The sequence below is a fragment of the Grammomys surdaster genome, unplaced genomic scaffold (genome assembly GCF_004785775.1).
Source record: "Grammomys surdaster isolate TR1022 unplaced genomic scaffold, NIH_TR_1.0 126612, whole genome shotgun sequence".
NCBI classification, from domain to species: domain Eukaryota; kingdom Metazoa; phylum Chordata; class Mammalia; order Rodentia; family Muridae; genus Grammomys; species Grammomys surdaster.
The window spans coordinates 1,014,424-1,085,354 of record NW_021621401.1 but is presented as its reverse complement, the minus strand read 5'-3'; the positions used below and the strand labels follow the sequence as shown (position 1 = coordinate 1,085,354).

The window sequence follows — 70,931 nt, the reverse complement described above, 5'->3', positions numbered from 1 at the left end:
ACCCCTTCTAACCCACCATCCAAAGGTAGGGGAGAACAGGTGGTAAATAGGACAACGGCATGTGGGCCTATTTAGAAGTAGTTCCTGTGGGGGCAATTCCAATCTCCATTTGTCAGGTTACCAGCAGTCCAGTTCAGTAGTGTCAGACTACCAAATATGAATCAGTAGCAGTGGTATGGTCCAGTAGAAACTGCCAGGCCTCCAATGATTCAGCAGGGGCAAACAGGACCAGCCAAGACACTAGGAGTTTTCTGCCATGAAAACTTCTCAATGAAGTGAAGATCAGCGGAAACTCGAGGCCAAGAAAGTGTTGCCCAGCTAGCCATGCAAGCACGCCATCACTGTCTGTTGAGTCCTATTTGTACTCTCTCCAAACATCACGTGTCCTCTCACAGGTCTTGCCTCAGCAAAATACCATGTGAGTATGTATCACATGGCACATTCAGAAACTTCCACTTCATACCTCTCTAGTGGGATTTGTCTGTAGTGGGATTTCGTCTGTTTTTTTTTTTTTCCCATTTGACATGGGTCTCAGGTAACCCATAATCCATCTTGGCCTCATACTGGATAAGTAACCAAGGATGATCTTGGACTTCTGATCTTTCTACCATCTTCTCCCAAGTGCTGGGGTTATAAACATGTACCACTGTATCCAGCTTTGACTCGTGTTTTTCTAATGATGAGGCCTGTTATGGGTTTGGAGAGCTTTAAGAGTCTTTGGCTGTTAAACTGGAAACTTAAGGGTTCTTTGGAAAGTTGTTTGGACGGTGTTTTGCTGGGCAAACACATGAAGGAATGTTTAGCTGAAGTGGACACAGGCAAAAGGCTAAGGCAGACTCGTGAAGGAACGTTTGGCTGAAGCAGACACAGGAAAAAGGATGTTCTGCTAAAGCTCGCACGTGAAAGGATGTGTGATATATATGTATTGTTCTGCCTTACACTGCGTAGTTGAGCTGCATTTGTCAGGACTCCATAGAGAGAAATGCACCAAAAACTTCTGATGGTGTGCTGCAGTTTCTTGCCGCTTCCTCGGCCTTGGGCTGATTGGCAGAGTGATGCCAGCTGAGACAGACAAACATGCTGAGGCAAGATCCACGGAGGACACGTGATGCTCAGAGGGCATGTGAAAAGGACTCAACAGACAGTGGGCGGAGTTAGAGAGCTAGCTCAACAGACAGTGGGCGGAGTTAGAGAGCTAGCTGTACAAGGCTTGTAGGTCTCTCCTCTTTGCTTTGATGAGAGAGGCACAGCAGAGAACTTCTGGAGTTCCTGCTGGTCCCTGCTGCTGACTTGTGCTGAGGCTGAGGCCTGGCTGTCTGTGCTAGGTAGTGCCACCGCTGCAGATTCCTGTTTGCATAAAATGTTCACTAGTGGATCGGGCTGCCACTGCTAGCCTGTGAACTGAACTTCTGATTTCCTGACAACACAGATGGGAGTTGCTCCAAAGAACCATTTCTAAACAGATCCACTTCCCTGGTATTCTTTCTTTTTCACTACCTCTAGTGGGTGATGGACTACAAGGGAGGTTAAAGCATTTAAGAACCATCATTAAAAACTGGATTTGAAAAAATTAAAGTTACACCTTGGCGAAACACTTTGAAAAAAAAAAAGATTCTGCCTGTCAGGTACCTACGTACCTATGTCATGTCGTCAGTAGAAGCAGGAAGAACCACTCTAGAGGTGGGTGGCACCCAGTTGCTTTTTTTGCCCCCCTTCTATCTTTCATGCTGGCAAGTTCATCTACTCTGTTGTTGCAGCAATCCATCTGTAGACTGAAGACCAGCAGATCTCCAGGAGTCTTCTAGGCCTCAGGACCAGACTGGGACGGTGCACACAACTTCATGACAGAGCAACTACTGGAGTCTTGGCTTCTCCATTGTGAGACAGATGTTGTTGGACTACCTGGACTGCATCCTGTGAACCAATTTAATAATTCCTCCTTTAATAATGCACCTATTCAATCAGTTCCGATCTTCTAAAGAACCCTGGCCAATGGCACCACCAATAAACATTTTCTGCTTTTTTTTTTTTTTTGAGACAGGGTTTCTCTGTACAGCCCTGGCTGTCCCAGAACTCACTCTGTAGACCAGGCTGGTCTCAAACTCAGAAATCCGCCTGTCTCTGCCTCCCAAGTGCTGGGATTACATTTTCTGCTTTTTTGTTTGTTTTGTTTTATTTTCTTTTTGAGACCGGGGTCTTACTCTGTACTCCCTGGCTGTCCTAGAACTTGCTTTATAAATAAGGTTGGCCTCAAGCTCCCAGAGATGCTCTATGACTGTCTCCCAAGTGCTGGGATTAGTGGTGTGTTCCACCACACTCTGCCCACTGTTTTGGATTTTTAAATTGTTAATTTATTTTAGCTAAAGTCTTGGTGCCTCAGGATAGTCTTGGATAACCTTGAATTTCTAATCTGGCTTCTAGCTTTTACCTTCTCAGTGCTGAGATTACAGTTATGTGCCAATATGCCCAGTTTTATGTAGTGCTAGGAACTGAATTCGGGGTTTTAGGTATGCTAAGCAAGTACTCTAACAACTGAGCTACACTCCCAGTCCAACTAACTTTCTTTCTTTCTTTCTTTCTTTCTTTCTTTCTTTCTTTCTTTCTTTCTTTCTTTCTTTTTTGAGACAGGGTTTCAGGGTTTCTCTGTGTAGCCCTGGTTGTCCTGGAACTTAGTTTATAGACCAGGCTGGCCTTGAACTCAGGGATTCACCTACCTCTGCCTCCTGAATGCTGGAATTAAAGGCATGTGCCACCGCTGCTGCAGCTGCAGCTGCCACCACTACTACCACCACCTCCTCCACCACCACTTCCACTACCCAGCAACTTTCTTGGGTTTTTTTTTGTTGTTGTTGTTCATTTTTTTCGAGACAGGGTTTCTCTGTGTAGTCCTGGCTGTCCTGGAACTCATTCTGTAGACCAGGCTGGCCTCGAACTCAGAAATCTGCCTGCCTCTGCGTCCCAAGTGCTGGGATTAAAGGCGTGCGCCACCACCGCCCGGCAACTTTCTTGTTTTTAATAGTCACCTGAGGACAAAATGAAGGGAACAAGTAAAGAGAAAAATCTGGCATTTAAGGTGTCAGAAAAAGGCTGGGCATGGTGAAATCTCAGCTCTCAGAAGACTGGGGAAGGGTCATGAAGTCAAGGCCAGCTTGGGTTGCATAGCAAGATTCCTTTCCTCCCTCCCCCCCCAAAATAGGGTCAGGAAATCAATCCAAAAACCAGAAAATTTGCTCTTGTCTCCTGAGTGGAAGTTAGGGACACTCACAGAACGTCACTCAGGCTGTGTGTGGGGCTTTGCATCTCTCCACAGGAAGATGACAACCTCTTCCCAGGGGAGACTCGACCGTCCTCAGTCACACTTCTCTGCCTCTTTTTGTGTAATGGAATCTCTACTTAATTTAGGGGAAATGCTCTCTGAAAGTCGAGACTGCTGAAGCTAAGTCAATAGGTGTGGTGTCATGTGACATTTCAGCGACTCTAGCCGTAGCCTTTCCTATTTTCCCACCCATCACCTCTCAGAATCCCAATGACTCTGTTTATCTACATTTTACAGGCCATGATAAGGCTCAGGAAAAGTTAAAAGGATCTGCTAAGATCATATAACAAATTAAAGGCGAGAAAGCCAAGCTGTAGAACGCATTCTAGCCCAGCTCCCAGTATCCCATTCACAGTAAATACCCTTCCCCTCTGCACAGCTTGGTCTTGTGCTACATGGCCCAAAATTATTTCCAATTTGTTGTGTTAATGTTGCCTGGAAAGACTCAAGCAAGTGTTCACTCAAGATAGGGCAGCAACAACAGACTACTTAACGATTCCATCTAATTCCATCGTTGTGACCTGGTGTTCGCTGGACTGCTTACAGGAGCGTGGGTGAGCGGTCACTTATAGGAGTGTAGGTGACCTCAGAATGGCTCTGTCATGGAAAAGTCCCACGCCAGCATGGGTACTAACCTCCTGAAAGCTTTATAGAGTCTTTGCTTCTTTTAACTTCCGTCTGGTATACACTCCCCATTCTCAAGATTATGTGTACTGGGGCTATCTTCAGAACTGTAGTCTAATGGTTTTTAGCAAGGAGGAGAAAGGTAAAAGGCGAAATCTGTCAGTGCCATGTTTGTCATGCTCAGGTCTACTAGAGCCCTTCAGGGACTTCAGCCAGAAGTCTACAGAACTACAGCCGGCTGGGAGCAGGTACAGGGATGGAGTGAGGCTCTGATGGCCCTCCTCCACTCCTACCAGGGGCTCAAAAGTTCCGCAGTCGTGGCTGTTCTGGGTCAGATGCCCAGAGGACAATATCCCATGATGCAATTGTTAGCTGGTTTGCCCAGCAGACTCCAGCGAGGCTCAAGGTGCCACATTAACAACGGGAGTGTGTTGTTCTGAGGTGAACATGATTTCAAAAGCTCCAGTCTAGGAAGAGGGATGTTGAAGAGAGAAGCAAGCGTACATACCGTAATTCGCACAGGAGGTGCACTTTTGGACTGATGTTCATCCCACTGAGTTTGCCCAAACCTTTCATTTGACAGGTGAGGAGGATGAAGTTCAGAGTCCTGAGTGGACACCGCTGATTAGTGGCCAAACTGAGCTTTTGAAAAGACACAACCTGACTTTCACTTTCCACCATATTCGATAGCGATAGCTCCCAAGAAACCACATTTATTCTCGAATCTCAGAAACTGTCCTCTAGAGCAGTTAAGACGTGGGAGTCCTGATTAATACACACCGGATTAAGCATATTGAGAAATAATCTGTTGTCTTTTTCACAGCAATAACTTAAAGATCGAATGAGTCTTTTGTGTTTGACAGCTTCCCTCACTTCCGTCACCTTTTGCCAAGAATAAGAGGTATACAGATGGTTTCTCAGGACCCCAGGAAGTCCTGAGCATGACAAACATGGCACTGACAGATTTTGCCTTTTACCTTTCTCTTCCTTGCTAAAAACCATTAGACTACAGTTCTGAAGATAACCCGAAGGTACATTCCCTTATTTGGCCACTGACTCGTTCTTGAGACAAAACACCAAGGTCCAACAATCAGAATTAATTATTTGGCTAACATGTCCAATCAGAGTTTACCAATATACCGTAGCACAGACTCCCAGCTTTTCCTTAAAATCCCACTCCTGCAAAACAACAACAACAACAAAAACAAAATAGCAACAGCCCCTCAAGCCCAACCAAACAACAAACAAACAAACAAACAAATCTGCTTGCTAGCTAGTGCTGCTTGCTGTCTGCCTGTTGGGGTAATAAATCTCCTCATGCTGAGGATTTGGTGTCTTGTGTGTTCTGCACTGACCCAAGGGGCCATCCTTTCTTGCAGTTTGCTAGCATTAGGGTTTTTTTTTTTTTTTTATGGTCCTAGGGATGGAGCCCTGGGTTTTGTGCCTGGCACATAGTAGCTACGCCACTGGGCTATATCACCAGACCACAAATATGCATTTTTTTTTTTTTTTTTTGCCTGAAGTCACTTTGGCCTTCCAGATCAAACTGAGTGGTAGCTGTCACTTATCATGATACAGTGACTTCACTCAAGATAGCACTTATAAACGCTTCCTAGAAGTGAGAGCTAAGTCATGAGTACCCTGTACTATAAATCACAGCGGTACATTTCTGCATGCTGCTTATGCTTCTTGGAAGTGGACTCGGTTTGAGAAGGCCCTTCCTTTCTCAAACTCAAGCAGCTTTGTTGGGTCTCCTCCAAAAATATTTGGATCTGGTAAAACAGTTTAGAGAGTAAAGGAGCTTGCTACCAAACCTCATGACCTGAGTTCTATTCCAAGGACGCCTATGGTAGAAGAAGAAAACCAACTCCTGAGAGCTGTCCCATAATGTCGCATGCATGCCATGGAGTGTGTATATACACAGATCAGACACACACACACACACACACACACACACACACACACCAGTGAGGTGTTCCATGATGTCACACACATGCCATGGAGTGTGTATATACACAGATCAGACACAGACACACACACACACACCTTTTAGAAAAATAAGGAATACGGATATTTAACTTTTTTGTTAATTTATTTTGCAACATATTGGATCAACCCAGGGCCTTATCGATGCTAGACAATCTGTCTATCACTGAGCTACATCTGTAACCTATGCCTGTGCCACCATACCTGACTTGAGGACCTTTCCTCCTGCTGTTCCCTAGCTTGATACATCCTCTCAGAAACAGAGGCATCAGGCATTTAGGGGCAAAATCAGACCACTACTATCCATGCATGGTGGTCCCAGGGCCCAGGCTATTGTTACTAAAGTATTCCAAGCCTGGTGCTTACTTGCTTTACTTTCTTTTAAAACAATTTAATTTTTAATCCTATTTCTGTGTGTATGAGTGTGAGTGTATGATACATGTGTTGGATGCCAGAAGAAAGCGGTGGTCTCCTGGAGCGGGAGTTACAGAGGATCCTGAGCCGTCTGTTGTGGATGCTGCCAATGGAACTCAGGTCCTCTCCGAGTTCAGTGACCACTGAACCACTGAGCTATCTTGTCAGTCCTCTCTTTGTCTTTCTGTAGCTTAGCATACCATTGGGGTTTTGGTTTTTTCATTTACTTTCCTGGTTTGATAAGAATTCTTCCTTAAAATCCCAAAGAAGACATTGAAGAACTGAAGTCCTTTATTATTGTTGTTGTTGTTTGAGTCTGTCTCTCTGTGTAACCCTGTCCTGGATCTCAGGCTAGCCTCAAACCTACAGACATCTGCCTGCCTCTTCGTCCTGAATACTAGGATGACAGGTATGGGCCACCATGTCTGGCTCCCTTTTAAGCAGAGATATCTGGATTTGGGAATGGAATTGAGATCCTCTTCTTCCTACACAGCCCCGGATCCTGACTTGGTGATCTGTACAACTTTTTTTCTTTCTCTTTTCTTATTTTTGAAGACAGGATTTAATGTTGCCCAGATAATGTACTGCTCAAACTAGATAAAGCACCTGTGCTTGCTAGGTTTGTTTCTGTCAGCTTGACACAAGCTACGTGTCATCTGGGAAGAGAGAACCTTCTTCAGCAGAGACCTAGTGTGGTAGAAACTCCATGGAATCTACCAGAGAAATGCCATCAGAGTGACTCATAGGCCAGGCCATGTGGCATTTTGACAGCTGATTGATGTGAAAGGGCCAACTGTTTTTCTCTCAGGGGTGTATAAGAAAGCAAACTGAGCAAGCCATGGGGAGCAGGCCATGCTCTGCTTCAGTTCCAGATTTCAGGTTCCTGTTTTGTGTTCCTGCCCTGAATTCCCTTGATGATAGAAATTCGATGTGGAAGTGTAAGCCAAAAGACCCTTTTCTCTCCAAGTTGCTTTTGGTCATGATGTTTGTCATAGCAACAGGATGATCTTGAACTCCAGTTCCTTCCACCTCTGACTCCCAATGCTGTGATTATGGAGACTTTTGGAATTTTCTAGAATGTCCCTGGGCCTTTATTCTTACGCTGCTACTTTGTTCCTCAGGAACTCCTTTCCTTCTTAAGACAGCCTTAAACCCATTGTCTGCATCCTTTTCACTCTCTCCTCGTTAGCTTTTAAATTGCCTCAATTTGCCCCTAAACTTGATCTTCATATCTGGTTCTTGCAAGCTTCCTGACAGGTTATATTGTCCCCTTTCTCAGACAAAGATTTGTAAAGCTTTTTAGAAAAACTATTTGAGCCAGGCAGTGGTGGCGCACGCCTTTAATCCCAGCACTTGGGAGGCAAAGGTAGGCGAATTTCTGAGTTCAAGGCCAGCCTGGTCTACAGAGTGAGTTCCAGGATAGCCAGGGCTACACAGAGAAACCCTGTCTCGAAAAAACCAAAACAAACAAACAAAAAAAAAAGTAATTATGTCAGCCAGTAACTGAGCTGCTAAAAATTGCAGCTCTTGTAGATAAGAGAGCAATATAAAATTTTTGTAATAAGGTTTTCTTGTAATTCATTAAATAACTGTTCACTTTTCCCTACTGATTAGTATGTGTAAATTTTATTATTAATCTGTATACACACAAGTGTATTATATTTTCCTGTCTCCATTTCGGTGACAAGCTCCTTGATGGTTTGACAGCTGTTGTGCTCTAGGGAGGTGGTCACACAGCCACCTACCATTCCATCAGCCAGACATGCAGGTTATTTCAACCCTGACCTTTGCTCACTCACCCCTGACTTCTACAGCAAGTGGCAAGCTCCAGGCTCTCCTTGTTCCTGTTTTTGCTCATGTACATCCAAAAGATATTGACAGGTCAATTCTGTTGTTAAGAACAAGCCAGTTACACAGAATTTTTTAATCAATATAGAGAACCAATTCTTTGTCCAAAAAAGATAGCCCCATTTTTATTACCAATGTAAACAATGCCAGGATTCTGAGTTTGTATTTTGAAACATCATATCTTAAGAAAAGCCCATGGTAGCCTCAGGAAACCAATTCTGCTGGCTTAACCCCATGTAGCTTTCAACAAAAGTTGATTTGCTAAAATACCACAAAATGCAAGAAAAATTTTGAAATGATATTCCTTCATGGATATTTCTGCATTTTAAAAATCTTTTTCAAAAAATTGTCTTAAAATGCCAGTTTATTCTCAGGGGAAAATGAAGATTTTATGTCTCTTTAAAGACAAAGACTTGAGCCAGGAAAATAGCTCAGTGGGGAAAGATGCTTGTTGCCAAACCTGTTGTCCTGAGTTCCAACCCAGGGACTCAAGTGGTAGAAAAGGAGGGACATGGTTCCTGCAAGCTGTCTTCTGACCTGTGACATACACACACACACACACACACACACACACACACACACACACACAAATTTAAAAGAGAAAATTAGAAAAAAAGAAAATGTTAAAAAGAAAAAAGACAGAAAGAAGCTGTCATATGCAGACCATCCCAGCACTTAGTAGGTAGAAGAAGGGTCAGAAGTTCAAGATCATTTTAGGTTACATAGTGAGTTTGAAGTCAGACCAGGCTACATGAGATCCTGTCTCAAAATCAGAACAAAACAATACATAAATAATAAAAGAGACTGAAACAAATATCGGAAGAACTTTTACATTTATTTATTTATTTATATTTATTTATTTTGTATATATGTGTGTGTACATGTTAGGTCAGCCTGGTCTACATAGTTCCAGGACGGCCAGAACTCCATAGTGAGACCATGTCTTGATGTCCCCGTCCCCAAATACTACTATCTATTTTCTATAATACTGTGGTATTTTCAAATACTATTATTTGCACCTCCTGATATATGTGGTATGTGGTACCACCAGGGAAACTCCCTTAATAATAGCATCTGGCCATTTCCTCTTCCACAACCCTATCGGTTTTTATATCCCTGTCTTCCTTCAGTTCACTTTCTCCTCTAAATTAAGAGTATGTCACTTAAGGCAATTTAGTATCTGCACGGAGACGTTTGCAATTATAAGACATTTATGACGGTTGCTCAGTGGGGACAGCCTGAGACTCAAGTCCGGATCCCTACCAGAGAACTCCTGCAAATGCCTAGCTCGCTTCCTTAGCGACTTCCCTCTTTCACTCACTCCTGTGCGTGGGCGCTGCTCCTTCCTGTCTTCGAGTGACCCCGAAATTGGCTTTTCTGGGTCAGTGCTTACGGCCGACTTACCCTCCACCTAAGTTCGAACGAAGTTCTCCAGCCCCAGGAAGGAACAGCGCTTCTTCCGAACTGTGAGTTCCTTCCTGTGTGAGGCTCGCCAGCACAGGGGCGGAGTCAGCGCGCGGCGGGGGCGGAGTTAGCGAGTGGCGGGGCGGGGTCATTAAGCGGCGGGGGCGGGGCTCGTCCTAACGGTCGCGGACTCCAGGTGGTTCGCCCACCGGGCTGTGGGAAGTAGAACAGAGCGTGGCCGGCGTCAGGTGGATAGAGCGTGGCCGGCGTCAGGTGGAACCCCGCGGATCGCCTGGCTGGCCCGGAAGTATCCGGTGAGCTGCGACTCAGGCGGCCTGCTGTGGCATCCGTCAGTCCGGCGGCGCGGGACCGCGCTCCAGTTCTGAGAGCTGGAGCCGGAGCTGAGAGGAAACCCGCGCGCGGTCGCAGGCGCTGACGTCCCGAAGGTTCACAGCGGAGCGCGCTGCCCTCGGTCTGTCAGGCCCTTTCCAGTCAGGACTCATTCATTCTAGTCAGGTTCTACCCTGCCTGTTCCCTCCTGTCAGCTCCCTCCCAGCCAGTCCATTTCCTGTCAGGTCTCTTGCTATCAGGGTTCCAGGTCACCGCGTCCCTGGAGGTCAGGTCCTTACTGTCAGGTTCCATCCAGTCAGATGTCTCACATGGAGTTGCTTTCTCTCCATGTCCTCACCCTGTCAGGTTCCCCAGGACAAGAATGACTCCCATAGCCAGGCAGTGGTGGTACACGCCTTTAATACCAGCGTATGCAAGAGGGGAGGCAGAGGCAGCCAGATCTCTGAAGCCAGAGCAACACAGAGAATCCCTGTTTCTTTTTTTTTTTTTAAATATTTATTTATTTATTTATTTATTTATTGTATTGATGAGTACACTGTAGCTGTCTTCAGACACACCAGAAGAGGGCATCCAATCTCATTACGGATGGTTGTGAGCCACCATGTGGTTGCTGGGATTTGAACTCAGGACCTCTGGAAGAGCAGTCAGTGCTCTTAACCGCTGAGCCATCTCTCCAGCCCAGAATCCCTGTTTCGAAAAACAAAAAACAAACAAAATTCCAGAGACAGACAAGACTTTTAAGTTTAGTTTAGTTTTTTTCTTGTTTGTTTTTTTTGTTTTTTTTGTTTTTTGTTGTTGTTTTTTTTGTTTTGTTTTTGTTTTGTTTTGCTTGTTTTTTGAGACAAGCTGTCTCAGGCTGGCCTTGAACTTGTGATTCTCCTGCCTATGCCTCCTGCGTTTTTGGATTACAAGCCAGCTCTACTCCAAATATCAGGAAATGGAGAAAGATGTTCTCGTTCTCTTTCTCCTTCTCTTCTTACTTACCTTTCTCTCTCTTTCATTCTCCCTTCCTCCTTCCTTTTCATCTTCCCAGAATTGTCTGACTCTTTCTTTCCTTTCAAGTCCTTCCTCCCTCCTTTCCTTCTTGAGAGAGGGTCTTAGGTAGCCTAGGATGGCTTCAAAATTCACTGTGTAGCTGAGGTTAGCCTCGAACTCTTGATTCTCCTACCTCCACTTCCCAAATGATGAGATTGCTGGTTTATGTCACCATATCTAGCTGAGAGAGAGAGGTTTTAAAGAAAAAGGTAGCTCAAGGTTCTCAAGGATAGGGACAGGAGATATCCAGAAGCTGATATGCAGTATGTATGTATATCATATAGGATCCTGGAGAAAATATATCAGGATAGAGTATTATTATGAGACATATATATATATATATATATATATATATATATATATTCCTACAAATTACTTTCCCTGACTCCATGTTCCACTCATGTTCCACTTGTTTTCCCTTACTCCTTTAACACTCCCTGGTTATCACTGTTCTTTTCATTATATCCAGGATTTTGCCTTTTCCAGATACACAGTTGGAATACTCAAAATAAATGTTAAAATACTGAGTGGGAATAGGAAGATGGCTCAAAGGATGAGTGCTTACTACAAAAGGATGCAGATGTGATGAATTTGGATCCTAGCATCCACATAAAAGTGGGGGATGGCTGTACTTCTGGGGGTTAGAGATAAGAGATCACTGGTGCTTGCTAGCCTTTAGCCTGCCTGGCTTCAGTTTCAGTGAGAGAATCTGTCTCAAGAAATAAGGCAAAGAGAAATAGAACTGGCTTCTTCCTCTGGCCTTTGTGTACATTCATGTACAAACATGTGGACATAGACTATACATAACATACACCAATAATAATAATAATAATAATAATGTAATTGGTGTGTGTGTGTGTGTACAGATATGCAGGTACCACTATGGATGTGTGGAAGTCAGAGAACAAGTTTTGGGAGCTGATTCTCTCCTTCCATCATGTGATTTCTGATGATCAGATTCAGGTTGCCAGTCTTGGTATCAAGAGCCCTTACTCACTGAGCCGTCTTATTGAACCCCCCCTACATTTTTATGTTTAATTTTTTAATGAAAAGCAGTGCTAGATACTACCATAGAAAGCTACTAACACTTTCTTCTGTCTCCACCTTGGGATTTTTTCCAGTGTGGTGGCCAGGAGCCCAGGAGTCCATTGGAAAATGGACAACTCAAGAGTGTTTGGAAAAAAGGATACTTGTTTTCTTGCACTAAGAGAAAGGAATTCTAGTCTTATAAAACATTGTTACAAAACTGTAGTTTGTGGTGAGAGGTTGCAAAGATACTCTGTATAGAAATAACATCATGGAGAAAACTTCCTTAGTATCAATCTGTAGAATAAAACAGAAACCATAGGAAAGTCATTTCCAAGTTCTCTGGAAGCTTCCTTTACCTAGAATAGCAAGCTATAAACCACACTCATTTCTATAACTTAAATGCTATAAGTGTAGTATTAGGTATCAATTAGGATTCATATGTATCAAAAAGTTAGCTGTAACAATATTATCCTCAAATTACAAACTGATTTTTGTTTAGGACTTCATTTAATTCAGTCTACAAATACTTAGTAGCAACTATGTGTGAGACTCTGAAGTACCTAGCAGTTTGTGGTTACAATAGAGGAAGAGACAAGATACAGCTCTGGTCTTATGAAGCAGCTTTATAAGGAGGAGACAGAAGCAGAGGATGAACAGCAGGAAAGGCCTCATCTTGGGACTAATGTAGAAGAGCCTGTCCTGGGCAGATTGGAAGGTGGTTGTGACTTGGGGGAAAAGGAAAGAGGGTCTTTTTGACAAACTCCACTTCTTCTCAGGTCTAGGGGAGTAAGGGGACTAGGGGGTGGTTGGAAGAGAGGTCAAGACAGCAAGGCTGTGTACACTACAGGCTATAGCAAGGAGTTTAGACTTTATTCTCAATGCTCTGGAAAGGTTTATAAAGCAAGGAAATGACATGATCTAAGTTTTAAAAGATGATTCTGTCATGTGGAGAAGAGACAGACAGATGGAGAGGATCAAGAACAGAATCTGAATATTGGGCACAATGGGCTAGAGAGATGGCTCAATGGTTAAGATCACTTGCTGCTCCTCCAGATGATCTAGGTTTGATTCTCAGAGTGGTTCACAACCATCTGTTATTCTAGTTCCAGGAGATGTGACACCTTCTTCTGGTCTCCTTTGGCACCATGCACACAGTGTTACGCAGACGTATGTGTAGCAAAACATCCATGAACATTTACAAAAAAAGTTGTGCATAGCATTACATACCTCAGGTCCAGCATTCTAGAAGCTGAAGCTGTTAGGTAGATGGGGACAGTAAGATGACCAAATGGATAAAGATGCTTGCTGTGAAGCCTGGTGACTTGAGTTCAATCCCTTGGATCCACATGGTAGATGGAGAGAATTGACTCCTACCAGTTGTCCTCTGACTTCCACATGCACGTCCAACCCCTATTAAGGAAATAAATATAAAAATTTTAAAAAATGTAAAGTCAGCCTGGGATATATGGCCAGAATTTGGTGTGTATATATTGGAGATCGAGGGTTGATATCCAAGACTGTCCTTGAACTTCTTGTTCGCTAGCTTCTACTTCCCGAATATGATATCAAAGGTGCACAACTCTGTGGTCATCAACAAAGGGAAAGACATGAGGAAGTGAAGGGGAATGGAACTCTTTGGTGGGAAAGTCTGAGGTAGCTCCAGGGCATCAGTGTAACTCCTAGCTTTCAGCCTGGAGGACATTCATGACACTTAAAAGTGCAAGCAGTCCAGAAAGGCATTAATGTACTCTTGTATGTGCATGCACACACATAAACATGTTTGGGCTCACTAACATGATAAAAGCAGCAAAGCTCTTCCTATTTCCACCTTAACACTCCACTCAGAGTTCACTCATTTAATCCAAGTGACTAAATATCTCAGAATTTGATCCAGCCTCAAAATTAGAAAATCATGAGCTCAAGAGCTGACCGACACCGGGGCAGTGGTGGCATACGCCTTTAATCCCAGCACTTGGGAGGCAGAGGCAGGCAGATTTCTGAGTTCAAGGCCAGCCTGGTCTACCGAGTGAGTTCCAGGACAGCCAAAGATATACAGAGAAACCCTGTCTCGGGGAGGGGGGGGGGGAAGAGCTGACTGATATTCTCGGATGACCTGTCAGCTCAATACCACCTCAGAACTAGAAGCTTGCACTGTTTCATTTTCATCAGGCTCAACAGAATCCTTCTTTTTTTACACCAGAGTAGAAGGACCAAGCAATTCAACATTCTCTGGAAGAAAGTAATAGGGACACAAGGGATTAGGCCAGGTCATACCATAAACAAAAGAACAGGAAGGTCCCAGAGAAACTGGGCAGGTCTAGTGTGACTCTGATCAGACTGTGGTCACCCTACTAGAGCTGGAGCTGGGCTCAGGCGCTCAAGGAGGGCAGTCTGGGAGACCTGGATGGAAGTGCTGTGAGAGCTGGTCGTAGTTTTCTGTCTCTTGTGGAGGGAGGCCTAGCCTTGTAACAGTCTCCAGTGGCATTACCCCCACTATAACCTTAAACCAGAGTTCCACCACCATAACCTCTTTCCTCCACCCTCACTAAGGACTCAACTCAGTGGTCCTGAGGCTGTGCTAGTAAGATGTTTCTTCTGGTCCTATATTTTTATTGCTCTTCTCTGAGGTGCCTGAGTGGGTTCAGGGAGTAGTTCTGGTGACTGACTGATTCTTGACCTGAATCACTTATCACACAACACACACATGAACACGGAAGAAAACAGGTTATGGTGGCGTCTTGTTTGATGGCTGTGATACTTGGCCTGGAGTCATGGCACTGGAACTGGAGAAAAGGAGGCATTATAGCCAAGGGTAGAGACACATACCTTTAATCTCAGAGGCAGGAGGATCAGGAGTTTAGGACCAAAATCATATCTAGGATTTTTAAGGACAGTGTAACTTACCTGTGTCCCTGTCTCAAGAAACCTAAAGGAGGTATAAAGCAGTAAATAGAAGCTGATGATGAATTATATAAAATTTTAACTTCAATATTTAACTCTTTAATCTGTATTAAATTTATATTTCTCAAAGCACCCAGGCAGTAAAGCAAGTGATACTTGTTTTTGGTGGACAAACATTAAGTATGTCATCAATATACCTTAGGTAATATTATGGGAACTGAAAGAGCCCAAAGTCATCAAACTCAGGAGATGCTAAGGGGGAGAACCCATTTAGCATGCATGTGAGTATTTTTACACCTAGTTCACCCACTAAATAATTTTGTCTTCTCCAACCTAAAGTGTCTGGCATTTTATGGAATCATTTTATGGAATCATTACTTTTGAGACAGGTTCTCACTATGTAGCCTTGACTGTCCTGGAGATCAATATATAGACCATGATAGCCTCAACATTATAAAGATCCACCGGTCTCTGCCTCTCAAGTGCTGGGATTGAAGGCATGTGCCTCCACAGTCAGCCTTATTTTTTGAGACAGTCTCATGTCACCCAGCCTGACCTTGCTTGAAGATGTTATGTATCAGATGGAGGGTAGTGTGCTTGAGCTCCTGATCATCCTTTAAGGGTGTCCCATCATGCCCAACTTTTATATAATTTTTTTAAGATTTATTTTTATTTTATGTGTATGGGTGTTTTGTCTACTCGTGTGTTTGTGTATCATCTGTACAGTGTCTGTAGAGGTGAGAAGAAGATATCTGATCCTCTGGAAATTAGGTTATACATGATTATTAGTGGCCATGTGGGTGCTGGAACCAAATTTGGGTCCTCTGGAAGAGCAGCAATTGCTCTTAACTTCTGACCCATCATCTTTCCAGTTCTCATGCCCAGGTTTTTGAGGTTGCTTTGTTTGTTTGTTTGTTTGTTTGTTTGTGTATCCCTGGCTGTCCTGGAACTCACTCTGTAGACCAGGCTGGCCTCGAACTCAGAAATCCACCTGCTTCTGCTTCCCAAGTGCTGGGACTAAAGGTGTGTGCCACCACTGCCCAGTGCTTTGTTTGTTTTTGAGACAGGTTCTCACTGTCTTTTACAAGCTGGCCTGCACTATGTAGCCTAGTGGATCTTGAATTCAAGTATATCTTCCTGTCCTAGGCTCCCAAGTGGTGGGGTTAAAGAAATGAGCCACCATACATGTTGAACATGTTTTCTACTGTTTTCTAAAAATTCTAAATGATTTATAGCACAGGTGTTGAAGTTAGAGGATAACCCACTATAGTGGCTTTCTCCTTCTACTATATGGGGTCCTGAGGATGAACTCAGGTTATCAGGCTGTAGAGCAAGCCCCCTCGCTCTATCTGATAAACCATTCAATGGCCCTGATGCCTGTGCTGCCGCCACCATCATCATCATCATCAACATCACCACCACCACCACCATCATCATCGTGTGTGTGTGTGTGTGTGTGTGTGTGTGTGTGTGTGAGAGAGAGAGAGAGAGAGAGAGAGAGAGAGAGACAGACAGACAGACAGACAGAGACAGAGAGAGACAGAGAGACAGACAGACAGAGAGAGAAAGAGAGACTAAGACGTCTGTATGGGAGTGGGCACATATATGAAGTTCATAGGCAATTTTTGAGAGTTCAGTTTTCTCCTTCCACCTTTTTTGAGGTAGGATTTCTCTTGTTTCTGTTTAGCTAAGTACTAAGTACTCCAGGGCAGTCTGGAACTTCTAGGTGGTTCTGTCTCAAGCTCTCACCTTGCCCAGGACTGTTGGGACTGCAGATGTGACCCACCACTCGTGACTCTTTTACATGGGTTCCAGAGATCTAACTCAGGTTGTAAGGCTTATGAGTGCTTTCTCCAATGCACTGTCTCATCAGCACCTGGACCTGTTATCTACAGGTTAAATCTGAATCAGTTATATTTCACTGGTATAACATTTGTCAGGAGATAATATTTAGTGCTTCCTCGGTTAATTTTAAGTTTTGGATTTAAAATTTTTTAACTATTTGTTTCCAATATTTAATTTATACATACAAATTATATTTTCTAAAACAGATTTAAAGCATGGCAAAGTTCTTTTCATTGAAGAATTTCACTGCACTTTCAGATCTTCACCCAAATATGGCTAATCTGGTAGGTTTTCACAACTATTTTACTATTACTTAAGTGTTTGCTCATAAGCGGCAGCATTACATAATCTCAGCATTACTGACTCACTGGGCACAGTGTGTTCTTGCTCAGGTGGAAAGGTGTCCTGGAAGTTAGGGACCAAGGAATAGCACAAAGTCATATCGCACAACACACCTCACACAAAAGATTTATTGTGAGGGGAAAACCCAGGAGGGTGGCCGCCTCTGCTCAGGAGAGAAGCAGCAGAGAACTGGGCAGGACACAGGGTTTATATAGGGTTTCTGGGGAGGGGGGCAGAGCTTTCCAGGGTGATCTGTAGAAGAGAGACTGTGACCTGGCACAATCTCAGGGATTGGTGAGATTTTTCTTTAGGGCAGTGACTGGCCACTTTCCTGCTTTGAGGGGCTGGGAACAGCCCTTACTGCCAAAGTCTAGAGATGGGGTGGGAGTTGGGGGTGCTGGGCCTGGCCATTGGAGCTCCTCAGGGATGGGTTCTGGCCCCGCACTTGCCTCAAGGGGTCATGTCTGGCCACTAGAGTGGTCCAGGGCTGGATCCTGGTAGCCAGAGGTCTCCAGGGCAGGGCATACAATAGGAGTCTCTGCCACTCAAGTTGTCTTGAATAGCCAACACACATGCTTGTATAATTGACAAGGACAGAGATATTCATTTAATTCATATAAATAAAATAAAATTAGTATAATTTAAATTCTTCTAAGCTTTGTATTTAGGTCAGCCAAATGCAAATTAAATTTTATTTTATGTATGAAATAGCAGATATAGGATTATAGCTATGACTAGGAATTGTTCAAAATGATGGCTCAGTGGGCAAATGTCCTTATGTTATTAGTTGTGTTATGTTATGAGTACTTGAGTTTGAGTTTAGGACGCACAGGTGGAAGGAGAGAAGCAGCTCCTATAGGTTGTCCTCTGACATACCCATGTTCACTGTGGCATGGGTGTGAGCATTTACCACATAGATACATACTATGCAAATAAAGTCTTTTGTATTATTTTATAATATTAAAATAACAAAATTAGTAAATGCTCAAATTTACCATTATAAGATAAAACTATTTTCATTTAACAGTAGCAATTTTCTAAGAAAAGTATAAAAATTTGTATCTCAAGTACTTGTAAACATGTGGTTTTTGATTTTTTTTTTGAGACATGATCTCACCAGGTATCCCTAGCTAGCCTTACTATGTACACCAGACTAGCCTCATACAACCTGCCTCTGCTTCCAGAGTATTGGAACTAAAAGTGTGTACCACCACACCCAGCTGACTTTTGATCTGGTATAATGGAGCAGTGATTCCTAGCTTACTAAAGCTTATTTAAGTAAAATCCAAGTTGATAAAATAAAGCACTTATAAAACAAAGAAAACAATGACCATATTCTCTCAGCTTCCCTGTCCCTGAGCACCTGCGTGTGTAGAGCAACAGACTGCCCCAAACACCTTTCCATTGTTCTTCCTGCCTCAGCCTCTGTGAATGCCGGAACTTACTCTGTAGACCAGGCTGGCCTCAGACTCACAGAGATCCAGCGGCCTCTGTCTCCCAAGTGCTGGGATTAAAGGTGTGTGTGGTACCACCACCCCGCTAAATCAAATCATATTTCTTTTTTTTTTTTTTTTTTAAAGGATTTATTTATTCATTTAATTTATGGGTACACTTTTGATGTCTTCAGACACACCAGAAGAGGGCATCCGATCCCATTACAGATGGTTGTAAGCCACCATGTGGTTGCTGGGAATTGAACTCAGAACCTCTGGAAGAGCAGTCAGTGCTCTTAACCGCTGAGCCATCTCTCCAGCCCTCAAATCATATTTCTTAAAATTAGTAAACTTACATGTACCATTAATACTTGGCAATGCAAACTTTATTAATATAAAAAACTTATTGTTATAGCTTTCCTTGAAACAAGCTATTTGGTAATTCTCTTTTCAGTTACAACGTTTTGAATTTTTAAATTTACTTTTATGTGTATGGATGTTTTCCCTGCCTGTATGTGTGTGCAACACGTGAGTGCCTGGTGCCTGCAGAGACCAGAAGAGAGCACTGGCTATTCTGGAACTGGAGTTACAGATGGTTGTAAAACACCATGTGGGTGATGGGAATTGAACCCAGATCCTCTGGAAATACAGCCAGTGCTCTTATCCACTGAGCCAATTCTCCAGCCATAATTAGAAAGTTTTATTCAAGCTTTCCATTAGTATGTTTCTCAAAAACAATCAGTAAGATGTACGCATATATGGAATTTAAATGTTTATGAATGTGGTAAGATGATCAACAGCTCAGCTGGAATGTGATCATTTTAAAGTTTGGGTGTATTTGACTGATTTTTATTCTATGTATATGGGTATTTTTGCCTGAACGTGTGTCTGTGCACCACATGTGTGCTGTGCCTACAGAAGCCAGGAGAGGGGATCAGATCCTCTGGAACTAGAGTTACAGACGATTGTTAGCTGCCATGTGAGTGCTGAGAATGGAACTCAAATCTTCTGCAAGAGCAGGTCTGCTCTTATGGCTGAGCATCTCTCCAGTCCCCTGGCTGTATTTAAATGTGGCAAGTTATTGCAAGGTTGAAGACAGTTGCTAGGAATCTTCATTAAAGTTTCATTGCTTTTCTTTCAGAAAGATGCTCTTGTTTCTTGTTTGTTTTTCTAGGATACTTTTATTTCTTTTTTTTCTTTTTTCTTTTCTTTTCTTTTCTTTTTTTTTTTTTTTTTTTTTTTGGTTTTTCGAGACAGGGTTTCTCTGTATAGCCTTGACTGTCCTGGAACTCACTTTGTAGACCAGGCTGGCCTCGAACTCAGAAATCTGCCTGCCTCTGCCTCCCAAGTGCTGGAATTAAAGGCGTGTGCCACCACCACCTGGCGATTCTTTTATTTCTTAAGGCATATTTTTAATATTTATTTTTTCTTTGGCACTCACTGAAAAGAGCACTAGAACTTTTGAGATGCTAGTATCTCCAAGATTTAAGGTCTAGGACTTTAAGATCTAAGTTTGTTGCAGTCTGTGTTATTGCTCAACATATTTGGATTAAGAAGCTAAGCAGTTTTATGTTAGCCCTATGTAAAGGAAAGCTTTGAAGACGCTGGTGAGTTAAATTTCATGATACATGTGTTTTGGATGAATTCTGTAAGGATTGATAGCTCCCTCTAGTGATTGAAAATAAAGTAAAAACATACTAAGTAAGTGATTATACTTGTAATAGTAGTTAACTGTCTCATTACTTTGTACTATTCCTTGGAGAACTAAATATTTATGAAGATTGTTAGCTGTTTGTCTGGAGTAAATTCACTTAAATATTTTCTAGTCAAAAATGTTTGTTAAAGCTAGTAAAATATAACAAGTCCATGAAATTAAATTTACCATCTACATCTGTGTTTAATATTGGTCTTCTATTATTCTTTTGTTTTTCAGAAAATAATCGGAATAGTTATTGGGAAAACAGATGTCAAAGGCTTTCCAGACAGAAAAAGCTGAGTTCTATTTAACTCTTTCTTAATTTTTCATTAAGTATGGCTTATTACTGCAAAAAATACATTTAACTGACTAAAATTTCTAGTGTGTTTAATACCTTAAGAGCAATGGCCAGGCCTTCTATATGTATGATCATACTCAATTCAAGAGTGTATATATGAAGACATAATATTTTCAGTGATTTAATGTGATATTCTACATCACAATATTCTCCAACTATATTTTAAATCAGATATAATAGTGTCTAAGAGTATGAGAGTATGAACTTGGAACTAGTTTACTGCCCTTAATCACTAAGTGATCTAACCCTTCCTCTGTGTGTGTGTGTGTGTGTGTCTTTGTTGTTTGAGACATGGTTTCTCTGTGTAGCCCTGGCTGTCCTGGAACTAGCTCTGTAGACCAGGCTGGCCTCAAATTCAGAGATCCACCTGCCTTTGTGTCCCCAGTGCTGGGATTAAAGGTGTACACAAACACTGCCTGGCTTCTAAGATCTTTCTTACATACACATAAGAAGAGGGAATCTAGCTGATGTAAGAGTTAGATAATTCCCACCCACCCCCTCTCTCTGTTTCTCTTTCCTGAGACACGGTCTTTCTATGTAGCCCTGGGTGTCCAGGCTAGTCTCAAACTCACAGAAGTCTGCCTGCCTCTGCCTTCCAAGTACTAGATTAAAGGTGTGCACCACTATGCACAGCCAGTTCAGATGCTTCTAATGAGACTGGGTACAATGGACCTGTGGTCAGCTTCACACGAGTAGAGGACGGCAGAAGGGACAGGACTGAGAGGACAATAGCAACATGGAGTAACAACAACAGGAACAACAACAAAAAATTGGTCTTGGTGGTAAATGTAATCTCAGCACTTGAAAGGCAGCAGCAGATTTAGGTTTTATTTTAAAATTTTTATTTATTTTATGTATATGAGGGTTTGTCTGTGTGTACCTGGTGCCTGCAGAGACCAGAAGAGGGTGTCAGGATCCTTGGGACTGGAGTTATAGTTACAGATGGTTGTGAGTCAGCATGTGGGTGCTGAGAATTGAACCCAGGGTGTCGGATCTCCTGGAGACAGAATTACAGGTGCTTGTGAGCTTCTCACTGTGGATGCTGAGGACTGAGCTTCTAACTGCTGAGCCCTCTCTGCAGTCCCTCTCTGCAGTACTTTTTAAATTAACAAAAGTAACAGAAAAATCCCATTCTGGAAAAAAGTGTACTTGCTGACCTCTAGTGGCCCTCTAGTTACATACATGTTGTTTTGAGACAACTGTTTAGGTATGAATTATGACTTTGGTGAAAGCATTTCTCAATCTTGTTGGGCCTCACCTATGAAATAATTAATAGTCAATTAGGTTTTTGTGAATATAATAATTGACAAACAGGAAGTCTAAGCTAACAGCTGGAGTTTTCGGAGCTGAATGTCCCTTTCTTTTGAATACACAGCTATGGGGAGGAAAAGGGCCGTAGTGAGATCCAGCTACCATGGCTGTCTGTTACACTGTACTTGGAAACGCGTGGAAGCACAGTGCAGCATAGAATGTGCATTAGGGAGTGGTTTCATTGCTAGCAATCAAGAGGATCATCAAAAGTCCAAGACTAACCTGCTCTATCCTGTCTCACAAACAAAGCAAAACTAAAGAAGACAGAGTATACACAGGAAGTTTCTATCATGTGTTTAAATATTTTATTACTATAATGATAATAACTAAAAAAATAAAAAAAGGATAATGATAATAACTGATCATTTTGTTAAGTAATAATTTGTTCAAAGTCATATTCATCTGGAATATAAAAGCTTTGGTTTTCCTCAGATATTGGATCAGAAAGATACACTTTCAGTTTCACCATTCGTGACTCACCAAATCACTTTGTGAATGTATCCTCCTGGGGCAGTGAAGACTACATCCGCTCGCTGTCTGACAACTTCAAGGTTGGTGAGTGTGGTAAGTAGGCATGATTTTATTGTTTGTTTGATTTCTTAAATCCCAGCACTTGGGAAACAGAGGTAGGTGAGTCTCTATGAGCTTGAGGCCAGCCTAATCCACAAATCAAGTTTCAAGCCAGCCACTGTTATGTATATAGTGAGACTCTGTCCCAAAACAAACAAAAACAAAACAGTGGAGGGGTAGGGGAGGAGAAACAGAGACAACAATAGAGACAGAGACAGAGACAGACAGAGACAGAATGAGACTTGCTAGGTAACTTCCTTTGAACAAGTGGTAGTTCTCTTGCCTCAGCCTCCCAAGTGCTGAGATCACAGGCCTGTCCTCCCATACCCAGCAGCACTTAAAAAATATTCGTTTTACAGTATTGTTCTTGTAATAAGTTTGTGGCTGAGTAAAGTCATAACAAAGTAGAATGCAGTTATTCTGATGCTAATCAGAGAAAGCCGGTGTTCAAGGAATAATACACGGCATGCTGGTTCATAAGTGACACTCTTACTAGACATTTTGCCATCTTTTGTTTATTGCATGTTCCAGCTGGCCTAAGCCCCATCATTGTTACTATAGTCCTGTATCTTTCTACAGACATATATTAGGGTTAGTAATTGTTTACACTGTGACTTTAAGAACAAGGTCTTGTTGGTTCTCACCCATGAAATAAGACCCATTAGTGTTTTTTTGTGAGTGTTAAGGAAAGAGTACTATTATAAAGTATACAACTTCACCACTTAATAGATGGCAACTGCAGCTTAGACAAGAAATAAGAGAGCATGTGTTCCAGTTCTCCTTTATGACAGAAAAGAGGAGGGAAAAGGGAACAGGGAGTCAGGCTACTCTTCCCCAACGTTGTAGTACCAAACATACAGAGCACATGTCAGATAACAGTACTCAACAATATGCACTCAACCACTGTACCATGTATGTTCCAGGGATGTGAATTGAATAATGTTGTCAAAAATGTGAACTATGAAGACAAGAAACTTTGAAAACTTCATTGGCCTAGTACAGTTATAAATATTCCTTGAATGAATGCTAGAACATCCAGTGTGTAGCGAGAAACTTGAGTATTAAAATGTTATAGGTTGATGACTGTGAGGATAAATAAGTGATTGCTTGGGAAGTTAGATGTGGAGTAAAGGTCAGGTAAACATTTGTTTTATTGGAGGTCATGTTGTAACCAAATCAAATGTTGGATGAAAGGAAATCAATAAAGTGATATTAGTATAGGTCACATGTTAAGACTTAAAACGCAATGCCCTGGAAATGCTATGTGGGGCAGTTGCTGACTGCATTCCAGAATCCCTCTTCTCACAGTGACATGCAACAATGCCTGTGGAGGACAGAACCGACAGAGTGAAGGTCGCCGTTGTGCACACCTAGCTCTGATTAACCTTCTGGTGATTTTGTGATGTTGCCATACTTTATCCTCTGTTTTAGTGATAATTGAAAATCCCTTGATCCAAAGAAAGGAGACAGAAAGAGAAGAAAAGTTTAGCCCTGCAACTCCTAGGTAAATATCTGTCCCCCAGAGAACAAAAATCTTTGTGCTAGAATGATAATATTAATAATTTTGTATCATATTAGCAGAAAACTTTCAGAAGTTGCTTTATTTCAATTTGAAAAGAGTTGAATTCTTTCCTATAATATTTATCTTTTTTTTTCCTTTTTTCTTTTTGGTTTTTCGAGACAGGGTTTCTCTGTGTAAGCCTGGCTGTCCTGGAACTCACTCTGTAGACCAGGCTGGCCTCAATCTCAGAAATCTGCCTGCCTCTGCCTCCCAAGTGCTGGGATAATATTTATCTTTAAGATAGATGGCATAATTTATAATTTTTATAATCATAAAAAGCTAATTTTCTCTTGGTATCTGTGTAGGATCAATCAAAAAGTCTTTCCAGGTTACAAAATCCATGGGTGCTCTAATCCCTTGCACACAGCTTAAACACAGACTCCTCTATATCTGAGATGGTTGTTTCTTATAACACCTAACGGCATGTAAGTGCGGTGTGAGTAGTGAGTAGTTATGCTGGACTTGTATTAGTTACAGTGTTGTTTTTTAAAATATTTGGTACATGATTGGGTTTGTGGATGCAAAATCTTCAGATACGGAGTCTGAATGCTTAGATTTGTAAAACAAGACTCTAGTTAGAATAAAACTAAGCAATTAGAGGGACTGGAGAGATGGTTCACCAAGTAAGAGCACTTGCTGCCTTGCAGAAGACCTGCATCCAGTTCTAGCATTCATTTTAGGCAGCTAGCTCCAGGGAAGCTAATGCCCTCTTCTGGCCTCTGTGGACACCACAGATACAAACGGCATAGACTTCCATAGATGAAAACACCTACACACAAAAATAATCCTTTTAAAAAATCTCTAAACAATAAAAGATAAACACTGGGAATACATATGATATTGTATCCAGCTCTAATCCACTCACATGCTCTTTGTCTTAGGCCAGGTTCCCTGGAGGGAGAACTTGAGGGAAAAATTCTTTACAAGTGGCCTATTGAGGGAGGGCTCTTAGAACCCTGCAAGGATGGGGTTGGGGACAGGCTGCCACTGGAGCTCAGGAGAAAGCTCTGGGTGTGCTCCCCTGGAGCATGACCTTATGGGGAGGGTCGGGTTTTTGTACTCTGAGTTATCTATTGCCTAGAGTCCATCCCTCATCAGTGCTCCCAGATAAATCTGGGGTAGGGAATGGGAGAGGAAGTCTCCCTTCCAAGGCAGTTCTGTCCAGGGGCAATTCTGTGCCAGCTAACTCCATGCTGGTCTCTAAATGGCACTGAGTACGGCAGGCTCTTCTAGCCTCCATACTTGTCTCTCTGCAGCCACTGAGAATTTTCCTTTTCATGAACACCTAGACTCACTCTGCACTAAGACCTTTCTAGTCCCTCTGCACAGAACATTCACCTATCTACTGAAGCTCTGGTTCTTCAGGTTGAGTGTTAACTCATTTGAGCCTTCCAGCCACTCAGCAGGACATTCTCTGTACTCTAAGTGTTGTGATCCAGATCACATTCTGAGATGATTTGATTGTTTTTATAATTCCTGCTCTCGTATATGAGTTTATGAGATTAAGTGTATTTTGTATAGTGTTCTCCCCATGCCTAGATTAGAGGCAGGCACATAACTGACTGGTTTTTAGTAAATATGTACAGGAGGTGAGAGGGACATGTTTGGCAGACCCAACAAATGTGAAACCTCTTGGCATTTTCCAGAATATCTTGAATTATTAACTTTTAGGTTGAGCAACAAGAAAATGCTGACATTTAACAAAATTTCACCCAAAAGAGCAATTTCATAGCCTAATAACCTGGCATAGCTGGAATACAGAGCAGTAAGGAACGGGAGAAGTAGAAGCACTTCTCAGTGATACTCACTTCTCAGGGACTAGTAGGAACAGGAAGTCTTTCAGCTAGAAAATAATATCCTACTCCGTAGCTTAGGAAGACCAAGTTGACTGTAATGTGAAGGCTGAGTCTCAGAGGAGATGAGTCAGGGGACCAGGGCAAGGACTGGAGGCAGTACTGTGAATAACTAAGGCAAAGGAGGAAGGAGGAGCTGGCCTAGAGCTCTGTGAAGGAGGTTTTGTGAGAGGACTGGGTACAGGGAAAGGGGAACATCACTGAGGTCTATTGCACTCTAAAATTCTGAATCTGCTTCACATATCAGCAATACAGAAGTAAGCAAACAGAGTTCTTGACTTCAGGCACTTAGGTAAAGCAATCAGCATCATAAAAGAAATAACAATGGTTAGAAGTAGTGTTAACAATGCCAAGGTTGAGATCTTCATAAAGACCTCAGTGGCTATGGGAACTGGTTGCTCTTTCAGAAGACCTGAGTTCAGTTCCCAAATCTCGCACTGGGGCTCACAGCCATGTACTTCTGGTTCCAGAGGCTCTGATACTCTTCTGAATTCTACTGGTAGAAGGCACACATGTGGCACACAGAAAAGCAGGCAACACCCCCCCACACACACACAATAAATAAATTTTAAAAAAGAAACAATGGGACCTCTGTCTTTTGTAATCTGAAGTTTTAAAAAGTATTTTTATAACCAGTTTGCCAGAAAAGGAAACTACAGCTTCAGGTCTTGGGCAAGAACCTACAACCAATATGATTAGAACTCACAGAAAAAATTCTCAGTACATGTTCTTAATTAAAAGAACATTATTTTAATGAAGAAATATTTAAAAATTGATATAAAGTGCATTATAGAGAAAAATATTTTATAGCGTTATTTGATGCTTTTAAGAGTAAAAATATAGGGGCTGAAAAGATGGCTCAGCTCTTCTTGAGGCCCCAGGTTCAATGCCCAGCACCCACATGGTGGCTCACAACCATCTGTAATTCTAGCCCCAAGGCATCTGATGCTTTTTTTTGGACTCTACAGGCACTATATTCATATAGTACACAGGCATAGGTTTAGGCAAAAACCTTCATACACATAAAATGAATACCATACAAAATTTTAATATTACAAGTATAACCTTCTTAATATAATCTAAATTACAAGAAAAGTAATTGAATATGATTTTTGTTTTGTTTTTTAAAAATGGTCTGATATTATAACTCAGGGTAGCCTGAAATTCCTTACTTATACATTGGTGGTCTTGAATATGTGTCAGTTCTGCATATGTTTACCAAATGCTGGGGTGATAAGTGTGGGACAACACACCTAGCTCTATAATCCAATATGAACCAAAGTATTTTTTATTAACAACAATGTGTTGACTTTTTGTGTTTTCCTCATTTAGCAACTATAAACTATTACTCAGTGAGAATCACTCAATGGTAAAAGTTTGTTCCCCTTATGAAGTGGATACCAAGTTACTTTCTTTGATACACTTGCCTGTTAAAGAATCTCGAGATTATTACTCATTGGCTGACATTGTTGCAAATGGACACAGTCTTGATGGGAGGATTATTAATGTGCTGGCAGCTGTGAGATCGGTAAGTCAGGAAATCAGTACATTAAAACTAGCAAAGCTCCCTACAGTTTGTCAGGGCACTCTCTGTCACTAGCTGGGCCATTTTTTCTTTTTATCTTGGTAGTAAGTTGAATTAAGAAAATAACATTTCTCATTAAAAGGGAATTAGCATTTTACCTGTGGATCACTAACAAAATAAAATCATTCTTGATTGCTAACTGCAGTAGTCACTTAAAAATGATCCATTATCTGTATAAAAGCTGGGTTAAGCAAAGACAAAGGATAAGCTTATTGGCATGAACAGCCATAATATTCTTTAAACAAGTCAAGGAATAATTTGTGGATGTGTTCACAGAAGGACTCGGAGAGGGAGGAGACGACATCCTGGGCTGCAGTGGAGCTGCTGTGAGAAGCAAGGCAGCACCGTAGGGGTCAGCAGATCACAGCTTCTGTGCATCAGCACTGCCTCAGAAACTGACAGGGTTAATATACAAAGGCACGGCAAAACATTTAAAGGGGGACCTCAAAAGTAGACCTTAAAGGGCTGGAAGTGTGGCTCCATGCATCTCCACTCCCTATCCCCCCAGAGGAAACCTTCACATATATATCATATGCAGAAAATTGTTCTTTCAGATAGAAGATCTGATTCTTTATATGACAATCTTTTTTTTTGTTTTTTTTTGTTTTTGTTTTTGTTTTTGTTTTTTGAGACAGAGTTTCTCTGTGTAGCCCTGGCTGTCCTGGAACTCACTCTGTAGACCAGGCTGGCCTCGAACTCAGAAATCCGCCTGCCTCTGCCTCCCAAGTGCTGGTATTAAAGGCATGCGCCACCACTGCCCAGCATTATATGACAATCTTGAAATACAGGCAAAATCACTTTCAGCCAACCTTTAGTTGTTTCCTCTAAGTCGTTTACTGATCTATCATTTGTGTGTTAGCAGCTCTCCTCACTCCCCACTGCAGGGCACTCTGTGTGTCATATCACTTCTTTTCCTTTTATCTCCTTTTGACTTCTCAATCCCAAAGACAGTATTTTAACTATACTTCCCTTGTTATGGCTGACCACCCCCTTTATTAATCAAGTTATTTATTTACATCCTGGTTGAAGCTTCTTCCTCTTCCTCTCCTTCCAATCCCTCATTCTTCCCTCCCCATCATTCTCCTCCTTTTCCCTTCTCAGAAAAGGGGAGTCCTCCCATGGATATCACCCACCCTTGGCATATAAAGTTTCAGTAAGACCAGGCGCATCTTCTTCTGTTGAGGCTAGACAAGGCAGCCCAGTTAGGGGAAGGGGATCCAATGACAGTGTATGTAGTCAGAGACAGCCCCAGATCCTGCTTTACAAATCCCACATGAAGACCCAGCAGCAAAACTGTTACATAAGAGCAGAGAGCCTAGGTCCATCCCCTGTGTGCTCTCTGTTTGGCACTTATGTTTCTATGAACCTCTATGGGCCCAGGTCAATTGATTCTCTAGGTTTTCTTGTGCTGTCCTTGACCCCTCTGACTCCTTTAATCCTTCCTCCTCCTCTTCCACAGGATCCCCCAAACTCCCATTTAATATTTGGCTGTTGGTCTCTGCATCAGTTTCCATCAGTTGCTGAGTGAAGCCTCTCTGATGACAGTATGCTAAGCTGCTGTCTGCAAGTATTATAGTGTCAGGGGTAGGCTCCCTCTCATGGTATGGGTCTCAAGCTGGGACAGTCATTTGTTGGTCATTCTTTCGAATTCTGCTCCATCATTTACCACTGTATATCTTGTAGGCAGCACAAATTGTGGGTCTAAGGTTTTGTGGTTGGGTTGGTGTCCTAATCCCTCCAATGGAAGGTTTTGCCTGGGTTTAGGAGGTGGCTGATTCAGGCTCCATATCCTCCATTGATTTTACCTAGGGTCATAGATTCTTGGGAGTTTCCATTGTCCAGGTTTCTAGCTTGTCCCAGAGATACCCACACCAATCCAGTTGTCTCTCTCAGTACTCTCTCCCTCCATCTTCCCCCTCCATCATCCTTCCTGTTCCCATTCCCACCCACCCCACCCAGTCCCCTCCTTCCTTACACCCTCATAGACAAATATTCTTATAGATATCACATATCTATATGTAATATATACATTTCTATTACATAGAAATCTAGTCTATTTTCTGTTCTCAGTTAGAGTCAAATATCCCCCCATGGGCCCTCCTTACTTAGGTTCTTTTTTTGGGTCTGTGGTTTTTAGCATGGTTATCCTGTATTTTTGACTAATATACACTTATAAGTGAGTACATACCATGTTTGTCTTTCTGGGTCTGGGTTACCTCACTCAGGATGATCTTTCTTAGTTTCATCCAATTGCCTGCAAATTTCATGACATCATTGTTTTTAATGGCTGAGTAACACTTCGTTGTGTAAATGTACCACATTTTCTTTATCCATACTTCAGTTGAGGGACATCTAGGTTGTTTCCAGTATCTGGCTATTATAAATAAAGCTACTATAAACACAGTTGAGCAAGTGTCCTTGTGGTATAGTGGAACATCATTTGGGTATATGCCCAGGAATGGTATAACTGGATCTTGAGTTAGATCTATTCCAAATTTTCTGAGAAACTGCCAAGTTGATTTCCAAAGTGATTGGATAGTTTGGCTCATCTCTCTTATCCTGTAGCCTTCTTTTGTAGATCTTTGTTCATGGAGCCTTTGTGTGTTTCCTCAGAGTTCAGTAAGTGCAGTAGTGACAGAAGCTGAGAAGAGGCCAGATGACTACGCTTGGGGCCTTTCCTTGAGGCCACCAGAAATGGATACTGTTCTCTCTCTCTCATTCCCTCTCCTTCTCTCTTTCTTTCCTTCTCTTTCTCTCCCCCTCATTATCCCCCCTCTCTCTTTCTGTGTGTGTCTCTTTTCAGGGGGAGGGCATTGAACAGGGTCTCACTGTAGCTCTGGCTGTCCTAGAACTCACTATGTAGATCAGGCTGGCCTTGAAGTCACAGAGATTCACCTGTCGCTGTCTCCTGTGTACTGGGATTAAAGGTGCTTGCCACTACACCCAGCCACTCGTGTTCTTGTGAAAAAGCCCATTGATCAAAAACAAGACCCTTTGAATCCGCCTCTACTTCTCTTAAACTTTTCCTGCATTGTAAGCAGACCTGGACATGAAGTCATAGTGCTTTTCCTGTGTGTTCTTGCATATGGTCCTCACTACCTTAACCCCATGAAGGAGGCAAGGGGAGTGTTACTATTTAGGAGTCTGAGGCCTAAGAAGCTGGAATGCATTTGTTCACCGAAAGCTCATGCCAGGCTGTGTAATAAGCCATGGGAAGACACATCCTTCCACATTTATGTCACAAGGGGTCTGTCCTGGAGCATTTGTCCCTGCACTTATTTTTATTTATTTATTTGATTTTTTGAGACAGGTTCTTCCTGTGTAGCCCTAAATGTCCTGGAATTCACTATGTAGACCAGGCTGACCTCAAACTAAAATATCTGCACCTACTTCTGCCTCTCAAGTGCTGGGTTTGTGTCACTACACCATGCTTTATATTTTAGAGACTAGATCTTGCTATGTAAATTAGGCTGGCCTTGAACTCAACTGCAATCCTGCCTTAGCCTTCCAAATGCTGTGTACCACCACACTTGGCTGTCCTTGTATCTTGACAAATAGTTTTTATTTGTCTCCCCCTTTGAATACATATGTCTTTCAAAAAATCCATAATTTACAAGTTCAGCTAAGTATTCCTAGTTTAGGCAGAAAGTACATTCAGATAATCAGATATTTATCAGTCATTCTTTTCTTGTTTATATTTAGAATTTCATGTTCAAAAAGAAACTATTTGATTATATGTAAGTACCTTCACATTTATAGAATAGGAATAATAATTTCTTTCAATTTCTTAGGTTGGAGAGCCAAAATACTTTACAACTTCAGACCGAAGAAAAGGCCAGAGGTGTGAAGTTAAACTCTTTGATGAAACAGAGCCTTCCTTCACAATGACATGGTAATCTTCCACATCTGTCTTTAACTGTGATGCCCTGCTCTTATTACAGAGACAGAACACTTTGTTTTATCAAAAATATCATATCATGTATAATAATAAGAGATAGACAATACTTAAAAAAAATGAACTCTCTTGAAGGTTGAGATTTTTCTGTACGCAACCTTGGATGGCATAGAATCGCTTAGAGTACTTCATTGTAACAAGCTTTATTATTCTGCCTCATAACAAATAGTGTTTTACTGGAGTCTACTGATGAGGGACAAGTCAAACGTTTTGAAATTCACTGGTCCCTGGAGAATAGGTGTACTCTAAAGTCCTGAAGATTATGGCTCCTGATGTCTGCAAGTGCCATCTACCAATCAAGCCCTCTGAGCCTTGTATCCATTTGAGACACTCAACTGTAATGGTTATAAGCTTTGGCCTTAAAGATTTTAGGCTTTGAATTATTCGAATTATTCAGTTCTAAGTAATCAAGTGCTAGGCAGATAAAAGGACTCAGGGCAGATACTAGAGATTAGTTTATGCTGAAAACAGCTCTCAAATAGGTGTTAAGTATGATGTCTTGGGCCTTGGGGATGGCTTGACCAGTAAAGACACTTCCCATGCAAACCTCACAACCCAAGTGTGTCACCCCAAAACCATAGGGAGAAGAAGATAGAAGAAGAAAACTGACTTCACAAAGCTGTCCTCTGACCTCCATGCATGTGTTGTGGTCTGACTGCATATATGTGAGTGTGTATATCTGTGTGTGTGTGCACGCGCGTGTGCACGCATGCATGTGTACACAGACACACATACATACAAAGTATTAATAAATTAAAAAAATTAAAATATAAAGTCAACCATTTGGTTACCTGGAAATTGCAGGGTTTTTTTTCTGTTTTGAGGGTTCTTTGAGGGCAGGTTTAATATGTCACTGCCAGATTTTTCTAATGTATTCACTTTGTTTCACTTCTTTTTAAACGAATGCAGTTGGGATAATGAATCCATTCTACTTGCACAGAGCTGGATGGCGCGAGAAACAGGTCTTATCATTTATGACTGTGTTAAAAACATTTGTCATTTTCATCTCTCATGTATTAACTTTAAAAATGGTTTTCCCCAAAACAGTAATATTTGCCTCCGATGTGAGAATAAATTTTAACAAATTTCAGAACTGCATGGCAGCAACCGTAATCTCAAAAACCATTATCACAGTGAATCCAGGTAAAATGCTTTCAGTTTCTCATTCTTTTGGAAGTGATCATAAACACATGCCAATATTTGTGCAATGTTTTTAAGAATCAAACTGTGGGTTACATTTTTAAAAAGCCTTTTACTTGATGGTGGCTGAGGAGTGAAGAGGTGAGTCAGAAGATTCACCCCTAGTGATTTCATCTAGCTAGGCCTCACCTAGTAGCCCATTAAGCTATGATCTCATCAATAGCCCTTATGAACTAATAACCTCTCAATAATGTCACCAGCTTGGGGTCAATCCTGCAACAAATGAGGATTTGGGCAATTTTATATCTAAACCATAACACAATATTTACCTTTTTGTGGTGAAAACCCTTAAAAGCTACACTTTTAGTGCTCTTTAGGAATATAGCCCTAAGTCTCAGCAGCGAGGAGAGTGTGCTGCCCAGTTTGGTTCCCAGCATACACATCAGGCAGCACACAACTCCTGCAACTCCCAGGTGGTATGACACCCTCTCTGACCTCTGCAGGCACTTGCACCAATATGCATATACCTCTGCACAGACACACATACATGCATATAATGAAATGTTAGTATTATTTTATTTTTATTATATCCTGGCTACAGTTTCTCTTCCATTGTCTCCTCCCACTCCCTTCTCCAAACTTTCCCTCTGCCCCCACATCCACTTCCTCTCTGTTTCACCCCAGAAAAGGGCAGGCCTCCTGTGGATATCAACCAAACATGGCATAGCAACTTGCAATAAGACTAGGCTCACACACACCTTTTTTGAGACACAGTCTTACTGTGTAGCACTCACTAGCCTGGGACAAAGATCCACTGGCCTCTGCCTCTCAAAAGCTAGGATTAAAGGTGTATAAAAAAAATCCTTTTAAAGAACTGAATGTAGGATACTATCCTATTACATGGTATTATTAGCTATAAACCCTATGCTGTGTACAGAGTTTTTGAATATATTTTGTCAAGGATACAAATTTAGTAGACTATTTATAAAGCTGTTTAAACTTGGCTGCCTGTGGGAGGGAATTCCACTCTCCTTGCTGACAGTGTACGGCGTGGACGCTAAGGTGGCGATGACTGGACTGCTGTGGCCCTTTAGCAAGTGCTCCCTCATTGCCCAGCAGTTCTATTAGGACACCAAAACCATTTGCTCATCTGCCTGTTAATTTACAGATCCTCACAGAATGCTTTATATGCACCAACAATGTGGATAACTTCAGTCTTTCCTAGAACAAGACAGGAGATGGTGAAAGGCCAATGGATATAAGGGCAGACATGATGTTGATATTGCAACACAGGATGAAAAGCCTTTGTTCTGCCGGGCGGTGGTGGCGCACGCCTTTAATCCCAGCACTTGGGAGGCAGAGGCAGGCGGATTTCTGAGTTTGAGAGTTCGAGGCTAGCCTGGTCTACAGAGTCAGTTCCAGGACAGCCAGGGCTACACATAGAAACCCTGTCTTGAAAAACCAACCAAACAAACAAAACAAACAACAACAAAAAGAAAAGCCTTTGTTCTTGAGGAATCCATCCTCAATTTGAGAAAGCACACTGATAGGACACATGTAATGTGAACAGAAGGAGAAAACCTCTCCCTGCCCAAGGAAGGTAGAAGAGTCTAGACACTATCTCAACAAGTAGTGGAGTGTTCAAGTAGGATTTTACAAATAAAGACAGCTGTATTGGAGGCTAGGGTCTTGGGATTGAGGGCTTTAGACTCCTGTGAAGACCCTTCGGAGTGACATTCTTGCCTTACAGCATATCACCTAACCACTCCAGAGAAAACTCATATTCTAATGTGAGGAGCAAAGCTTTAAAATAACATTTAGAAACCATTTCTAAAGCTAGCCATGGAGCTGGGCCTGGTAGTTCGTACCTTTAATTCCAGTACTTGGGAGGCAGAGGCAGGCAGATCTCTGTGAGCTCAAGGCCAGACTAGTCTACATAGTGAGTTCCAGGATACCCAGAGCTATATAGTAAGACCCTGCTTTGAAAAATACCAAAAAAAAAAAAAAAAGCAAAAAACAAAACATAACAAAAAACTGCCACCACCACCACCAACAAAAATAAACTAGCCACAGTTATCCATGTCTATAATCTCAACACCTGGGAGTCTGAAGAGGAGGATTCTGAGTTTACAATGTATTTATTTATTTTATTTTTTCAAGGCAAGGTTTCTCTGTGTAGCCCTGGGTGTCCTGGATCTAGCTCTGTAAACCAGGCTGCCCTCAGACTCAGAAATCCACTTGCCCTTGCCCTCAAGTGCTAGGATTAAAGGTGTGTGCCACCATCACCCTAACAAATACAACTTTTAAAATAAATAAAAAGAGAAAACAAATGAATATAATATTTATAAAATCTTGCTGGTCAAGTCTAGTAACCTGTATTCTATCTCTGGAACCTGTAAAAGTAGGGGAGGACCAATCAAGAATGTTGTCCTCTTTCTTCTACCTGAAAGTAGTGGCTTGTGTGCCACCCCCACCATGTGTGCCACCTCCACTGTGTGTCACATCCCCACCATGTGTCACATCCACACCCTGTGTGACACCCTCACTGTGTGTGACATGGCCACCCAGTGTGACACCCACACACTGTAATGATAGCAATAAATTAATAAAATTATGTTTTTGAGTTATTCATTATTATTTTATTAGTGTTTTCCTGCATATATATGTATGTATACTGCACATGTATCTGCTGTCTTCAGAGGCCAGAAGACAGCATTTGATCATGGAGCTGGAGTTATAGCTGGTGTGAGCCACCACTTGGGTTCTAGGAAACAAACGTGGGTCTCTGTAAGAGTAGCAAGCGTTCTTAACTGCTAAGCCATCTGTTGGGCTCCTAAAATTATTCTTTTTAACTAAGGAAATGAGTAAAATAATGAAAGATGAAAAAGAAACATAAAAATAAGTTATAATTGTATCACCTAGAAATAATAATTTTCCCACATCTATTCTTCCAGATAACTTTATATATCCATGTTTTTCAGTTTAAGAGTCTTAGACCACACAGTTTTGTGGTAACAGCTGTCAACATCTCTCCATGTTGATTTACCCTCCCTCACATGTTAATGGTTTAATGATAATTTTGTTGAATTGCCTTCTTATGTGGTGTTTTGTTTTACAATTAAGATGATTTTAGATGTTTTGAAGTAATTTAAAAGATAATTACTTGGCTTTTTCCTTATTATGTATTTTCAATTTAAGATACACCTGAAGCCAATATCCTACTGAATTATATAAGAGAAAATAAAGAGACAAATGTAGCTGATGAAATTGACAGTTATTTGACAGAATCCGTAAACCGTAAGTGACATGGATGAGAGAGTGGGGCCGGGGCCTCAATCCTAGTACATCACGGCTCTAACCAGAGGTTCTTTCTTTGACTTATAGCCTTAGCCCCTCTTTTCATTTCTTTTGTTGCATTTGTTTTTAGAGGTTTTTTTTTTTTTTTGAGACAAAGTTTTACTATGTAGCTCTGGCTGGCCTGTAACTCACCATTTAGACCAGGCTGGCCTTGAACTCACAGATCTGCCTATCTCTGCCTCTTCAGTGCTATAATTAAAACTATGAGACACTACACCTGGCTTTAATTTTTTAAATAAATAAATAAATAAATAAATAAATAAATAAATAAATAAATGTGTGTGTGTATGTGTACGTGTATGTGTATATGTGTATATGTGTACATATGTATATATATATATATATTTTTTTTTTGTCTGCATGTTATCTGTGTACCTTGTGTACCTGTGAGAGCCAGAAGAGGGTGTGTTGAATTCCCTAGAACTGGATTTGGTGGTTGTAAGCCACCATGTGGGTACTGAGAACTGAACCTAGGTCTCTTAACCACTGAGCCATCTCTCCAGCCCCTATATTTTAATGGGGGAGCTTATATTAATATTGACCAATGTGAGAGAGATAACAACTCTTTCCTCAGGCAAGTGTAATGCTCACAGAATTTGACAGGAAGTATTATGTACATGAGGCCCTGAGTTCAATCCGTATATGTATTTCAGATGTTCTGGATGAGTCTTTTGCATGCCTTAGTCTTCCTACCTTTATTTTTTTTAAAAAAGAATCCTTTTATTTATTCTTCTCTGATACAATACATCCTGACCACAGCCTCCCTCCCCCTCTCCTCCTACCATCCCCTCCTGATCTCCCCTCTCCCTCAGATCCACTTCTCCATTTCCTTTCAGAAAAGGGCAGGGCTTCCAGTGATATCAACCAAACCCATAACTAGATGCAATAAGGCTAGGCACAAACCCTCATACAAGGCTGGGTGAGGCAACCCAGGAGGAAAGGGATTCCAAGACCAGGCAAAGAGTCAGATACCCTACTCCACTGTTAGGAATCCTCCAAAACCCCAAGCTAAATAACCACAACATATATGCAGAGGACTTAGCAGTCTCTATGAGGCGGGATTGCCACCTCAGTCTCTGTGAGCTCCCTGCTTAGTTGATTCTGTGGGTCAAGTTCTCCTGGGTCCTCAACCTCTCTGGCTCCTGTAGTCCTTCCTCCTCTCTTCCAAAGGGTTCCCTGAGCTCTGCCTAGTGTTTGGGTGTGGCTCTCTGCATCTGCTCCCATCACCTGCTTTTCTATTGAGATGTAAGCCTTTCTTCTATCTTAGAACATATATGAAATTATAATACTTGTTTTTATTTTTAGTAAACACAATAGTTAATGTCTATACAGTGGAACAGTTAAAAGTCAAAGCTTTGAAAAATGAAGGAAAAGCTGATCCTCTCTATGGTATCCTTTATGCTTACATTTCTACATTGAACATTGACGATGAAACTACCAAAGTACTTAGAAACAGATGGTACGTAGACATTATTTTCAACAAATTCATGAAAAATAATTACTGTTAATAAAGTCAAACTCTATAGTAGTTAAAGCCCTTCTTTGTCTTAACAGTGATTATATGAAAGAAGATCTTATGTAAATAAGCCATAATTAAATGTTTCTGTGTCAAATATATTTATGTTCTGTACTGTATAGTTTTATGTCAACTTGACACAAGGTAGAGTTATCTGAAAGCAGAGCACCTCAATTGAGAACATTCCTAGGTAAGATCAGACATTTTCTTAGGGCCTAGTCGATTGTGGATGGGACCATCCCTGGGCTGGTGGTCCTGTGTTCTGTAAGAAAGCAGGCTGAGCAAGCCATGAGGAGCAAGCTAGTAAGCAGCATGCCTCCATGGCCTCTGCATCAGCATCTGCCTACAGGTCTCCAGCTTCTCTGAGTTCCTGTTCTAGTTTCCTTTAGTGAGGCACTATGATATATAAATAAAAGCCAAGTAAAACCTTCCCTCCACAACTTGCTCTTTGGTTTTAGTATTTTGTCACAGCAATAGAAGCCCTGACTAAGACAGACTCGATGATAACTGACTTTAAGGCCTATGGTAGAGCTAAATGGGTCAATGCTTGCCTCACCTTGGGTTCAATTTCCAAGCACAACAAAAAAGAAAGAAAAAACCCCACTGGTTTTTAAAGTAAAATAGATCATATTTCTACATCAAAAAGATTAATGTTGTTTGAAACATTTAATTAGGATGACAGACTTGTTTTATGGTTTGGCAGAAAACAGTTTTGCTTGTCATGTCTTACAGCAATATGAAAACATATTAAATTTTTTTCAATACATGGCATATCTGATCTCCATCCTTGGTTACCTTGCTTACAGAGTAAAGCCCAAAACATTAAAAAAAAAAAATATATATATATATATGTATATATATATATGTGTGTGTGTGTGTGTGTGTGTGTGTATGTATATACATATATATTTACATATATATTTACATATATATTTACATATATATTTACATATACATATACATATATATTTACATATATATTTACATATACATATACATATACATATACATACACACACACACACACACACACACACACACACACACACACACACACACATATATATATATATTTGGTTTTTCAAGACAGGGTTTCTCTGTGTAGCCCTGGCTGTCCTGGAACTCACTCTGTAGACCAGGCTGGCCTCGAACTCAGAAATCTGCCTGTCTCTGCCTCCCAAGTGCTGGGATTTAAGGCATGCACCACTACTGCCCGGCTAACATTTACTAATTTTAATCAAACAATGCTTGGCAAGAAAGAAACATCTAAAATGTTATTGTGAAAGTCTCTCTACAGATTTTTTATAACTGAATTTTTAAAATTGAGATTAACTTGAGAGTCACACAAAGTCAAGGATGCAGAGATTGAGCTTGGTGTGATGATGTCTGTCTGTAATCCTAGCTCTTGGGAAGTGGAGGCAGGAAGATCAAGAGTTCAAAGCCAGCCTGTGCTATGTGAGACCGTCTTAAAAACAGTTCTTACTGGGTGGGGTTGGCACTGGCCTTTAATCTCAGCTCTCAGGAGGCTCAAACTCAGAGTGTAAGGCTAGCTTGGTCTACAGAGCAAGTTCCAGGATAACCAGGGCTACACAGAGAATCCTTGTTTTAAAAAATAAAAACAAACAAACAAACAAATATAAAACCCCAAAATTCTCAATCAACACAAATAAGAGAACAGAGAAATCTTTCTTATCCTTTGTCCAATGCACCCTAGAAGTCTAGAAGTTTGCAAGGGATAACGCCTTACTCCACAGCAGATCAGGATAGTGAACGCCTCAATCCGATCATCTCATCCACGTTCCCCAGATCTACACACAGTCACTTGTGTATATATGTTCTAGATTTTAGAGTGAGTTTGTATGTCTAGTTTCATGGTAAATATAAATAACATGGTATTTTAGAACATTTTATAATATTATTATAATGTTATGAGGTAATTCTGTTAGAGATCAAATTTGTCCCTGAGGATCATTATCTTTTGAATAACATTTGTTTCTTTTCAGTTCCAGCTGTGGTTATATTGTGAATGAAGCCTCCAATACTTGTACAATTTGCAACAAAGATTCTTCCAGATTTAAATCTTTTTTTCTCAGTTTTGATGTGCTAGTTGATCTTACTGACCACACTGGAACACTTCATTCCTGCAGTCTCTCAGGAAATATTGCTGAGGAAACTTTGGGCTGCACGGTAAATAGCAGAAAGGAAAAAAATAGACCTATTTCTGATATTCTTGAATATTCTTCCTTAAAGCTATAGATTATTTTGTTGAACATTTGATAGGAACTAATTAATTAATTAATAAAGAGATCTTAGGAAAAGCCATCTTGGTTTAAACATACGTATTTAATTTTTTTAAAATGTTGTATTTTATGTGTGTGGATTTTGCCTGCATGTTTATTTGTGCATCACATGCCTGCCTGGTGCCTACAGAGGCCAGAAGAAAGCATCTGACCTTCTGGAATTGGAATTAAAGATGGTTGTGGGCTGCCATGTAGGTGCTGGGAACTGATCTTAGTGATCTCTGCAAGAGGAGCAAGTGCTTTTAATCACTGACCCATCTCTCCAGCACCAAACATAATCTAAATCTAATGAACATATGATCTATTAAAATCTCAGTTAATTTTGACTATTGTGAGTAATGGCAGGCCTTCAGCAAAACAGAGGACTAAATATGACATTTTAGGACAAAGTCCTGTTCTATAGCTCAGACTGCTCTTTGTTTTTCAAGATAGAGTTTATCTGTGTAGCCCTGGCTGTCCCGCAACTCCCTCTGTAGACCAGTCTGACATTGAAGTCAGAGATCTGCCAGCCTTTGCCTCCTGAGTACTGGGATTAAATATATGTGCCAAGACCACCCAGCTTAAATATGACATTTTATATAGTCAAGTATAATGAATGGATAAGACATAGTGGAGATATTGATCAGGAATGCACTGGCTGTTCTAGAAGTCTGTATTGGACATATCTCTCCTCTCCAGCTGTCCAGCTGGTTCATATTCTGTCCATTCTGCAGCTACAGAACAGCAGATACATGGAGACCGGCACATGCTTGTTAACACTAGGTCACAGCTGAGCACTGTGGTACATATCTATAATCCCAGCACTTGCAAGGTACAGGCAAGAGGATCATGAGATCAAGGGCATTCTTGGGTACACGGTGAAACTGTAGGACAGCCTGGCCTATATGAATCCTATATCAAAAAAAAAATAAGAAAAAGAAAAGCAAAGATTTTAAAAGTGACTATTAAATGTTGGCTTAGAATTCTGAGCCAGTTTATTGTGAAGAGTTTTCCCTGTTGAATCCTTGACTAACTAATGGTTCTAGTGATAGTTTTTCATGGTTCATCTTCCCTGTCTAAGGAACTGAAGTGTAATGTTGTGAGTAAAGGTCTATCTCTAATAAGCATGTGTGCTTCACAGTATTGTCAAATGAGTTACCTCTGTCTATTTCACAAAGTTACTTGATCTTTTGTTTTTAACAGATAAGTGAGTTTCTTGCAATGACAAGTGAACAGAAAACAAAGCTGAAGTGGCAACTTCTTTTGGAAAGAAGCAAAATTTATTTAAAAGTGAGTGTAATTTAGAGAAGTGTTATTTTATTAATTCAAGCAATAAAAAAATCTTCATAGGAAATTTATTTTCAGAGCTGAGAAAAGAACCAAGGGCCTTTCATATGCTAAGTAGATGCTCTACCACCAAGCAGCACCCAGCTGAGGAGTGGGGTGTCACTAACAAGGTCAATTCCAGATGTACAAAGGGTTTTGTCTGTCAAAGAAACAGTGAAAATAGTCATAGACTAAAGGGAGTCAGTTACCAATGATGCTTTATAGTGTCAAGAAAATTCCCTTAATGATAACTTCAAGGCAAGGCAACAGACATCACAGTGAAAACTGGGCTGTCCCATCATGCCTGCCTGTTTGACACTATGGTTTGATGAGTGAGAGGTTGTAAAATACAGTTCAGTGTCTTGTATCTGGGCTGCCACAGGTGTGCTGTGAACTATAGTCCCTACAGCCCCTGCACATGAGCACTGTGTATACTGTGTGTCACTGTGGTTCACTCAGCCTGTGTAGTTATGTGAAGGGCCAGCACCAAGTCCTGAGACATTCTCTACTGTTAGAGGATCAGAGCATCTTTGTATTGGAGCTGTGGAGGGCTGGCGAGTCTGATAAACTCTTGGCCCCTTGCCCAGGTCACTTGGGAGAGGACAACCACCAGGGTTCCTTCTTTCCTGCCTTGCCTGTAATGCTTTCTCTTGTAATCTTAGAAGTTACTGAGCTCCAGTTTCTATTTGCTGATATTTATTCCATTAGAATTTCATATTGAACAAACAAACATGCTCAAAAGCCCTTGTACCATTAGAAGTCAGAGCAATGACGTCCTCTCCTACTCTACAGATGGCAGAGAATGGGAGAAGAAATGTCCACACTGATATGACTATGATGACCCCTTCTGTGGTTCTTGTGAGTGCTATTTCTACTCCACCACAGCCTAATGGAGGCTGTAATATTTCCAAGTGGTCTCTTTCTAGGCACCTCAAGATTAGTCTGAATAGACTGCAGACATGGAGTCAGTAATGGCCTCTCCAGTGTTTCTAGAACCTGGGCTTGAGGTTGTAGTAACCATGGGTACCGGGCCCTAGGAGAAAATTAGTTCTATGCTGCTCCTCTCACATATATGCGGGCCCACAGAATGTCCTGTTCCATCATCTTAAGAACACACATGACTTTGCTAACGAGTATGATCATTTTAAACAACTTATATTTATGTGTATGGGTGTTCTACCTGCTCATATGTCTATGTAGCGTGTGTGTGCAGTGCTTTCAGAGACCAGAAAAGGTCATCTGATCCCATGGGCCTGGACTTACAGATGGTTGTGAGCTACCACCTGGGTGCTATAATGAACTCGGGTCTTCTGCAAGAGCAGCAAGTACTCTTACTCACCGAGCCATCCCTGTAGTCCTGTTTGACCACTTTACATTCATGGAAACATGTGTAAAGTTTTCTAGACTTAACTCATGTACAACAAATTGTCCTCAAGTACAAGCATATTGGATCTTTCCAAAACATACATTTAAAAGATTGTATTTGGGGTGAGGGGGTTAGTGCTGAGGATATGCCCTGTTAGGAGCCCTGGCTATTCTTTCAGAGGACCTGAGTTCATTACCAGCACCCACATGGGGCTAACAAGCAATCTTTTAATTTCTGTTTCAAGGGATCCAATGTCCTCTTCTGGCCTCTGAGGACACCAGACATGCAAGTGATGTATAGACATGCATGCAGGCAAAACACCCATGGATGTGTAAAAATCTGTTCTTATTTTGGCTTGGTTTTGTTTCTTTTGAGATAGGGTTTCCCTCTGTGCTTGGATATCACTATTGACTGGCTTCATGGCTATCCTCCTGCCTCAGTCTTCTAAGTACTGGGATTACAGGCATGAGCTTTTGTGTGTGTATGAACTAGTGATGGAATTCTCTAGTCAAGACTCTACCAGTGAGCCGCGTGCCTGGACCCTAAAAGAGATTTAAGTTTATTCATGAAAGATCTTAGACAGATGTATCATGATTATAATACACAAAATATATAATAAAACCAGAGCCTGTAAGCCAGGTCTAGTGACTTACACCTGTGTCTACTTGGTAAGGTAAGGCAGGGGAATTACTTGAAGTCAGGAGTTAGACACCAGCACGTGTAATACAAAATCACAACACTATCTCAAACAAGTAAAAACTAAATATAAGAATTTATAGCCAGGCGGTGGTGGCGCACGCCTTTAATCCCAGCACTTGGGAGGCAGAGGCAGGCGGATTTCTGAGTTCGAGAGTTTGAAGCTAGCCTGGTCTACAGAGTGAGTTCCAGGACATCCAGGGCTACACAGAGAAACCCTGTCTTGAAAAAACCAAAAAAAAAAAAAAAGAATTTATATTATTTGAGAAATTTGGTCAAATATGCCAGCTAGATAATCTTAGCACCTGGTCAGTGGAGGCAGAAATACCTGAAGTTCTCCATCATTCTCCAGTGTTTGATATCATACTGGGCTATATGAAACTCTACTTTTAAATAATCCAAAATAAAACTCTGCCTATAAAGATAAAATACTTTCTATATTTCTCATATCTCTAGTAAAAATAGTTGCCACTGTAGTGATTCTGAGCTGTGCTCAGCTGTGTGAGAGGGTCGTGAGTTAGAGGTCAGCAAGGGTCAGACGGCAGGACCCTGCTTCAGAGAAGCATAAAAACCAGAAAAGAACGACATCATCATTGTCATGATCATCATCATCATCAACAACAACAACAAAAGCCCTTGCAGTTCTTCCTTTGTGGTCACTGGTTTTCAGCTTGGTGTACGAGGCAATGTTTAACTCTATCCCTCTGTCTCTTTTTCTCCTTCAGTTGATTTTATCACACAGAGCAAGGGGTGGACTGAAAGTGACCATACTCTCCTGTAAGCTTGCAGACCCTACCGAGGCAAGCAGGAACCTGGCTGGACAAGGACACACTTAAAACCAGATTTTGTTCCAAATTCCGAGGAAATATAGACATTTAACTCTTAAGATGGAATGTTAACTTGAGAATTATGTGTAAAATTACATTTTTCCTAAATGTGGTAAAACTATTTCTTAGATTGCCACTTTTTCCTTTTGGAGTTAGCCCAGCCCCCTGGAATACCATTTCTACTAGCTTTACCCTGTCTTCTCTTACATAGGGAAATGTTTGCTTATGTACAGAAATAAACATGCTTGATCTCCCTCACAGATGTGAATGGTTTCTTTGTCTCTGGAAGAAGGTTAGAACCCCCCAGAATGTCCTGTCTGTAATGTGGTAGCACATATCACTTGTCAGGACACAGTGAAAGCTTCTTGACATTGGAGAGAAGGCAAGTCTGTGCAGGAGCTGGTCTGGCTTGGATGATGACACTCTGGAGCTACCTGGTGCATGCAAAGACTTGCTGTTGCAAGCTTGGCACTTATGAATCAGCAGGGAGGGACCAACTTCAAGAGCAAGTGATGTCTGAACTTTGAAGAGGGAACTTTCTCAAGACATCGTGGTGGCAGCTGCTTCTCATCTCGTTCTCTCTCTAGCAGCACAGGGCAGGCACAGTGCTCAGCTCCACACGGATCTGAGCTACTGTTTCAGGCACCAGCCGCTCTGCAAGACCCACCCTAGCTCAGCACCAATTGTGAACCTCAAATCTGATCCACTGTCCTGCAGAAGGCAGGACACAAGACAGAAAAGTGAGTATACTGAACTCTCTTATGTAGCTGGTGTTGGAAGGGACATGTGTGAAAAGTTCTAACTCCAGAAGGAAACAGTGACAATTTAAGAAATAATTTTACTACATTTAGGCAAAATGTAATTTTACACATGATCCAATGTTTTCTATGGTTTTTCCTATGTGCATTCATGGAGATTTGCCAGGTGATCCTGGTATGTCCAAACTGAGCTAGTAAGTGAGATAGTGAGGGACTTGATCTAGACAAGCGAGGTGAAGCTGATGCAGGGCTTCCTCCCATTCTCTTTGAAGAGAGAGAGATGGATCACATAAGCAAGATCAGGGTGACAGGGAAGGAGCGATGAAGATTTGGAACTGCCTGGCTAGGAGAAGAGAACTGAGGGTGTCAGGGTAGGATTAACATTTGCTGTTAGCTGAGAGTGTTTACAGGCTTGTTAGTTAGCTTTCTGTTGCTGTAATTCCAGAAGAAATACACTTAAAGGAAGAGAGATTTAGTTTGGCTCCTGATATCAGACATCATCCCTTGCCCATTGCTTTTACTTAAGGCTGAATATCATGATTGGCAGCACATGGCAGAGCAAAGCTGTTGACCTCATAAAGAAGCAGAGAGAGGGTTCCCAAGAACATGTCCCAAGGTCCCCTTTCTTCTGCCGGACCCACTTACTAGTTCCTCTTTTTCTCTATATTCAACAGGGCTTTCTTTTGTGGCAAGCTGGCCTTGAACTTTATAATCCTTTTTCTTCATCCTCCTAAGTACTGATACTATAGGGATGGTATTGGAACTTACTGTAGACAGAAAGTTGGTTCCATGATGCTTCTGTGTCTACCTCCCAGGTGCTAGGATTAGAAAGGTTCATCACCGTGCTTGGATATGTCCTCATTTCACATGCCTCCCAAGAGCCCATTAATGAACTAGTCCATTGGTGATGTCAGAGCTTTCTTGATCCAGGCAACCAAACATTTTTAACCCAAACCACAATGGTGTGCCCTCACTGGATCCCACTCTGCCATGTCAGGGGCTGCTGGCCAAGGGCAGGTCTGTAAGCACCAGCTTGGTTCCTGTGCCAATGGTCTTCAGCTGTGCCAAATGTCTCACCACTGCTTTCTACCACATAATAGAGACATCCTCCTTGTGAGTGCCCTGGCAATGCTGTTGCCTGGCACAGACGGGTATCAGTGTGGCCAGCAGAGGGCACTAAATTACCTGCTCACAACCCAGGTGAGCTTATCTCTTAGATTTTGCTGGTGGCATAGTAATCAGAAAGGTCCAGTGACACCAAATCAAAGGTATGTTTCAAAGTTTAACTTAACACATTTATGTTAGCCAATTCCTGGAATTGGAAGCTTTGGGTTCGTGCCGGATTTATTAGACTACTTTTTTTTGTAGACTATGCTTTGGTGAGTTTATTTGATCTGTACACAATACACGGCAAAAACATCATTCATATATATGTGCATGCATTATCCTGAGGAATCCTGGATTTCTTTCACAACCATTTTTTAAATCAAGTTTTATATTTTTTTTATAAATAATAGACATCAGAACATGGTAACTGTAACCTTTTACATTTTAAAACTCAAGTCATGTTTTCAAATGTATTTTTGTTTTATATCCAGATGCACACCTTCAATCTCACCACTTGGGAGGCAGAGGCAAGTGGATATCTGTGAGTTCGAGGCCAGCCTGGTCTACAGAATGAGTTCCAGGACATCCAGAGATACACAGAGAAACCTGTCTTGGGCCCCTTCCCTAAAATTCATAATCATAACCATTTTTACATATAGCATTCATTGGTATTAGTTACATTTATAATGTGTGCTTATGACCTTTCCAGAATCATTTACTTCCTTACATACTGCAACTTCACACATTGACCATTCACCCTTCTTCCCTCCCCACAGCTCAGGTAGCCTCTGATCTACAGTTCATCTCTGTAAATTAGGCTCACCCTGCCTGGGGAGGTCCCACAGTATTTGTCCTTGTGACTTCACTTAGTACAAGGATTTTTAAGTTCATCCATATTGTAATATGTGTCATTCTTTTATATAGTTGAGAACTATTCCTTTAGCTTGATATGCTATATTTTATTTATTTGTTCATCTGCTGGTGACATCTGAGTTTTAACCTTTGGGCTATTAGGAACTTCACTGTTCTGAACATGCCTGTGCAGACAAACAACACTTTTGTATGTCCTTCCTGAATGTCTTCTACCTATATACATTAAAGTATATCATTTATAAACTATGCTAAACTAATGTTTTTTGTTTTGTTTTTGTTTATTTTTAAAAATTTATTTATTTTATGGATGTGAGTACACTGTTGCTCTCTTCAGACACACCAGAAGAGGGCATCAGATCCCATTACAGATGGTTGTGAGCTACCATGTGGCTGCAGGGAATTGAACTCAGGACCTCTGGAAGAACAGTCAATATTCTTAACCACTGAGACACCTCTCCAGCTATAAAGTATAACTATAAGAATATATATATATATTTGTTTTTTTTGAGACAGGGTTTCTCTGTATAGTCCTGGCTGTCCTGGAACTCAGTCTGTAGACCAGGCTGGCCTCAAACTCAGAAATCCACCTGCCTCTGCCTCCCAAGTGCTGGGACTAAAGGCGTGCGCCACCACTGCCCAGCTCCTTTTGTGATTCTTAATTCCAAATTCTCATAGCAATTGGGAAAACTCAGGTTAATTCATGCAAAAAACATAGACTTATAAGCTTAGTCTATGATTGGCAAATATCAATTATCTTTGTGTCCTTACCACTTATTGGTAATATTTTTGGATTACCAATAATATTTTTGTTGTATAAAATTTTCCTAGTATATTATGACATTTACAGTTACTTTAAAATAGAATATAACATTTTGTTGAAAATAATTTTTTATATAATATATTCTGATATTTTCCCACCTCCCAATGCCTCCTAGACCTTCTTCACCTCCTCACTCACCCAACTCCATTCCTTATTCCTATTTCTCTTTAGGGAACAAACAGGCAAACACATAATAATCCAGAATTTAAAAAGAAAGACAGAAAAAAGCACAAGAAACACACACACACACACACACACATAAAACACAAAACTATCACCTTAGTCATGGTATTCGGCCTTGGCTAAGTTTGTAGAGTTGGGAGAGGCATTTTGAAACTTCCACACTGTGTTACACTCACTCCTTAAACATTTACTCATCCAAGAGAGGAAACAGATGACAGACCAAAATAGGTGGCATCACCAGAATCTAACTCATTTGATGAACCAATGAGTTTTATTGGGGTTACTTATAGGAGTATAGGTATGAGGTTACTTACTGGAGAAGAAATGAGTCAAACAGCTATATCACCAAAAGCCCACCCTAACATAGGTGAAGTTGCATGAAAGCTGGAACCTCAGAATTCACTGCAAAACTTGTAGACAGTTTGACTGATTGAAGACTATCACAGGCAACTCAATTAGTCTGAGTCTCTTCCAGGCAGTTCTGCCTGTCTCCTTCAAGAACTTTCTTAAGTAACATTGCCCCCCACAGAAAAAGATCGCTTCAAAGTTGGAAATAACAGGGCCAGAGGGGTCCCTGCCTCTTCCAGGCAGTTAGCTTGTTGGAGACTCCTCTAAGCAGCTCAGTATGTCTATCTCATAGAGGTACTTACTGTTTATATAAGCTTGGAAAAGGAGGGGCCTATGGGGCTGGTGAGATGGCTCAGTGGTTAAGAGCACTGACTGCTCTTCTAGAGGTCATGAGTTCAAATCCCAGCAACCACATGGTGGCTCACAACCATCTACAATGAGATCTGATGCCCTCATATGGGTGTCTGAAGACAGCTACAGTGTACTTACATATAATAAATAAATAGATCTTTAAAAAAAAAATAGGAGGGGCCTAGTACATCTGGTCAGTTTTCAGAACTTCCTGAAACTATTGAGTTGTTTATTTACTGCAATTTTAAATAGCTTCTCTGAAGGACTAAATGTTTCAATTCTCTTTAGCACATCCTTTGTCTTAAGGGGCTTTTATAAAGATGGAATGGTTTATCTTGGAGGAAATTGCTACACAATACTAGTCAAGTACAAATTTGTATATTCTTTTTCATACACAAGTTAATAAAATGTACCTAAAACCTTTAAGTGTAAACCAGCTAATGAGTTTCGTAGCCATGTTTTTCCCTTTAAAAAAATGAGTAAATGTTCAATGTTGTTTGAAAGCTTGTCCTTCCCCTTGTTGCCCCTAACAGTTTAAGCATCAGAAACAGAACCCATGGAGAATGATGTCCCCAACTTGGACCCAAAGTTTGCAGGGATCTCCTAGCTTCTGTGAGGAGCAGTGAGGCCTGATAAGGCCCTGGAAGAGGCAGAGTTCACCATGACTGCAGACTTCCTTAGTACTCTCTCCAGATGCAGTCATCTGCCCACTGAGTTTCACTCTAGCTCTCTCCCACTTGCCTCATAGGTGTTGCCCTCTGCCCTTTCTAGTTCCTGATGATCTGTTTATATGATTCTGGGATCAAACCCAAGGCAGCTAGAATTATAGGCCTGTGAAACAGGGACTGGCCTATTGCTCACTTTTTATAGATGCCCAATGAAATATCCATCTATCTCTCTATCTTATCTACCTACCCACCCACTTTTTTTTTTTTTAAGTTTCACTATGCTGTTTAATCTAGCATGTTGCCTAGAAAGGCTTGTAGGAGGAAGAGTACAAATACACTTCTCCAGCATTTTTCCTAGAGACCATTTCACCCACTGCTCTGGCCACTAGCCTCTTATCTCTCTCTTCAGCAATGGTGAGGCAGATTCCTTTTCCTTGGGGAAGAGAGTCCATGGTTTGTTGCCCTTGCCAATAAGAAAATGTTGGAAAGCCATTGGTATCTTTCACATGAACCACATCAAAAGAGCCAGGATGTCTCTATTGATTACACCAACCTTCCCAAGTTAGCACCCCTAGTCACCATACACAGGTTCCCAGTGTCGAACTTGATGAAGTCAGTTATTTTGCCTGTCTCCAAATCAATCTGATCGGTGTCATTCACCTTAATGAGGGAGGGGATCAAGGTATCAAATAGTACTAGCATCATGGGTCACCAGATGTGGGATTCCTTTTGTGCCCACAAAGATCTTTCTCACTTTGCACAACTTGTACTTGACCTCCTCAGGTGTAATACTCCCACCCACCTATTTGAGGCAGGGTCTCACTATGTAGGTCTGGCTGGTCTGGAACTCCCTCAATTTTTATAGACACCCAATGAAAATCCTCCTGAGAGCACCCCTTTAAAAAGTCTACTGGACAACAATCCCCATCTTATGCTCTGCTTCTGGGGTATATGATCTAAGATAGAACAATTAAAAATAATTAGATGAGTATGCACGCTTGTATTCACTAACTTGAAAAGATGCCCATAATATATTAAGAGAATATATAGTACTTTTCTCCTGTCCCCGTACTGGGGACGGAACCTAGAATTTTATACATGATGGTGATAGGCAAGTACTCTATCACTTAAGTATATACTCAGCCCTTGTTTTTGTGATTCAGGGTTTTGTGTAGTCTGGCCTTGAATTTGATATGTAACCAAAGGTGAGCTTGAACTCCTGATCCTCCTGCCTCCACCTCCCAAGTGCTAGGCACGATCTGTTTATGATTCTGGGATCAAACCCAAGGCAACTAGAACTATAGGCCTGTGAATTGGGGACTGGCCTATTGCTCACTTTTTTATAAATACCCAATGAAATTATCTATCATCTATTTATCTACCTTCCTACCTACCTATTTGAGCTCACTGTGTAGCCCAGGCTGGGCTGGAACTCCCTAGGTAGTCCAGGCTGGCCTTGAACTCACAGAGACTTACCCACTTCTGCCTCCTGAGTGTTAGGATTAATGGCATGCACTCCAATACATTAAAGCAAAACCAAATAACTGTAACAGGTGTCAAGACATATTCTGCCTAGACTAATATGAAGTTATTTTTATGTGTGATTAGCAAATGATAATATTTTTGTTTTTGAGTCTATGTATTATTGGGTGTCCTGAAACACACTATATAGACCACACTACCAAGTGCTGGGATTAAAGGTGTGTACCACTATGACTGTCCAACAATTTGTTGTTTTTAATTTTCATTTTATGTTTATGGGTGTTTTGCCTGCCAATGTCTATGCACCATATTCATGCAGTGCCCACGGAGATCACAGGGTGTTGGATTCCCTTGGATTGGAGTTAGGCAGCTGTGAGCAGCCATGTGGTTGCTGGGCTTGAACTTGGATCTTCTGGAAGAGCAGACAGTGCTCTTAACCTCTGGGCCATCTCTCCAGATCTGAAAATTGCAGTTGCTGAATCCACTGAAGGGAGTCTGACTTCATTGAATGTACCCTTCAGCTTTTCATAGGCTATATTTGTTTAAAATAAGTTGAAGGGATATGTTTCTTCTGGGTGTTGGGGTTACTGTTATTTTAGCAGCTCAGGAATTGAGAACTAGAATGTTTTTGATTCCTGTATCCAAGGATTTGTGTGTGTAATGCTGATGTCAGACATGTGTGACAAAGCTCATTCTGTGGCTTGGTGGACACTGACCCCATGGCCACTGTACATTCTGGGCACTAGTTTGTGCCCTCAGCTTGCTTACATGGTCTGTTTACTTGGTAGATGTATCTCAGCCGAACCTTGTACTTGCTAACTAGATTAACATTACATTGCAATATGAACACACCCTTTGACTTTGGGAATCCAGCCACAGGAATTAAGAATTAACAGTGTGTTGATTGCGCCAGCAAATCCTAATGTCTAAAACCAGGGGGTGGAAGTCACAATAGCCAGTGTAACATCAGTGTAGGAAAATGGTGTGATATCGTACTTACCTGTTCCTTCAGCAACACTCGGGCAAGTAAGGAGAGGATCATGAGTTACAGGCAAGCCTGAGCTACATAGTAGGACTCTGTCTTTAAAAAAAGATGTGGAAGCTAATTCTCTTAAAACAATATTTTATACAGATTTGGAAGAATTTATACCAAATGTGTAACTTCAGCTGTCTCTGGGTAGATGAACCTTAAAGTGTTTTCTTCCTTTCTTACCTAAAATTCCTCACTCATCTATAATAAACATTGATGGCTAAGTAATTAAATAAACTACTAAAGGATTAAAAAAAAATGGAAAACTTAGGCCAGGTGGTTCATTGAGTTCGGTCATCCTGAGCTACGACAGTGAGACTCTTAAAAAAATCACAGTTATTAAATGGCATTATGGGACCTCATAATAAATAATTAAGCATGGGGCTCACAGAATATCTAAATGCTTACATTTTCTTGTTTTTTTTTGGTTTTTGTTTGTTTTTCTAGACAGGGTTTCTCTGTGTAGTCCTGGCTGTCCTGGAACTCACTCTGTAGACCAGGCTGGCCTCGAACTCAGAAATCCGCCTGCCTCTGCCTCCCAAGTGCTGGGATTAAAGGCGTGCGCCACCACCGCCCGGCTGCTTACATTTTCTTATATATCTACTTATATGACACTACCTATGCTGTGGTTAAAACTCAGGTTCTGAGTTTGTGACAATTTCATTACAACTTGGCTCCTCGCCGGGCAGTGGTGGCACACGCCTTTAATCCCAGCACTTGGGAGGCAGAGGCAGGCGGATTTCTGAGTTCAAGGCCAGCCTGGTCTACAGAGTGAGTTCCAGGACAGCCAGGGCTACACAGAGAAACCCTGTCTCGAAAAACCAAAAAAAAAAACAAAAAACAAAAAAACAAAAAACAAACAAACAAAAAAAACAACTTGGCTCCTCTGCTTCAGTTCTGTCTTCTAAGTCTGCACTGTCATCAGAAATACCAATAACGCCAGTGGCATAGCCTTGCTAAAACACACACACACACACACACACACACGGAATACACAGAAGTATGGAATGAAGTATGGATGGCATATTGCCTCATAGTAATGATAAATTACTAAAGAGATGTAACATGCCTTCTGAAAGGGACCGGCAGGCTCCTATGTACCCTCTCAGCAGAAGCCACTGTCTAATTCTAGAAGACTCCACTGGGCCCTGACAGCTGTGCTGTGCATTCTCACAGACATTTTATCAGGAAGAGTTGCAAGCATGAACAAATGCAGCATCTCCAGGCCTGTCAGTTTCCTAGGACTTTTGTCTTTGCTGTGGAGGTATTGGTTCACGTTGTTAATAAGTTAAAGCATGGTGCTCAGGAAGCCAAAGGTCAGGGTTCTAAGTCCCAGAGAAAGAAATACTCCCCACCCTAGGATAACAAAGTACACTTTTAAGTGTCCAAGAAATTGTCTTTATTTGGAAAACAATTTCAAAATTATCTTCCAAACTCAGAAGCCACAGCCAACACAGAAACCCAAAGTAAACACGGCAGGACTTCGCCAATAGCTCATTTAACAAAAATTTTATCTGATTTGGGGGTGGAGAACTTTCCCAAGTAAAAATCAATTGGAGTGCTTTGTATAAACAGCTTTCCTAAAGGCCATTATCATTGAGTTACTTGCCTTTGCAGCTTTTAAGCCTTGTGTTATAGACTTCAGAATGATTTATTGAAGTCTTATATAGTCTAGCAACCTAATGACATTTTTAGATTTTCACTATGATTGGCATTTATTCCACTTGCTTCTGACTCCCTTCTCCTTTGGCATTCGTTAAGAACACTTAGTATTCTGACCTTTCCACCTTGAACCTCATACTAACCACCCCATCTATGCCGGCCTCGATCTCATCATTTTCTTTAACTGGCCCAACTCCCTTTGGGGTCCCGGTCAGAATAAGATCTCCTTCTTCCAAGGTTATTATCTTGGAAACATAGCTGATGATGTAGGGGATCGAAAAGATCATAGATGATGTTTTGCCCTCCTGCCTGAGCTCTCCGTTGACCTTGAGCCACAGTTTTAGGGCATGAGGATCAGGAATCTTCTCCTTGGGCACAAAGGCGCTGACCGGGCAGGAGGACGTGAAGCTCTTGGCCAGGGTCCACGGCAGCCCCTTCTTCTTGCACTCTTCCTGAACATCTCTGGCAGTCATGTCCAGGCACAGGGCGTAGCCGGCCACGTAGTCCATGGCTGCAACCTCCGGGATCGCTTCTCCACGCCTGCCCAGAAGCACTCCCAACTCCACCTCGTGGTGGAGATTCCGGCAGTAAGCGGGCATTAACACCGGTGAGCCCTCCGGAGCGTACGCGGTGGACGGCTTCAGGAAAATCACAGGCTCACTCAGCACGGTGCTGCGCATCTCCTTGACGTGGTCTGCGTAGTTCCTCCCCACGCAAACGATATTCTTGCCCCACTCCCAGAAGCGAGACAGCGGCTTGGTGGAAGCCATGGTACAGCCTTGGGTCACGTGACCACCGGCTCCCCGGGACTACGGCGGCCTCCAGAGGACTCGCTGCCTTCGGACGCTGTCCAGGCCGGGGCGGGGCAGCGGGACGCTGAGGTCAGCTAGAAGTCTCTGCGCCCGAACGACTGCCCCAGAGAGACGAGGAGGCGCGCGATCAGCCTCCCACCTCCTCCTACACTTACTTCCAGACCAAGTCCCCGGGCCAAGGCTTCCAGGGCAAGTAGGGAACACTTTTTTTTTGGGCAGGAGCTACTACTGATTGGCTAGTGGCGGCGCGGCGGTGCGAGACAGCCAGTGGTTGGCTGTGAGCTCTATGGGCGGACACTGATGGATTGAGGCGTGGCCTATTGGTAAAGAGCGGGAGCTGGTTGGTTGGGGGCAGTACGAGAAGGACACTGATTGGCTGCAGTCGCCAACGCCAGTGTTGATGCCCACGACGCTGGTGTTGCGGACTCCGCGACCCCGCTGTGCACCCCGTGGGTCATGGTGCTGGGTCGCGGGTCGCTGTGCCTCCGGAGCCTGTCAGCGCTGGGAGCCGCCTGCGCGCGCCGCGGTCTGGGTAAGTGTGTCTAGGGACTGACGCGGCGCGGCCGGGTGCCGGAGGCCGGACGTCGGTTGGGCGAGCCCTCGCTGTCTCTAGGCGCAGGTGCTGAGCGCCGCCGGGTGGGCGAGAAGCGGGGCCGGGCGTGTTGAGGGCCTTGGAATAGGCATCTGGCGTTGGCGGGGTCCGTGGCCCGGAATCGAGGCAGAGGGGCTGGCACCCGCTCCCTTCCCGGCCGGAGTTGGTCTCCAGTTCTAGGGTCGCGACTTCAGTTTCTAAGTCAGCATTTCCTCTTGGCGTCTAACTGATGTGGTGACAGTGGGTTGCCAGAGTCCCGGAGCTGGCCAGCCTGAGTTCAGCTAGCTGGGAACTTTGGAACAATCGTGATTGAAATTGTGTGGACCATCTTTACTAAGAACCCCGCTCGTTGAGAATCCCAGAAGTATGAGTCTGTCCATTTAAGGGATACCCCTTAGTGTCACTGCGGAAGGCTGTTTAAGAGCTAGGCGAGAGTACAATTACTGCTGAGCAGCTGCTCATGGAGTGGGAAGCTCAGCATTTGGTGCTACAGAAGCCCGCCCGGTGAGAAGAGGAAACTCTCTGAAACGTCTTTTGACGTTTGAGCAAAATAAGACAAGTCTGTGGATTTGGCCTTGAACACAGGATGCAGGTCTGTGATCTCAATTCAAGCAGAATGTCCCTAGTTGCAAACTAAGGATCTGGGAGCGATGAATTTCTTCCATAGGAGTGATCGCATCTTCTCCAGAGCAGTCAGGCTCTCTTCCGACCTAGAGTGGGTTGAGCACTAGTTAACAACATGATCTTTATCCATGCAGTGTTTATTGTATTCTGCCTTACATAAAAGGGCTCGTATTCACCTGTTTTCAACCTCTGCTGTCCATCCGCTTGGATAGTGCTAGGGCTTAGAGGAATTCAAATATTACAGAAACCCGATCTTACAGAAATGTGTATTTTGCTGAAAATGAGAAGGGTCTGGAAAATGCCCAGCTGTTGTGCCAAAAGGAGAAATGGGGATCAGGGTTGTGACTCAGTGACAGAGCACTTCCCTAGAATGCTTAAAGCCCTGGGTTTCACCCGAGGCAGCACAAATTAAAGTAGAGTTTGGTTAATTTTGCTGGCCTTGGTTATTAGAGTAGATAGTTGAAAATGTTTTGGCCTCTGTCCACTGGGTGGAGTATAGTTTTGTCCCTTGGTCACTTGATGCCTCCTTGCTCTACCCCAGGACAATCCTTGCATGATGAGTTCTGTGCCCTTCATGCTTGAGTCCCAAACAGCAGTTTCTTATCTTCAGGAGCTGGCGCTGTGTTTTCTTTTATACTGGCCATACTGAGAAAACACGGTTCTGTCCTCTGGCTGAAGGCCTGAGAAGGGCTGCAGGTGTAGAGGATTGAACTGTCAGTGCAGAGGCCATGACTGGAGAGTGAGCACTACACTCTGGTGCCGTGACCTGCCATCTTTAGGCTTGTGTCACACCACGGGAAGGTAGCACACCCTGTGGGAACTCTTGAGAAGAAATACCAAGATCCCAAGTCCAGGTTGAGGTGTAAATCATTTGTATTGTGTTTCGGAGCCCCTGAGTTTCTGTCCTTTCCACTACAGAAAACAAATTCAAATGAAAGAGTCTGAGACAGAGGATTGCTGAATTTAAGGCCAGCCTGGACTACACTGTGAATTTTGGTCTAGAAAGGGATGTAGAGCAAGATCAATTAAAAAAAAATCAACCAATCAGGATGGAGAGATGGCTCAGCAGTTAAGAGCACTGGCTGCTCTTCCAGAGGTCCTGAGTTTAATTCCCAGCAACCACATGGTGGCTCACAGCCATCTGTAATGGGATCCAATGCCCTCTTCTGGTGTGTCTGAAGACAGCTACAGTGTACTCATATACATAAAATAAATAAATAAACCTAAAAATCAATCAACCAAACCCCAAACCTAAAAAAGTACCTTTCCCCTAACAAAAAAAAATAATAATAATTCTGTATCATAGAGAGGCTGACTTAGTCAGTCTCTGCTTTTCTGAAGGATGTAGTGAAAGGATATCCCTCACAGGAGCTTCGGAAAGCCAGTTCTTGAGCCATTGGGTGCGAGGGGTGTGGTCGCTCTGAAGTCTTGGTGAAGTGACCTGAGGTTCCTCCTGTGTGTTTCTTCAGGTCAGGCCCTGTTGGGACTCTCTCTGTGTCACACAGACTTCAGGAAGAATCTGACTGTGCAGCAAGACATAATGAAGGTTGAGCTACTGCCTGCCCTGACTGACAACTACATGTACCTGATCATTGATGAGGACACCCAGGAGGCTGCCATTGTGGACCCAGTGCAACCGCAGAAGGTGTGTGAGGCTATTTCTGGCTCCCTGCACCCTGTCATCCTGTATGCAGTGTTCATCCACACGGGCTACAACCACAGTCTTTAGGGCTTTGTGGAAGCAAGGTGGAAATAGTTCATCCAAAGCAAAGTTGTCAACTGGCAGTGGTGGCACACGCCTTTAATCCTCTCACTCAGGAGGCAGAGACAGGTGGATCTCCGTGTTCTGGCCAACCTGGTCAACAGAACAAGTTCTAGGACAGCCAGGGCTACACAGAGAAATCCTGTCTCAAAAAAAAAAAAAAAAAATCCCCAAACCCAAACAAACAAAAGCAGAACCAAACAACAAGAAAAAAAAAGTTGTCTAGCCGCCGGTAAATGGGGTAATAAGAAGGGCACAGGAGACCTCAGGCTGCTTTGGCAAGCCAGACACACGCTGTTAAGTCTCTCTGCCCGCACCTATGTGAGTCCTTAGATCTGGCTCATCTTCCATGCTCTGCCCCGTGCTGTGGGGAATCTCAGTTGGAGCCACTGGGGTGTGGATAGGTTACGGGTGAATTAAGTTCTGCCTGTTGTCTGGAGTGTGGTCGGTCAGTCAGCAGAGGTGGGAAGAGGGCTGAGCACCCGCTCTGCGGGCAGGTGAGCTGGGCTCAGAAGTGTGACCGGCCTTTACTCTGCCTTCCTCATGGCTCTAGGTTATAGAGACTGTGAAAAAGCACCGTGTGAAGCTGACCACAGTGCTCACCACTCACCATCACTGGTAAGTACCTGTGGGGGGGGGCGGGGGCAGGGGGGAGTATCCTGTCATTCACCTGGGAAGTTGCTGTACTTAGATCAGGGCAGACCTTTAAGCAGGAAGGATTCTGAAAAGGCACCAAGGCTCTTGCCTGTAGCGTATCTTTTGGCTATTTTGTGGGTTCTCATTTCTACCACCCTTCACCCCCTTTCTTCCACCTTTCAACTCCCTAACACTAGGAACGAGAGAGAAAAGCAAAGAGGGGCAAGGGGGTGAAGTTATTGTTAGATTACTTCCGGCTGATTAGGGGCATCCAGTTACTTGGGGCAAGTTTGATCTCTTAGCCTACAGGATATATAATTTCTTCTTCCTGTTCTTTTATCTTTATGCAAGACTACTTAACAAACCATGACCAACAGCAACCATCCAACAACCTACCAATGAGCAATACCCCCTCTCGGCCCTAGTGTTTGGACACTCTCTGAAAAGTTCCCAGAATTCCAGACATCACACACTCACAGAAACTGCAGCTGGCAAAATCACACGTCTGCTAGAGCCTGAGGCAAATCCTAGTCACCTGCTGGGGACAGTCTGAAGCAGCCCTGTATCCGACACCTGGGGTTAAAATGAAAACACATTCTTATAAGATTTCTGTGTTTTTCAAAAGAAACCAAAAATTTCACTACACCTGCCTTCTTCCCCTTGGGCCTCTGGGTTCCACTAATGGTGGCAACTTTCAGGTGAGGTACTTGTGACTTGTGAAGAGGAGAGAGGGTATGGCCAGCACCCTCAGACACAAGTGTCTACTGCTGTCTTCATCAAGATAGGCTTTTCTGGCCACAGGAGGACCCCCAGTGGCCATCTTCACATATCTTAGGCTCATAAAAAGTGAAGAGAAGAAAGGTACCAGAGCGGGCAGCGATTGGGTTGTAAAGTGAACAAATAAATGAATAAATGGAGAAAAAAACCATGATATTAGTATCCATCCATGTCAGAGAAAAAAGGAGTAGGTAGGCATCAGTATTTTCTTAACAAGTAAAACCCAAACCCATCAAAATGGTGAGACAGAGGCAAGCGGAGCCCTGTGGGTTTAATGAGTATGGTCATATCAATTGTAATCTTGTCTATATAGTGAGTTCCAGGCTGTGAGAGGTGTGGTGATTGGCTTCTGCTGTTTGGTTGGTTTTGGTGTTTTGAGATGGGATTCCACTCTGAGACAGGCTGGCCTTGAACTTGCAGCTTTGGGATACTGTTGCCCAAAGCCTTATTCCTGGCTTTTATTCTTCTTTTCTTATTTTTTTGTGTTGTTGTTGTTTTGAACCAGGGTCCCTGGCTGGCCTAGCACTTGCTGTGTAGATCTTTTGAGGGTCTTCAAAGGCAGAAGAAGCATTTGCTTGGCTCTTTCTTTTCTAAAAGACTCCATGAAGAAAGCCAGAGCCTTTCTCTTTGACCCTGTCGTGGGAGCTCCCACTGGTTTAGTGATGTAAGCGAAGCTTGGCCTGTGCTCCTGTCACTCTGTCTGTGTGGCTGGTTGAGCAGGGTCTCATGGCCTGTCCCCTGAGGCTCCTCAGGGACGGGAAGGTAGCCTTAGTCTTAGCCTGTGCCTCCCAGTATGGCTGCTCTGTTTTTCATACTCGTGCCCCTGGGCTTCCTGTGGCTGACATTTCCACCTTTGAGGATCTGGTGGGAGCTGCCTTGAAGCCACCAAACCCTTCCCACACTTTGCGTTCTCTCTTCCACCTCAGCAACTATTACTTCAGATGCCTTTTTTCTGATCATGTGGAGGATTCTAGATTTTTCTATCACCTTCTCTCGTTAATGCCACCATCAAGCCTAAGGCTGGGCCTCAGGTTTGACCTGTGGCCCACAGGACTGTCAGGTAGTGACATTTTTAGTTAATGAGGCCATGGTGCGTGTTCTGGCCTGTGTCACTGCTGTCCCGGAGGCAGTGGAGCAGAGGGCTGGGCCATGTGTTCCTTCCTGTTACCGAGAGGCCTGCTGCTTCACGGGTTGTTTTACTATGGAGTGAAGTAGTCAAGGGGCTGACAGGACATAGGTGTCTCCATTCCTCGTCTTGGAGCTGAAGGTGACTCACAGTGTGGGATATTCCTAGCCGTGGCTGTAATCACAGCCCTGCTCTCTACTGCTGTCTTTTTGAAAGGTGAAAGGGCTCTCTAGGGAACCATGGGAATCCCTGGTGTGTGTCTAGGAGGTGCCTCCACCCTGGCTGTCCTGTGCCGTACATGCAAATCTCCCCCAGGTGGGCTTCTAGACGTTTGCCAAGTGCTGCCTCAAACTGGGTTGTGCATTAGGATTACCTGGGGGAACTTCCCAACCCACATCCCCACCCTGGTGCCCAACCCCTCACCTTGTGAGCCTTCTGTGCAACTGGGAGCTCTCCAGGTGATTTCCTGTGCCCCACATCATGTGAAACCAGGCCTGGGACTCCGAATGGAGTCTGCTTCCTCTGTCCAGGGGCATGCTGGGCACCTGAGAAAGTTGTCTTCAGTGCTACCAAATGGCAGGTAAACAGTGGCTCCTGGTCGCCTGTTTCTACTGGAAAGTGTATAGGTCAAGTGAGAGCTCCATTTGGTCAAGTGCTAAAGGCAAGCAAGCAGCCCGCTCCATCTCAGTGGGTCACCCCAGGCCTCCCGTTTGACTTTCTAGGGACCATGCTGGTGGGAACGAGAAGCTGGTGAAGCTGGAACCTGGGCTGAAGGTTTATGGAGGTGATGATCGCATCGGGGCCTTGACTCACAAGGTCACACACCTTTCCACACTGCAGGTACACACCGAGCCATGGGGAGAGCAGAGAGCAGGCGAGCAGGCCTGCGGGATGCGGGGTCCCCGGGCATCATTCGGAAGGCAGCTGGCAGGCAAGAGCCTCCCTCAGCTTGACCAGTCGTCTGTTTGAGAGCATAGTGGGAAAGTCAACTGCAGTGTGTGACTGGACACTGGGGAAGGGCACAGAGTGGCCTGGAGAACTTACAGAGGCCCTGTGGCATCTTTTTGATTTCTCGGATGTGGTGGTGGAGCTGTGTCTTAGGACACGCAGCTGCAGTATTTGGGAAACTTGGTGAGGGTGTGAGCAACTTCAGCAAAGAGACGCTGTACAGATGTGGAAAGAGTATACACCTTGTTGAATCTCTTTGTTGGGATGTTTGCATTGCTGGGTCAGCTTTAGGTTTGAACCCTTGAAGTAAAGAGCTGTAGAGGGTGGGGGAGGGGAGTCAGAAGCATCTGCATCTGCTAGGGCCGCCCCCTAGCAGAGAGACTTTGCTCCTCTGTGTCTGTGTCCAGAGGCCAGCTACAAGGCCTGGTTGCTCTGCAGGTGTCTAGAATACAGGTAGACCCTGGGTTGAGCACACTCAGGTTGTCAGCCAGAGGTGGGGGTGGGGCCATTAGGAGTGCTGCCATTTGTGATGGCTCATCCCAGGGCCTCTATTTCAGGTGGGGTCTCTCAGTGTCAAATGTCTGTCAACACCCTGCCATACTTCGGGGCACATCTGTTACTTTGTGAGCAAGCCTGGTAGCTCAGAGCCGTCTGCTGTGTTCACAGGTGAGTGAGGAGGCTGGGAGCTCTATGTGAACACTCTCTTTGGCATTGGCTGTGTGAGGGAAAACCCCTGTGCAGAGAAGCAGGGCATTCCCTGTCAGACCTAGCAGGGGCTGCATCTTCTCCAGCCCCACATCCCACAGAAGGAAGCCACAGCCCCCAGGATGGAACCTGGGGTTTGCTTCAAACTATAGAGTGCAAAGGAGCCCTGAGCTGAGTATGGTCTGCTGCTGTGTACCTGGCTGCTGCACCAGGGGTCTGAGGGGGACAGCCCTGTCTGTGGTGTTCTCCCCTCTGTGCAAACTCCATCCCTACCCTCTAGCAGCCAACCAATTGGCATGGGCTGGAGGGGGGCTGAGGAAGACCCCAGGGGTTCCAAGTGTCCTTCCTGCAGTCTTGCAGAGTCCTGTGATCCGGGCTAGCCCAGCACAAGGCAGTACCTCCGCCCTGGCTCAGGTGACATGAAAGCAGTGACCCCACAGAGCCAGAAGAACTTCTAACTTCTAGAAGATTGCCACAAGTTCCAGGCTCACCTGGGCTACACAAAACCTATCAAAAACCAAAATTGGACATAAAAAGCCTGGTATTCTGTAGAGTGTCTTAAGACAAGCTGGGGGCCTGGACAATTTCATGTTTCCCAAAGGAGATCTAAGTCTCCACCCAACCTCTCTTACCTCAAAGCCCTGGTACGACCTTGTTAAGGACAAGCAGGCACAGCCTCCAGCCAGGCTCTGAACCCCAGTGGCTGCCATGGGATGGCAGCACATTGTCATGCACTGCATCACAACTGTAGGGGGCAGGCACCGGGCCCCCTGCACACGCTGGTCCCCTGCTCCCAGCCCCCACTCGGCCAAGGCTGCTCAGTGCTGTCGTCTAGTTGTTCTGCTTCACAGGCTCCCAGTCAGCAAGCGCCAGCACGGATTCCTTTTTTTCTGCAAATGTGGAAAAGTCCTCTAATTTCTGGACAAACCTACTGTGGACTGAGTGTGAATTGCACACATTGCCCCAGACTCGGCCTCATGAACCTCCCACTGCAAAGTTAGGCTTCTGGCTCTGCGGGGTCACTGCGTTCATGTCACCTGAGCCAGGGCGGAGGTACTGCCTCGTGCTGGCCTAGCCTGGATCACAGGACCCTGCAAGGCTGGAGGAAGGACACTTGGAACCCCTGGGTCTTCCTCAGCCCCCTTCTAGCCCATGCCCGTCTGTTGCCTCCCGGGCGTAGGAATTACGGGTGTGAGCCAGCACACCTGACCTGAATTTCATGTCTCCATCTTGGCACTACGTGGTTCATGCTCAGGCCCTGGGCTCACCTCCATCCTGCTTAGCACTGGGTCTCAACCTTCCTAATGCCATGACTCTTTAATACAGTTCCTCATGCTGTGGTGATCCTAACCATAACATTATTGTCATTGCTACTTCATAACTGTAATTTGCAGCTCTTACAAATCCCAGTATAAATATCTAATATGCAGGATCTATGATACATGACCCCGTGGAGGGGTTGGGACCCACAGGTTGAGAACTATTCTATAAAATTGAGAGCCGTAGCTTGGAACAGGACAGCACCTCTGTGTTTTCATGCTCGGTCATGATTGGTGGCTTTGGTTGGGTTTTCTGAACTGCAGTTCTGCTGTGGGAAAACGGTGATAAGCATCTTGTCCTCAGCTTACGACCGTCAAGGATCAGTGAGGGGTAGACTCAGCTAGCCCACTCCTGTTGGCATGGCTGTGTGTGGTGCAACAGCCTCTTTGTCAGTGTCTGTGAGAGCAGCTGACAGCACCTCCTTTTCAGGTTGTCATGGGCTAATAATGGGAAGCCACATCAGGACATGCCAGCCTTGGGGGAAGGTGTGTGTGGTGTGTGCATGTGTGGTGTGTGCATGTGTGGTGTATATGTGTGTATGTGTGTGTGTGTGGTGTGTTGAGTGTGTTAGGTGTCAATCCTCTGTGTGTATGTGTGTCTCTGTGTGTGTATGTTTGCTGTCATTCCCCAGGTGTGTGTGTGTATGTGTGTTGGCTCTCACAAGTGTTCCCCAGGTACACTTGTGCTGGTTAATTTTTTGTCACCTTGACATAAATTAGTCTTCTGAGAAGAAAAAAAAAAAACTCAATTGAGAAAACCACCTCCATTAGATTGGCAAGTCTGGGGAATTTTCTTGATGAATAATTGTGGGAGGGTCCAGCCTTCTGTGGGTGGTGCTTCTCTTGGGCAGACGTGTCCTGGGTTCTATAAGAAAGCAAACTGAGGGAGCCAGTAAGCAGTTGTCCTCTGGTCTTAGCTTCAGTTCCTGCTTCCAGGTTCCTGCCCCGACTTCCCTTCACGGAAGCTGGAGGATGGAGTTAGTCCTTCCCTTTCTGAGTTGGTTTTCACATCGACAGAGAAGCAAACCAGGACAACACTGTCTACTTTGTCTTAATGGTGGGGTGGGGGTGGGTTTCTCTTATCAGCCCAGAACGTTTCCAGGTAGGAGGAACTACCCCAGCATGCCCAGGGTCTTACATGAATTCTGGGCATGAGGCTCAGTTCCTGATGCCTGTAAAGCAAGCATTTTCCAGCTAACCAATCTCCTCAGCCCCATTCTACCCTCAGCCCCATTCTATGTCCACAGTGGATGGAGCCCAAGGCCCATGTCCTAGGCAAGTGCTGCATCACTTAGTCCCGGCTGAGCTTAGGGCTGGGTCTCACATGTCTATCCTGACAGAAGGTACTAGATGTCATGGAGGATGCTACAATCCTGTAGGCCCCACGATGTCCTGCACCTGCCATGACTGTTGGGCAGCACCTGGCCTGTGACTCGAGGTTTCGTCATAGTGAGGTGCACTGGGGCAAGCTCTGGCGTCAGCAGTGAGGGCCAGCCGTGAGGCATGTACTGTTCAGTAGCCCAGGAAATCTGAGTCAGCCACCACTCCACCTGACCTGAGCGGTGCAGGAGTGGGGAGTGGTGGCGGGTATAGCCAACAACAGGGTGTGGTGGGAGGAGGGCCAGGCTTCTTCTGCAGCTGTAGTATAGGATAAAGCCTGCCTAGGCAGAGATAGGCAGACTGGGCACTGAGAGGCAACAGGGGACAGTGCTGGGGACAGACTGGCAGGAAGTGTTTAGGACAGATGAGTTTAGGGCTTCAGGTTTGGAATCCCTCCTTGTGGCTGTCAGGAGGAAGCCCAAGAGCAGTGCTCATCTGGGGGTCTGGGAAGGAATGCCTCAGGTGTTCTCAGCAACAAAGAGAGAAAGCGTCAGACACGGATGCAGGAGGAGCGGGCATCCGAGGATCTAGGGAAGGGGCCCAGGAAGGGCTGCTGAGAGGTGGATGTGGACTGGGTTTGTGGTGATTTCAACTGTGGTGGGACTGAGGCCCTGAGGGTGGGTCAGGGTACCCTGGGCTCCAGACCCAGACAGTGGGCTAGTGGCTCTGGCTGAAACTGACAGGATGAGACGCTGTGGACAGCCTTGTACATATGGTGAAGATGCCTCTTAGTGCTGGGGTGGGGGCTGTGGGTTATGTTCTGGTGCCTGTCCATGAGTTTGGGGCTTAGCTCCAGGAGCAGAATGCCTGTGTATGAGCTGACCCTGAGATGTTGTTGCTGTGTTTTTTCAGGTGACACATTGTTTGTTGCTGGCTGTGGGAAGTTCTATGAGGGAACTGCAGACGAGATGTACAAGGCGCTGCTGGAAGTCTTGGGCCGGCTTCCTCCAGACACGGTAGGCAGTGCCTCCCTTTCCCAAAAGCCCTGCATGCTCCAGGAACAGAGCTGCTGCATGCTGGCCTCGCCCTTCAGGCCTAAGAACTATCTGCTTTCCCAGCGGGCCTGTGTGTGGTGGATCCTCTGGCCAGCCTCAGCTAGAAGCTGAGGGGAGAAGTGGGCGGAGCCACAGCCTTCATTAGTAGTCATTCTGTGTATAACGTCCTCTAGTGCATTCACTGTGTGGGGTACCCAGTCAGGCTGAAACATGACATGGCCCTGTGTTGGCTTTTTTTTTTTTTCCCAGAAAGTCTACTGTGGCCATGAATATACCGTAAACAACCTTAAGTTTGCACGCCACGTGGAGCCCAGCAATGCCGCCGTTCAAGAGAAACTGGCCTGGGCCAAGGTGAGTGGGACTGAGTCCCAGAGCGTGGCTTAGGATCCTGTCATGGCACAGGGCCTTTCCAAGGGCCTGGATGCTGACACACAGCACGATCTGGACAGCAGGTGGAAGCTAGGTATCACCAGCTCAGTGCTGGTCACTGCAGTAAAATCTGACTGGAAGACACAGTGCAGGCCTTAGACTCTGCATCTTAGCATAAGAGCCCCAAGCTACAGGGTCCAGCCTTGTTCCACACATACTGAGCAGTGGGTCAGCTGAACCCTATGTGAGGAACCTGCTTCTGCTATCAGATCCTCATCTGAAGGGGTTTACCTCCGGGATGGCACCCCTGAGCCCCAGGCAGTGGCTCCTTCCTGTCATTCACCATAGATGTTGGTGAGCTGTGCACACCTGGGAGGTGCAGCTTCCCAGGTTTGCTGTGTCAAAAAATAAACACTATCCAGTATCTTTTCGAAATCAGGAAGGGGGTTACAAAGTAACGCTAGAAAGTGGCATACCTGTAATCCCAGCACTTGGAAGGCTGTGTGGTGCAAGAGAGTCAGGAGTTCCATACTAGCCTCAGCTACTTTGTACATTCTTAGCTAGCCTGGGCTACATGAGACTATCTCAGAACAACAAAGAATACTGAGTCAGGTGCACATATCTAATCTATGTAAGAGGCTGAAGAGTCATACTGCAAGTTCAAGGCCCGCCTAGGCAGCACATCAAAGTCATCACCTCAGAAAAATGTTCAACCCCCACTTAATTAGTTAGTTGTATTCATCTTAAGAGTATGCATTTAGTATTCTCATAAAGGCATACTGTGTGCACACTGTCCATACTGCTCGGCAACTTATTTTGTTCCTTATTTCCCCTTGGTGCTCGGGATCAAATGCAGGCCTCACAGTGCCAGACAGGCAGCTTTGAGGGTAATTCACATGCATGTGAAAGGCACTCTTTTTTGTTTTTGTTTTTGTTTTTCGAGACAGGGTTTCTCTGTATAGCCCTGCCTGTCCTGGAACTCACTCTGTAGACCAGGCTGGCCTCGAACTCAGAAATCCGCCTGCCTCTGCCTCTGCCTCACAAGTGCTGGGATTAAAGACGTGTGCCACCACTGCCAGGCGAAAGGCACTCTTTAAAAAAGATTTATTTTGATTTTTTGTATGTGAGTGTTTTCCTTGAATGTACTTACATGTATGCCTGGTACCCGTGGAGGCCAGAAGAGAGGGCACCGGAGCCCCCAAAATTGGAGTTACAGGTAGTTGAAGGTTCCCATGTGGGTGCTGGGAACTGAACCTGGGTCCTTTGCAAGAGCAGCCAGTGCTCCTAACTGCTGAGCCACCTCTCCACCCCTTCCCCCCACCAGGCACCCTTGACTCTCAGCACCTTGCTTGGCAGTTGACCTGTTTTCTAGCACTCAGCTGCCCTTCTCTAGAGGGTTCTGTGACAGACCCATAGGCTCTTCCTGGCCTCTCCAGCTCCCGCTCAGCTCAGCCTGTGTCTCATGGCTCACTCCAGGAGTTCATCTGTTAGCTGTGGGTGTCCCCTCTGTGTGCTTCCTATCATGAATAAGGGTGCCGTGAATGCCTGTGTGTGTCTTTTTGCTCATGCTTTTTGTTTGTCTGTTTGTCTGTTTGTTTCTGCTCTTGGGACTGTTTAAAAATGGACTTGCTGAACCGTTAGCCAAATGTGTGTTTAACTCTTAAGCTGATGTTGTACATTGGAAATTTTCCTGCTGTTTAATGTTTCCCTCTCCATGCCTGTGGTTCCTGATGCTTTGCATACTAACGGAGCATTAGTGTGAGTGGCCTTTTTTTTACAACCCTTGGCTTTGTGTGTCCTGGCGGGAGGGAGGTTTGTGTGGGCGGCTGCAGCTCCTGTCCCAGCTCTGCCCCTCCGTGTTAGCCAGCAGTAGTTGGACAAGAGCTGTGTGGGGAGTCCTGCGCATGAGCTCCTCGACTTTGGTTCAGCCGTGCTAGCATCGTCTCCGCCATGGTCTGTGGTACTCAAGAGCAAGGCTATCCATGTGAGGTGGAGGCCAGTGCCTCCACTGCTTCCCCACTGCCCAGGTACTTCCTGGGAGCTCTTGGTGTGGGGAGTAAGCCCCACTCATCCTGTGCTGGGAGCCCAAGTCACTCACTGCTCCCCTCCCATGCTGCTTTTCTTGTTGGGGGGCTTGCTATCTTTGCTTTTGTTTCTGTTGTATGGAACACAAAGTTGACAGTAATGAGGACAGGACTGCCCACCCTTCAGAGGCAGCATAGAGACAGGACTGGCACGGTAGTGCCACAGTTGACCCTTGGGGACACCAAGACCACTGCACCTCCCTGCCATGAGCCCGGCCTTGCTCAAAGCAGCCAGAACCACACTTGTCTACCTGCCTGCTCTTGCTGTAGGTCACTGAGATATTTGAAAGGTGGGACCCATTGATTCCTGTGTGACAGTGGTATCTTTTACAGGAGAAGTATGCCATCGGGGAGCCCACGGTGCCATCTACCCTGGCAGAAGAGTTCACCTACAACCCCTTCATGAGAGTGAAGTAAGACTGTGGTGTGGCCCCCCTCTCAGCCGCACCCTCCTGTGGTAGCTCGTGCTTTATGACACAAGATGAACTAGGGCTGGGCCCATCTTGAAGTGAGCGGGCCTGGCCCTCACACCCCAGCTTTTTTAAGTGTACCCAAGAGGCAGGCTTTATCCCATAAATGTGATGTGCTTTTCTTGGCATCTTACAAGGATGTGGGGGACCGAGGACCCATGCAGGGAGAGGCTTTGGAGGGCTTTCTTTAAGGATCCTTGAAGCTCTGGGCCTCTGGGTAGGCAGTGTGGAACTGATGGCTTCCCCCCTGTGTATTGCTGGGGGCCCTGCTGGGCTTGCTTAGTCCCAGCAGTTTCTGCCTGAGGCTGCTCCAGGCTCTTGGGACAGGCTGTGTGTTGCCTGCAGCCTGTTCTCTCTCTTGTCTCTGCAGGGAGAAGACTGTCCAGCAGCATGCTGGTGAGACAGACCCCGTGACCACCATGAGGGCCATCCGCAGGGAGAAAGACCAATTCAAGGTGCCTCGGGACTGAGGCAGACGGGGACAGGGACTTTTAACTGACTGCCCTGCTGCTAATGCAGGATATAGTCTAATTTTAAGTTAATTCAGAGCCCTTAGCTTGTGTTATCAAATGTTCTAATGCATATTTATAAGAGAAAAAAGGTTTAAAGTATTTATTCCCATAACCTCTGCTTATGGACTCTATATTACCTCTGGCTCTACAGGTCTATAACCTCAGGGTCCTATGGTCGCACGACATCCAATTTGCCCCAGTTTGTTAAAGTGGTGCAAAGGAAGGGGCTGAGGCTGGGTAGGCTCCTTGATATCCTGGCTCTTTGGGATGGAGATGGCTGGCACCTTTCTGGGCTTTTCTTCCTTTTTTGACTAGCCTCACGAGTAGCAGCCACTTCCAGGAATTAGTACCTGTGTGTGTCTGTGTTGGCATTTTCACGAGATTGCTTCTATGTCAGTGAGAGCAGGTTGTGGCACAGCCTGGGTCTCAGCTTGGCCTGTCAGGGGCCTGAAGCCTGGGCCTCTGTGTGGCAGGGTTCTGATGGACATGAAGCTAGCCATTTGCCAAGGCCCTTCTCTAGGACAGGCAGCTTCTGGGTTGGCTGCCATGGAGGCCATGGCTGTACTCAGTGTCCTGAATTCTCAGTAAGTGTTACACTGGCACCCCTGCCCTGAAGCAGCCTGGAGCCTGTCATTGAGCGTGTTAATGGTCCCTGTTGGCCTCCACCTTGTCCTGTCTCCTTCTGGGAGAGGTTGAAGCTCTGCATGTGCTGAGTTGAACCAGCTTGGCTATCCTGGGAAGCTGCCACCCGGGGTTGGATTTGGAGGTGCAGCTCAGGCCGGGGAGACGTAGCTGCAGTGTGGCACCCACCACTAACCAGCCTCACTGTCTGTCCAGCTGCCCTGCATTGCATCACTGCCCTGCAGTCCCGATGGCTGCAGCCTGGGCAGTAAGATTCCAAGGTTTAGGACAAAAGTTGCCCTTACCTCGTCCCCTGGCCACACAGGTAGAACTCAAGCCACCTATACTTTTGACCCACCAGCTGTGGACTCAAGGTTTTTCCTCCCCCAGCTATTAGCTTCCTAGGACACCACAGAGCTTAGGAGAACTTTAATTATAAAAGAGACTAGAAGCTGAGCATCTCAGTGTGTGCTTTAATCTCAGCATTCAGGAAGCAGAGGCAGGAGAATGTGAGTTCAAGGCCAGACTAGTCTAAGAGACCCAGCAGAGCTAGAGCTATAGAGACAAACCTTGTCTCAGAAGCCGACTCTAAAATGAGGGATGTGGGGTGGCTGATGAAGTCACAGGACCCGGCATACAGGTGCTGTATACCACCACCAAGCTTTCTGCCTCAGTTTCCACATTGGATACAGTGGAGTGGTTGATGGAGGAGTCCCTGGTCATTAGAATGGAGTGAGTCTCCGCTACTGTCCCCTCTGCAGGTCTGTGGCCACCCCAGCCACCCGTTTTTTGTGGTGCCCTAGGCACCTGACCTGTGGGGAAACAGACACTGGGGTCTCAGGGAAATTAGTGAGTAGACACAGAGGCCATGCTGAACGGGGATGGGAGAGTGAGAGTGGGCAGTGGAGACAATGCTTCAGGGAAACAGGAAAAAGTGCAGCACGTGCTCGCTGTGACCCTTCCAGCTCCGATGGCCAGGGAGGCCTCAACCAAGAAGCCATGTTTATGTAAATGTGTTGGAAGAGGGCAGGGGAGAGTATAGAAGTAGGAGGGGGGAAAGAGGCTGAGGGGAGAGGGATAAGGATGCATTCATAAGCCTCGATGTGGTGGCTTAATCCCAGCTCTCTGAGTTGGAGGCTAGCCTGATCTACAGAGCGAGTCCTAGGACAGCCAGGCTACACAGAGAAACCCTGTCTCAAAACACCAAACAAGCCAAAACAAAGTGTATGTGTGTGTGTCTCTGTGTTTATGTGTGTGTGTGTATGTGTGTGTGTGTGTATCCTGATACATAAGCACAAAGCTATCCAAGAGCAAACTTAGTTGAAAAAACAAATCTCCAGCCTTCAGGGTCAGTGAGAAATGCAAAGGCCCCGGGGCAGAAGAGTAGGGAGGCAGCTTGGCTGTCAGAGACAGGCGGTGGCTGTGTGAACCCTGTGGCCCTTGGTTTAGATCGAGCGGCAGGTCCAGCAGGAAGCACACTCCTGCTCCACCAGGATTCTTGACTCCAGGTGGAGGTAGGTCCACCAGCAGTGTGATGGCCCAGGAGGAATCGCCGGTGGTGGGGTGTGAGTTGTGAGACTACAGTGCTACCTGGGAGGTGTCAGCAGACACGACAATTGGGAATCTGGAGGCAAGCCATTTACCTAGTGACAGGGCATTATTGCAAAGGTAATCAAGCTAACCAGAAGTCAGAAATGAGACAGACAAGGAGGGGCCTAGTCGGCAGGGAGCACAGAGGGTGTGGAGCAAGAGCTGCACCTACAGCTGAAGGCCGTCGTGGTCCCCAGTCCTAATTCATAAGACCTGCTTTCACGTCCCTCTCTTGAATGTTAGCTGTTCTTTGATCTAGTGAACTGCACTAAGTCATTATGTCAGTGACGTGTTACTGAGTCCCTTTGTGAATCCCTCAATGGCTGGGAAACCACAAAGGACATAACAACTACTTTGAGCCGCCCAGGCGTGGTGGCGCATGCCGTTAATCCCAGCTTTTGGG

The 70,931-nt window shown here is 44.0% G+C and overlaps 3 protein-coding genes across 7 annotated transcripts; 2 read left to right on the top strand and 1 right to left on the bottom strand.

The window, feature by feature from the left end:
• The first annotated feature begins 22,279 nt into the window (after positions 1-22,279).
• Positions 22,280-44,184, top strand: Meiob (meiosis specific with OB-fold). Of its 5 annotated transcripts, XM_028760836.1 has the most exons (12): positions 22,280-22,457; positions 23,895-23,967; positions 27,210-27,405; positions 31,254-31,354; positions 32,327-32,379; positions 32,465-32,560; positions 35,756-35,854; positions 37,220-37,373; positions 39,434-39,617; positions 40,913-40,999; positions 41,828-41,893; positions 43,823-44,184. In XM_028760836.1, exons 3-12 carry the CDS (start codon positions 27,244-27,246, stop codon positions 43,931-43,933), a joined length of 1,113 nt encoding a protein of 370 aa, XP_028616669.1. In that variant the 5' UTR covers positions 22,280-22,457; positions 23,895-23,967; positions 27,210-27,243; the 3' UTR covers positions 43,934-44,184. The 5 variants fall into 5 exon arrangements, with proteins under 5 accessions (XP_028616669.1, XP_028616673.1, XP_028616672.1 ...); XM_028760839.1 differs by lacking the exon at positions 41,828-41,893 and having other exon boundaries at positions 22,281-22,457; XM_028760838.1 differs by lacking the exon at positions 23,895-23,967 and having other exon boundaries at positions 22,397-22,457.
• Positions 44,185-52,919: 8,735 nt separating this feature from the next.
• Fahd1 (fumarylacetoacetate hydrolase domain containing 1) lies at positions 52,920-54,194 on the bottom strand. Its single transcript, XM_028760951.1, has one exon. It carries the CDS (start codon positions 53,974-53,976, stop codon positions 53,311-53,313), a length of 666 nt encoding a protein of 221 aa, XP_028616784.1. The 5' UTR covers positions 53,977-54,194; the 3' UTR covers positions 52,920-53,310.
• Positions 54,195-54,376: 182 nt separating this feature from the next.
• Positions 54,377-68,429, top strand: Hagh (hydroxyacylglutathione hydrolase). Its single transcript, XM_028760950.1, has 9 exons — positions 54,377-54,550; positions 56,704-56,879; positions 57,550-57,614; positions 60,258-60,375; positions 61,041-61,149; positions 64,740-64,843; positions 65,132-65,233; positions 67,669-67,748; positions 68,176-68,429. Exons 1-9 carry the CDS (start codon positions 54,475-54,477, stop codon positions 68,273-68,275), a joined length of 930 nt encoding a protein of 309 aa, XP_028616783.1. The 5' UTR covers positions 54,377-54,474; the 3' UTR covers positions 68,276-68,429.
• The last annotated feature ends 2,502 nt before the right edge of the window (positions 68,430-70,931 follow it).

Coding starts and splice junctions, on each gene's coding strand:
- Meiob (XM_028760836.1), top strand. CDS start 27,244: ATGGTAAAAGTTTGTTCCCCTTATGAAGTGGATACCAAGTTACTTTCT. Junction 32,561..35,755: donor CATTATCACAGTGAATCCAG/GTAAAATGCTTT, acceptor TTTCAATTTAAG/ATACACCTGAAGCCAATATC. Junction 41,894..43,822: donor TGACCCCTTCTGTGGTTCTT/GTGAGTGCTATT, acceptor TTTCTCCTTCAG/TTGATTTTATCACACAGAGC.
- Fahd1 (XM_028760951.1), bottom strand. CDS start 53,976: ATGGCTTCCACCAAGCCGCTGTCTCGCTTCTGGGAGTGGGGCAAGAAT.
- Hagh (XM_028760950.1), top strand. CDS start 54,475: ATGGTGCTGGGTCGCGGGTCGCTGTGCCTCCGGAGCCTGTCAGCGCTG. Junction 56,880..57,549: donor ACCCAGTGCAACCGCAGAAG/GTGTGTGAGGCT, acceptor TCATGGCTCTAG/GTTATAGAGACTGTGAAAAA. Junction 65,234..67,668: donor AGAAACTGGCCTGGGCCAAG/GTGAGTGGGACT, acceptor TATCTTTTACAG/GAGAAGTATGCCATCGGGGA.